Genomic DNA, 64,024 nt, shown 5'->3' with positions numbered 1-64,024 from the left:
CAAACAGATTGGACAGACAGTCCAGTTTAATTTGATGCGTTTTAAATAAAAAAAAATAAAATATACTGTTTGATGGGCAGCACAGTGGTTAAACACTGTTGCATCATGGGAGGAAAAAGGTCCGGCTTCCTCCTACAGTCCAAAGACATGCACTCAGTGGGGTTCGGTTAACTGAAGATTCTAAATTGTCCATATGGTGTCTGTCTGTGTTAGCCCTGAGATAGACTGGTGGCTGGTCCAGGGCGTACCCTGCCTCTCGCCCTATGACAGCTGGGATAGGCTCCAGCCTGCACGACCCTGATAGAGTATGGATAAATATATTGATAGCTAAAGGTAACTAGCTTGTTGTATAGAATTGCATTTTTAATAATAATGGATTGCATTTATATAGCACTTTTAGGACCCTCAAGTGCTTTACAATTCCACCATTCATTCACTCTCACATTCACTCACTGATGGAGGCAAGCTACAGTTGTAGCCACAGCTGCGAGGGGCAGACTGATAGAAGCGAGGCTGCCATATCACGCCATCGGCTCCTCTGGGGACAAAACGACCGAGACTGTCCGAGCCAGGGCTCGAACCGGCAACCTTCCAATTACAAGACCAACTGCCAACTCTGGGCCGTGATCGCCCTAGTCATTTTGAGTCTTACGTTATATTACTAGACCAGTGATTCAATCATGTGTATACCATGACGATTTTAGTTAAATGATATGGAGTACAAATAATATTTGCATAAAAAATATATATAATTACAATTAGTACAATCAGAAAATGACACGAGAGAAATAGTACATGTACATAAACATGTACTTAAATACTAATGTATACTCGGTCGTTGTTTCTTTGGGCAAGACACTTCACCCATTGCCTACTGGTGGTGGTCAGAGCACCCTGTGGCGCCAGCCTCGCCTATGTCAGTGCGCCCCAGGGCAGCTGTGGCTACAATGTAGCTTGCCGTCACCAGTGTGTGAATGTCTGTGTGAATGATTGAATGTAGTGTAAACCAGCGTCCCCAACCTTTTGTGTGCCATGGACCGGTTTATGCCCGACAATATTTTCACGGACTGCCCTTTAAGGTGTCGCGGATAAATACAACAAAATAAAACTAGTACCGGTACGGAAAAAAAGAAGATTTATTCATAACACACATGAAAAGACCCAGGAAAACCAAGTTAACGATAAAAACAATAACAAAATAACGCTGAAAACCAATAAAAACCCTGAAAACCATACATTTCAAACCCGAGCCTCAACTCTCGCGCCCAGTACGAAACGACTCACGGACCGGTACTGAGGCCCGGGGGTTGGGGACCGCTGGTGTAAAGCACTTTGGGGCCCATAGGGACTAGTAAAGCGCTATACAAAATACAGGCCATTTACCATTTAATGTATAATAAGTATACAGTATGTACTTTCTTACATGTCAAGATGATGTTTTATCTTGTCTGACAGGAATCTGATTCCATATAAAGGATTTCACCTTAAAGCAGTGCTGCTAACTGATTAGCATTATCACACCGGCCAACAAACTGAATCAATTTGAAAATTATTCTTTAATATTAAGTTAAACAGAGTCAAACTCAGTTTAGTTTCTAACAGTTAAATCTCACCTGCAGAGACGAACAGGACAAACATCAGCGTGGAGCAGAGCGACGCAGTTACAGCAGACATGTCCGTGTTCTCTGTTTCTGCTGATCTGACTCTTAGTTTGTTCTGAGTCTGTTGGTATTTTCACTGAACAACTGAACCTGAGTCTAAACCTGAATACTAGTTTAAATTTAAGGTTTAACTAAAGATCAAAATTTGCCTTATGGCCGTTCGATCGATCTCAAAATGTCTGACTGTGAACTTAAGGAAGTTAAGCCACGTAACGTTGTGACGTGTTATGTTGTGACGTGTTACGTTGTGACGTGTTACTTTGTGATGTGTTACATTGGACCGTATGCAGATCATAAAGTCCATTGTTAAAAAAGAGTTCACAAAATATAAAATATATAAAATCTAAAGCAGGTCTGAGAGTTTAACAGGTTCAGTTGTTAAATGATCTCCACATCATCTATCATCAGGTACTATGACTAAAGGCCATCTGTTAATCCAGAACATTAACATTAACAATCTTTTAATCTACTCAATCTCACAGACTTCAGTCAACCTGTCAGATTACCTAAAAGACTGAAAGACGTCATTTTAAACACTTACTGTTGTTCTGAAGGATCTGAAACCCTCAAACTGTCTTCTGATCATCAGGATGGAAGAAAAATCCATATAAAGATAAAAAAAAAAAGTGTGAGGCTGGTATAATCCATCTGCTTTCTCTGTAGGTCAAAAGAAACTACTTAAGGTTTATTCAACAAAAGCATTTTTTACAGTAAACAATTCAAAGATAAAAGACAAAATGTAACAAGTTAATCTGTGTGTAAACTCCACTCTGTACGACAAAAACTGAACAAACGTGCTAATATTTCCCTTTTACATCCCATTTTTACAGATACATCTTCTGACATTCACATTGTCTGACATGACAGTCGTGTTTAAGTACAAGGAACTGAACATGTAGATGTTTAGAGACAACCGTCAACTCTGTCTGTCAGTGAATTGAAATGAACTTGTTCTAATGAATAAAGTCAAAAGTCATGACCTCCTGTGTGGCTGTTCTGGAGAACTTTGTCCACCTTTGATTGTCTTTAAGTTGTGTTGGAGCCACAGAGAGCAAATCTTTGTTCTTCATGGAGAAGTAGTGAAGCTGTTTGGACTTTTCTATGAAACATCAGTGCAGGAGTCTCTCAGTACATCTGTTTACAGTGAGGGACAAAGAAGCAGCAGAAAACATGGAAAAGACGAGCAGCAGCAAATACTCTGCAGGGAGAGAGCATGCCGCTGCTGCAGCACTTCCCGGAAATCACATGACTTCATACTCTTCAGTTGTTGATCTGATTATTTGTTCTTTTGTGATATTGAGGATTTTTTGTTTCCTGTTGTTTTATTTTGGTCTGTTCTTCCTTGTATCTCATGTCTAGTTCTACTTCCTCTGTCTCTGTGATTGGCTCAGCTGTGCTCCCACATGTTGTCTCAGTCTTTCTTGCTCTTTGTTGTTCTCTCTCACAGCTGTGTCCCATGAAGGTTACAATTTAAGATGGTGATGAGAAGATGACGCCTCATGGAGTGTGTGGCACATTCACTTTACTCTGTCAACACTGTGTTGGTGTGACACTGAAGTACACCATCTGTTGGATTAAATAATCATTGCAGACAACCTGGATAAAGAGTGAACTAGTCATTCATTCTGACAGCTCTGTACCGTGTGTGGGTTTGAAATCAGCCCTGATGGCTCGTGTAACGTCTGCTTGTAGATCAGCTGATCACAGCCTGGAAGCAGCTGGAGCTCACATAACAAATCATTCTGACTTATTTCATTATTCCATGCTGTACCTCCTTTTTTACTTTTTCTTCCTCTCAAAGTGTCTGGTTATCAGTAATTATCTATAATTTACTGAATAATATGTGGAATATAAAGCAGAAGCTGTGGATGACTTACTGTAGTCAGTTCAGGAGAATCCTCAGAGTTTCTGCTCCTCATCATGATGGAAACATGAAAACATGTTGATGCTCTTTGAGCTGGAATCAGTCCAAAGCAGCCGTGAGTGTGAACCAACAGACATCATTATAATAACTCTGACACGAATCCTGATAGAAATCCTGCTCACTGACCTCTCTAACTGTAACTCTGTCACTGACACATCTGCCAACATCTGTTCCTGTAACAGCTCAGAGGAGGAGTTCAGCTCTTTCTCTCAGATTATTATCAGGACAGTCAGAACAGGAGCAGAGTTTTGGTAAATGTGGCTGAAAGCACTGTGAAGTCGTGCAAATACCAAACCTGAAGCTCACCGATGGTAAAGTGGACACATGTGTGACCTTGAGGATTGTTTGCAGATGTCTATGAGGTCTGTGTGTCACATTTTCAGCCGTTATTGAAGGTTTTGCTTCAAGTCAGTTCTGTGAATTCAAACATGGTGAAGGTGGTGATTTGAAAAAAAAAAAAAGCTGTGAACATCCAAAGATGAGAGGAGCTCATGTCTGCTAACTGAAGTGTGGAGAACACAGATGCTTTAGGGAGAAGTGTAAAGGATCCATGCAGAGAACAACATGAACACCATGAAGAACATTTAACAAGAAGGTGAAGCAGAGCTGATGATGTGAGGATAAAAGTGAATGTTTGAGAGACGTTAGAGAGGCTGAGCTGTTTTGGTCAGTTGGTGATTTAATAAATATCACTATGTGAATTCTGTTCGCATGGTGAACAGTGACATACAATTTTATCACTGCTCAGTGACAAAATTGTATGTTCTATTCTAACATCCTCATTCATGTCAAAGTTTCTTGAACAGAAATTAGATCTAAAGGTGACGTCTTGTGAATTCCATCTTTGCTCCAGCTCTGTACTGTGTTCGTGTTTGAAATCAGCCGTTATGTAACGTGTGCTTGATCAGGTCACAGACTTTGAGGATTGTTGACAGATGTCTATGCGGTTTGTGTGGAACAAATTAAACAATCAAAGATGAGAGGACCACACAAAGTAAAAGGTCAGAGGAAAGCAGAGCATGTTTTCATGTTTGTTCAGGTTTGCTTAATGAAGTTTAGACAATAATGATCACACTGATGATCTGACAGTTTCCTTCTGGTCCCTCCTCTGAGGTCAGAGCCTGAAGATGTTTAAATCAGAAACTCTGAAGGTCTTTGAGTGTGGAGAGAGTAAAACATGTGACATCAATGTCTCAAAGTCACAATAATAATAATAAGTTTTCATCTTTATCAAAGTCACATCACCAGTGGCGTGTCTAGAAAATTTTGTTGGGGGGGCCAGGTAGGGGCACAGATTTGGAGAAGGGTGGCAGATGTAATTGGCAGATAATGTTAAAAACAATTCTACCAACCGTTAACCATAATTCAATAACCCTATAAACCTAATAACCGAATGCACTTTTAACTCTTATTAGAATGAGATTTTAACCACTACGGTGCAAAGTTTTTAGATACTGCATTGATAAAGTACAAGAGATACAATCAGTCAGTGTTTATTCAGCAGTCAAGGACATCAATATTTGCATAGTACTTTTACTGACATGTAGAGCACACATGTTTTGGGCAAAAACATTTTTGAATATTAAAATACGAACATTTTTAACATACAATTGGCAAATTAGCCAATGCCTGTTAAAAAAAAAAAGATAATCTTCTCACAAACTGGTGTTTGATTTTGAAACAGGAAAAAAGTGGGGAAACAACTGAAAAGACTAACATTTGAATAAAACCTGAGAGCAAGTAAATACTTTCTATGCTGCCTTATGGTAAACTTTGGTAATATTGATGTATAAAGAACAACACTGGCTGATGATGAAATACAGTCAGCTGGCATGGTGACACTGCCAGTATTAACCTGCAGGGCTGGACTGGGACAGAAAATCGGGCATTTTGACTACAGACCGGCCCACCAGGTATTAAAGCCATAAAGCCTTTGAATGAAAACAAATGCTGTTGTGACAGTGATGTACAGTCTTGTTGGTATATGTATGATTTCTATACATTTTACGTCAGATAAAAACTTTGTTCACAAGATTCAGATAATTATTTAATAAAAGCTAGATATTTTAACTGAGAATAAAAAAGAAAAGTATTTCTTTGTGCCCCCCTCTCCCTATTAATGCCCTACTTGGCCCCCTGGCAACACTTTGCTAGACCCGCCCCTGCACAGTTACCAGCTGTCAGCTACATAAAAAAAGGATCCTGGTGTTATTTATCTCTCAGAAACAGTTCATAACTTCCCTTCAACTCATTCATGTCACCTAAAAGGTAAACCTGTTTCTCCATCACCTGTTCAGCTCTGATGGTTCAGTAAGGACATCTCCTGGTTTCATCTTCATGTTTCCCTCTCATCACATATCCAAACCGACATCATGACCAGCAGGTTTACAGCTGTGGCTCCAGCAAACATCAGCTGATACTAGAAATTAATATTAAATAAATTCTAACAACAGCTGATCAAGCTTAAACGTGCTGCTTTTGTTTAGCGCGACATCTGCTGGTTTCCTGTTTCTGGTGCAAAGTGGGCGATAAATAAATGAGAGAGAAAAGCTGATCATTGATCAGTTTCATGATTGAAGTAGCAATAGAAGAGGGAGGGGAGATAAGAGAAGAGGTAGCTGTAAATACAGAATAACTCCAGCTTTGTGTCTTTTTCCATTCTAGCTAAAGTCCGGGACAAACTGCGTCTCTTCTCAGCTCAATACGAAATGCGTAATATTTTCTCTGAATGAGGGACCATTCCATTTTTTTAAGGAGCCGTTGGCAACTCTACTAAATAACCTTATGAATAAAATAAAGTTCACTATCAGTAACATCATAGCAACCGAACAGCTGTATAGAAACTCGTCATGCTAGCTCACGCAGTATGAGGCATTGTAACTGACTGTAAAAAGTCAGCACAACAAAAATGAACTCCACCTAAACTTGGTTTATATCTGACCCAGATAGACTGCAGGTCATAACTTCTTACTTGAAGTTCAGTTCACCTGACACTTGGACCAGCGGCCACCTCGGGTCTCTCCTCCTGCCTCACCTTCCCTCATCCACCTGTTGCCTCTGTGGAAGCTCCGCCATAGCCACCACCAAACAACTGAGTTATTTTTACACATCGGCCAAGATCTGGCCAATCCACCACCTCCCATTGTTCATGCCGTTACAAAAATAAATAAATAAATAAGTCATCAGCCCACCATGCAAACGTCCAATGGCTAGTCCAGCTATGTTAACTTGTTAATCTTTCGCCGAAAAAATGTTTTCTGCGGTGCCGTCTTTCGTGCTTGGCTCTCCTACCTTTGCTAACATGATGTGCATAGTGCAGAAGCCGGTGCTGCATTCACTTACCCTCGGATATCTGAGCTTCACTGTGAAACCATAATCGTACATTTCATATTTCATTAAATTTTATTGTTTTAGTGGCCACTCTGGTTGGGGGGTCAGGCCACCCCACTGCACATCACATGTTACAAAGTGCTGTCCCACTGCTGTGTGCACCATACGAACATGTGACACCATCGCAGTGTTTAAGTGTTAGAGTGAACTCCTCATCCTCTCCTTCAGTCTGAACCAGGAAGTGATGTCAGCACAGATCAGAGTTTTTCCTCTTTAACTGAATGCTGTAGGTGAAACATTTAGAGGACACCAGTCAGCTGCTCTGTGATTCCAGTTTTTACAGATTCAAGAAGATCTGAGGCCGACTCAATGATCTGCTGTGAGAACACACTCACATGTGACAGAAACCCTCAGAGACACAAAGTAACATTTTAGTGTTTTGTAATAAAGTAACACACTGACACTGATCACAGCTTCACTTTCTCTGAAAGCAGCTTTGAGCAGCAATCAGCAGGATTCTGGTGAACAGCTGTTCAGGTTTAGGACGGAGCTCAGACTGTCCTGGTCACACTGAGCAGCGACTGTTTGCTCATCTGGACTCTTTGTGTTGTTGTTTGTGTGTTGTTGTTTGATAGCATTACTGTGTCATATATCATGTACTTTATCTGCTTTATACTTTTCTACATAGATCATAACTAGTTCATGTAGTTGTGCTCTTGCACTGATTGTTGTGTGTGTGTACTTGTGAAGCAGCACTGGATCAATGCATACAGTGGGGCAAAAAAGTATTTAGTCAGCCACCGATTGTGCAAGTTCCCCCACTTAAAATGATGACAGAGGTCAGTAATTTGCACCAGAGGTACACTTCAACTGTGAGAGACAGAATGTGAAAAAAAAAATCCATGAATCCACATGGTAGGATTTGTAAAGAATTTATTCGTAAATCAGGGTGGAAAATAAGTATTTGGTCAATAACAAAAATACAACTCAATACTTTGTAACATAACCTTTGTTGGCAATAACAGAGGTCAAACGTTTACTATAGGTCTTTACCAGGTTTGCACACACAGTAGCTGGTATTTTGGCACGTTCCTCCATGCAGATCTTCTTGAGAGCAGTGATGTTTAGGGGATGTCGCCGAGCAACACGGACTTTCAACTCCCGCCACAGATTTTCTATGGGGTTGAGGTCTGGAGACTGGCTAGGCCACTCCAGGACTTTCAAATGCTTCTTACGGAGCCACTCCTTTGTTGCCCGGGCGGTGTGTTTTGGATCATTGTCATGTTGGAAGACCCAGCCTCGTTTCATCTTCAAAGTTCTCACTGATGGAAGGAGGTTTTGGCTCAAAATCTCACGATACATGGCCCCATTCATTCTGTCCTTAACACGGATCAGTCGTCCTGTCCCCTTGGCAGAAAAACAGCCCCATAGCATGATGTTTCCACCCCCATGCTTCACAGTAGGTATGGTGTTCTTGGGATGCAACTCAGTATTCTTCTTCCTCCAAACACGACGAGTTGAGTTTATACCAAAAAGTTCTACTTTGGTTTCATCTGACCACATGACATTCTCCCAATCCTCTGCTGTATCATCCATGTGCTCTCTGGCAAACTTCAGACGGGCCTGGACATGCACTGGCTTCAGCAGCGGAACACATCTGGCACTGCAGGATTTGATTCCCTGCCGTTGTAGTGTGTTACTGATGGTGACCTTTGTTACTTTGGTCCCAGCTCTCTGAAGGTCATTCACCAGGACCCCCGTGTGGTTCTGGGATCTTTGCTCACCGTTCTCATGATCATTTTGACCCCACGGGATGAGATCTTGCGTGGAGCCCCAGATCGAGGGAGATTATCAGTGGTCTTGTATGTCTTCCATTTTCTGATGATTGCTCCCACAGTTGATTTTTTCACACCAAGCTGCTTGCCTATTGTAGATTCACTCTTCCCAGTCTGGTGCAGGTCTACAATACTTTTCCTGGTGTCCTTCGAAAGCTCTTTGGTCTTGGCCATGGCGGCGTTTGGAGTCTGACTGTTTGAGGCTGTGGACAGGTGTCTTTTATACAGATGATGAGTTCAAACAGGTGCCATTCATACAGGTAACGAGTGGGGGACAGAAAAGCTTCTTACAGAAGACGTTACAGGTCTGTGGGAGCCAGAGATTTTCCTTGTTTGAGGTGACCAAATACTTATTTTCCACCCTGATTTACGAATAAATTCTTTACAAATCCTACCATGTGAATTCATGGATTTTTTTTCACATTCTGTCTCTCACAGTTGAAGTGTACCTCTGGTGCAAATTACTGACCTCTGTCATCATTTTAAGTGGGGGAACTTGCACAATCGGTGGCTGACTAAATACTTTTTTGCCCCACTGTATAACTGATGTGCACATGTCCAACAGAAGAAGGTCGTCATCGTCTGTCCTGTTTCCTTATTCTGTCATTATTGCTCCCAGAATTGTGTTATTATTTCAAACATGTGAAGTTGAACTCTGACACATAAAATCAAACAGCTCAGCAACCAGTCACACATTTAACTGTAACGCAGCTCTTTGAGTGTTTGAACCTGCTGTTGTGTTGCTTTTGTGTGCTGGTGTCACAGATGGCTGCTGCTGCCGTGACAACAAACACACAACCACTGTCATGTTGTCTGATTTAAAGGACATGAAGAGAGCGGAACAACACAGTTTATTTTTTCAATACGATGTCACAATGATGCCATAAAGAGTCACAAAATCACACACTGCATGAAAACATCTTAAAATCTGAAATTTTACAGGTTATAAAAGCCAAAGATTTCCAGTTCTGCTCCAATCATGTGGGTAAAGATAATAAATACAAAGGTCAAAGGTCAGGGTCACGTGAGGACAAAGCTTTAGTTTCCATCTCAAAACATTAAAGTAATATATTAGTCATTGGAGGACATGAACACTCTTTGTTTGAGCTTTTTAAAATATTATTTTTTCAGTACAACATTATGTGACTTCACACTGACACAAAGATGAATATACTGCACTAGATTTACATATTAACACTGCTGACATCAGCACGTGATCTATAAAACCTGATGATGTCATGAGGCTGACGTCAGCATGATGTCATAAAGACATCATGAAACATCAGTAGTAGAGCCCTCTTGTTCTCTCCTGTAGTCTGTGTAGCCATTACAACATTGAGACAGCACTGCCACCATGAGGTCAAACTGGAGCATTGCAGGTAATAATTCTCTGCCTGAACACTGTTGGAACATCAGATTTGGTTTTATCAGAGTTAAAGGCAGTAATTAGGCTCCAACCTTGTGCAGAGGCTACACCTGATGTTAATAAAAGTCTTTCTATGCAGCCTTGAATAAATATCTGTGTAATATCAGCGCTTTATGCTCGAGTAGAAAAGCTATTAAAGTGGTCCATTTACCATATTTAATGATTTGGGGATGAGACAAACTCCAGGCTTCATACCTGAACCAGCTAAATGACACTATTTGACTTTTTTATTATCACAATAGATACCAAACATACGTTTGTACCAAAACTGAATTCAGTTAGCTGTTAGCTTGCTTTTCGTGTAATACGTACTATTGGTCATTTTTACGAGTCCCATGATTTCTAATCAGTCGGGAAAAGGACAAAGATGGCAGTCACTGGACATAGTGGATTAATGAGCTAAAGACACGATTTATAGGTTTCATGGTCTGACTGTGTGGATGCTGAGGGTATAGCTGTCTGATATTCTGATTTTTCTGATTGTCTGTCACAGTCGACATTTTGTTGGAGATGATGTATTTGAATGTGAAATTACTTTAAAATTTTGACAAATTTGACAAAATATAGTTTAACATGAATTTTTGAATCCATGTTCACAGACTGTGTCTCGTCAGATTACAAATTTAAATTAATAGTTGAGAGCAGTGAGTTCAGTTAAGTCCACGTATAGAGTATTTAAGTCGGATGGACTGAGAAATCTCAGTGTGGACCATGATATTGATTTTTTTTAATGCAGTAAAATAATTCCTTTATTCCCACTGTTAGCAGTGTTTGATTTAGTGTTTTCATAAAAGCCTATTTCTTGTGTGTATATTAGTGCTCAGAAGAACAGACATGTGGTTTAAGGCCTAGACAAAAAAAATCCTCCTCATCAACACTTTTTTGTTTGTCAGGGGACATTTGTTTTGTAATAATTGTTGTTCTTTTGATATGATTTGCAGCAGGCCATAGTTTATTTAACACAGTGGATGGTGCAGCAGAGATACCTGACTCAAAACAGGACACTCTTTCAGGGCCAGTGAATGTCACCTCTCCTCCAGCTACAGGTAGATATGAGCAGCACTTAGATGAATTTTTTGATTTTGCTCTGACAAATATGTAGCTTGCTATCGCCAGTGTGTGAATGTGTGTGTGAATGGGTGGATGACTGAATGTAGTGTAAAGCGCTTTGGGGTCCTATGGACTAGAAAAGCGCTATACAAATGCAGGCCATTTACCATAAAAAAAAAAATATTAACATTTTAGAAATTCAATTTCCTGATCCATTTTTGATCTTTTCTATCACTTTTCCCAATGTACCTGCAATTAATTCCAGATCCTTGTCTCTGTGTCGCTCCGTGTACCTGGCCTGTACCACCACAGTCGCTGTCTTCACAGTTTCCGCCCTCCGTCTTTCTTTCACACAATGTTGTGATCATAGTCCTAGACCCTATCTTTGCATGTGATTAGCTACATTAAAATGAAGGCCTACAGAATATGACATAAAGTCATTGTGAGCTGAGATTCTAGGTTTATCCAATTGTCACAAGAAGTCACCTCAGGGACAGTACTTGTTGAGAGTCCGAATCAGAAGAAGATGTTTCGGACTCTGGAGGTGTGGAAAGTGACTGACCTTAGGTACCGACCAGAGGGCACGGGTCACACGGGTGGTGGGTGGGGTGCAAGGGGTCACCCATGATGACAGTGGTTTTCCTGAGAATGGAGGACATGGCAATGGCCTCCATGGGTGGCAGAGGGCAGCCAATGTTTTTCTTTTGTGGGGTTAATTACCCTCTGTGCAGCCTTTCTGTTCTCAGTTGTGGCCCCTGCGTACCTAATAGCCAGGCAGTAGGAGAGTACGCTCTCCACTGAAGCACAGTAAAAGACTCGCAGCAGCTTCCGGTCTGGGTTATTCTTTCTCAGGACAAGGAGGAAATGCAGTTGCTCCTGGGCCTTCTTTACCAACATGTTGGTGTTGTGAGCCCAGGTGAGATTGACAGAGATGTGGCTGCTGGACTCGTGGACTGTTTGGGGCCAGTTGATGAGGAAATATTTAAATCAGGATCAGGTTTAAGGTGGTCCAGTTTGGTGGTAAAAATGTCTGGGATTATGGTGTTGAATGCTGAGATGTAGTCCACGAAGACCATCCTCACGTATCTTTTCCTGTGACGGCTATAGGTCTGTAGCCATGACCAGGGTGCTTGGAGGGGCTTTTTTTTCCTGAGGGGATGTAGGCAGGGATGAGGAGCAGAGAGATTCTGTCAGATTGTCCTAGGTCATGGAGGGGTGTCAGTCTGTAGGCCTGCTTGATATCTTCACATGATTCAGTGTCCTTACCCCTCTGGTAGGACATGCAACATATTGGTGGAATTTGGGGAGTACAATTTTCACACATGCCTGATTAAAGTCCCCAACAATGATATGGACACCCTGGTTGCTTTCTGCTCTGGTCGCACCTTTCCTTACAGGAGTATTTGGTGTGATCTTGATGGTGTAATGTCCAGCTTGGTAACTCCACCTAGGCATTGGAGATGTTTGGATGGAGCCAAGATTCAGTTACAATTCAGTTTCAGTAGATAACACTCCCAGACAAAACAGTTACAGTAAATTTCTGATCAACTATAAAAATATTTTTGATGATGTTCTTGTGTATTATGTTGTTTCTATGTGCTGTATTTTTAATAATAAGTTAAGCACTTTGTAATAGATTCTTGTCTAAAAAAAGTGCTATATTAATAAGTTTTAGTTACTTATTTACTTCACTCATCACCTACTTGACAGCTGACACCCTACATATGTTTCTTACCTTCAGGTCAGCCAGGAGGAACCAAATGGATGGATCTGTTGGAGGGATATGTCTGACTGATTGTCGTAGTAGTTTGTTTTGTTATTATTGTTGTTAATACAAGTATTACAGTTGTTGGTTGTGCTATTTCACTTCCTGTTTGTAGAAAGCAGCAACTTCCCAAGTCTGATGATACCTTTAACCCCTATTCCAGCTGCGAATTCACACATATAAGTGAATATAACAACTTCTCTTGGCTCTCTGTGAAGGCGGTCGCACTTTTTCTCCTCTCCTCCTTCCCCTTATCTTCCCTGCTTAGCCTCTTGTGTCCTTGTCTTGTCTCGTGTGCATTACTTTTCCCTCGAACAGTCTCTCACTGTCGTTCTCTAAAACCTAAAAGAGAATTATGGATTTGATCAACTGGTCTCTGAATGCTATTGACACCCTTTTCTCAACGAGAAGTCTTGGCTCGGGAGAGCCCGAGTGCCCTGGAGGGACTTTCCCTGTCGAATACACGATGGATGGGTGGCAGACCTGGAGGATCTTGTGCCTGGCGGGACTGTCGATCGAGGACGCTGAAGATATCTACCTATTCGGAACCATGATAACAGGGTTCTTGCTGATCGGAGCTGGCTTGGCCCTGACTTGGCCCTGACTTATCGGAGAAATAAGAGAGCGGAACCAGCTGTTCAAACCCCCCCAAGGCTGACCGCTGGAATTGAAGCGATGGGACGAGGCGCGACCTCTCACACCGAACGCAGCATGGTTAACACCTTGGAGATGCTTACAGCTGCTGTGAAGACTCAAACTAACACCATTGAGCGTATGATGGGATACATCAGAGAGGGGCCTGCTCACAATGACACCCTTGAGCGAAAGTTGGATCACATCGCAGAATGGATCGCTGCAGTCGTGGGGTCTCAGAATCAAAAGAATGACAACACCACGGAACAGAAGTTTGATACCATCATGGGGAGGCTCGTGGCTCTCCAATGCGAGATCGAGAGACCAGTGTCAGAGTGCTAAATTCGGAGCTGCTCGCATAAAGGAGAAATCAACAATATTCAACATATGGACACCACGGCGCCAGCTGCTCAGGCCCAAGGCTGGAGCCCACCAAAACAGCTCCCTGATAACGACTGTGTGATGACTATTCTTCCCATCCCACGCAAGGCCACCTGGGTTGGCTGGCAGACTGTTTACTTAGCCTGATAGAGCGAAGGACACTGTCTCAGCTGAAATCTGGACACGCACACACATACACTTACACTGATAAGCACGCACTCATCCCCCTCCCTTTCCAAACGCCTTCGATGCTAAACCAAGGCACAATGTATATTTCAATTCCTTTAATTTTAAATATGTTTATATTGTCTATCCTGTAAAATAGTCAGATGTCTATTCATATTAATGTACAGAATTCACCTGCTTGCTGCTACTACTGCACATTCACCCAATGTATATACTACATATATATATATATATATATATATATAATGTTTTTCCTCTACACCCCCCCCCCCCCCCCCCCCCAATTTTTTTGCACATGTCGAGGAGCGTGTCAGGCTACATTTCACTGTGTGTTATACTTGTATAACTATGCATGTGACAAATAAAGAACCTTGAACCTTGCTTGTTTCCTGTGGGGGAAGACGGCGGGTCTGTGTGCCACGCTGAAATGGTAGCGCTGTGTAGGACGACTGCTGTGTTCCTTCCAATTACCCCCCACCCCTCTATCCAACCCCTGTGGCTTGTCACGTGCTCTAATGTTGTGATGTGGACATTAATGTGCTCTCTGTGCAGAGGAGTTTTTTTTTTATTCCTGTTCTCATGCTGTCCTCCCATAGGTGCCCAGCGTGAGAAGAGGTCTCTTTTTTTCCTCTTGTACTTTTCCCATTGTTGTGTAATTTTTTCAGTGTTTTCTCTGTAACGCTGCCGATCTCCGACTGTATTCCCATGTGATGTCTTTGTTGTGTGTGTAAGTCGGGGGGGGGGGGGGGGGGGTCCTATTCCTCTGCGGGGCAACCTGCATGTGGCCAATAAAGCATTCATTCAATTCAATTCAATAAGTGCACAGGGTACCAGGTTTGCTCGAGCCCAGGTCCCTGACAGTACCCTGCATGCTGGACGCTGTGCCGTACATCGACATGCAGGACCCTCCGTTGTGCTGACTTCCTGCTCGGGCAGAGCGGGTCCCTCCGGCGTCATTGCAGCTGCAGATGATTGAACAGATGGTAATGGTGGTGTAGACGACGGGACCGGTGTACCAGGCTGTGAATTTACCGGCTGTCCGGGCCGGTGAGCAGCCTTGATTGGAGGGAGGAGGTGGAGTTAATTAAGAAATGTGTAATACCCAAGGGGAAACCACAAAGCCACTTTCCCACAACGTGATGAACCTCTTCCCCGGGCATCTCCAGATAAATAAAATAGCTGCGGCTAAATAAATATTTACATGTAAACCAAATGAATGGCCTTTTTTATGTCTGTTTTTGTGATGTACCAAGATCTGAAAGTTTTATTTATTTATTTTAATGAGAAACTGAAGTATAGCAGAAAGCTTTGTGAGCTTCTCCTGGTAATATCCTAGTAAAAGTAATAGTAAAAACTAAATTTTAAAGTGTCTTAATACATGCTCAATCAAGCAGTTAAGTAAATCTCCAAAAGCTGATTCTGTTCATCTGGATGTAACGTTTTCAGTGGGAGAAACGTTTTGTCACTCATCCATGTGACTTCTTCAGTCTCAGTCGACTGCAGGATTCCCCAGTCTTATAAACAGTATATTTGCATAATGACTGAAAACAGCCCACTGAAGTAACAATGATCTGGGAGGTCAGTTCTTGATTATTAACCCTTTAGAACCGATAGGAGCGGACACGCTCCATTTTGCGTAACTATTTTTAAATCCCGCTAGCACTGCAACCACGTGAGCTAGCGCAATAATTTTTTTTACATATGAAACCGGAGGAATTGTACTTACATCTTATGCCATCAGTTTGTCCTCGGTCACAGTTTCCTTCCACATATAGCTTTGCAAAAACTGCATAAAAAGTGCTTGTAGCAACAAAAACATAATATTCCAGAAACGCGCTTTGCCGATCCGATCAGCTGTTTGTAACACTTCCTACGTCCATCAGCGCGAACTATCACATGACCGCATGACCTGCCCGAAACCGGAAGTGACGTCATTTTGCGGAAATGTAGTTTTTTGCCATCGTGGCCTCATGAGCTTATACTTGTGTTTTTAAAAGTTATGTTTGACTTCATGACTTTCTGTGTCGTTTCTGGGATGCTTAGGAATCATATTGCACTGCTGGAAATAGTTTATTTTGATGCATATGCTGTTATTTTGCAAATTTACACTATAATATATTTTTTCGTTTTTCCTGTAGTATATGAAAATTGGTGTATCTCAAAAATAAAACTATGAAAACACTCAAAATAAATTTCCTGTGGTGGGAAACTAGTTTGTGCAACTTTTTTGTATTTACAGTTTTGAGGGATGAGCCTCTTAAATTTCTCTAACTAGAAATATATGTTAAAAAAACAAAAAAGATTTTAAATTTTTTTGTAGTTTATTGCACTTTTTTGCAATTTATGTAATTACTATGCACTTAATGCAGACATATTAAAATTTGGGCTATAATGGTTGTATTGATGTATAGCAACTTGAAATGCTCCCAGAAATGGCTCCACAGCATGTAAAAATATAATATAAGCTCTGGCGGACTGGGTTCTATGGTAGGTCTTAAAGGGTTAATATACAAATTCTCAAGACCATTGAGAACAACCACTGACCAAAGCCCACTGACCAAAGCACACTGATCAATGGCCATGAGTACCATTCACAGAGAGTTGAAAGCCATTCCCCAACTCTCTGTGAATCGATGACACAAGGATCCAGGCCCACACAGACGGTGCGTAAATCATGGGAGGCCACATCACGGACAGGAACAGAGACACAGATGGGCCGTTTAGACAGGAATAGGATAGGAATCCATGGGAGGACGTTGTATCCCCGTCTACAAGACTGTGCAAAGGAGGTATATGCTCTCTGCACTGGTATGTCATCCTTTAGGTTTATCACCATTTTCAGATCAGGATTACAACCAATATTGTTCCCATCCCACTCAAAGACCCTGCACTCATCAAACAACATTCTCTGGACAATCTCTTTTTGTTCCTCTTCCAAATGATCAAGATTCACTGGCGGATACCACGACATTGGGAGAGGTCCAGCTGACTCTACCATTATCTTGCGAACCGTTATTGCAGGTGGGCACTCGTTTGAGGCCTCAACCTCCACAATACGTTCAACTGGCTGTAAGGTGCCCAGGGCCATCTTCCTTGTCAAGATCATATCATGTTTGGTGTCATTACTTAGAGCAATGGTGATGTATGGGTTAGCTGGATTCTGTATTTCAACTAACCCCGTCAAGACATAGAACCGCTTTAGGGCCTGGTTGCCCTCATCATCCTCAAACAGCACTAAACAATCAAGTGGATTCATGGTTGATGGAACGGGGCACTTTAACCAGGTGACCTGTTCAGGAGGGATAATCACATCCCTTTCAACTGTTCTCAAGTACCCTTGTGTAATGTTTGGCTCTACTGTCTGAATGAAGCTTCTGACCACCTCACCATTCTCAGGAGGAAGACAGATGGCATTACACAGCAAGGTAACAAGAGTAGGTATCAACTGCTCTAGTTGCTCCTCAATGATCTGTTCCAAGACATTGAAACCGATCAATGGTTTGTCCACAGGCAAGGTACTGACGAGGACCGGAATACTGATGGAGAGGCTGGGGTCTTCATCCCCCGGTAAGTTGATCATGATGGGTACCCAGCCATCAAATTATATGGTTTCCCCGTTGACTGCGCAAACTTTCAACTCATCAATTTCCTTGATGATTTCAGACAGAGGTTGCATGACTAAGTCAGGCAAGTATCAGTCTTTCCAATGTTTACTTATGATGCAAACTTGAGCACATGTGTCAAGTACTGCTTTCACTGCTAAGCCATTCAAATTGCAATGTATGAGAGCTTTCTTACTGATTAGCTTAGCAACTGCCCCACGTTTAGTGTGGGGTGCCATAACACCAGACGTAGCGAGTGCCTCACCCTGCTGCTGGTTAACTACTTCTGATGTGACTGGCGAGGGGAGACTTGGTTTGCTACTGTTAAGGTTAGGTTGGGTCCCATATGAAGAGGACCCACTGCTTCAACCCTGTCACCCGGTAGAGAAACTGCTGTGGTGTCTCACTTTCATCTTTTCTGGCACACATTAATTCTTGAAAGAGTTCTGTACTATTTTTCTCTCTCAGGTGGGCATGGAGAAACCCCTTCAGTTCAAGTACAGTCAAATCGTCTTTATTGATTAACATATCTTTAAAAGTTCCAGGCCTTAATATCCTGAGCACTCCACGAACTATCTCTGCATCAGGGAAGCCTTCTCTGCGTCGACCTCTTGCTGACCCAGGCCCGCAGGACCCACCGTCTTAGCAACCATGGATCAGTCTCGGCTCCAACTTTCAGCTCGCATCAGCTCCCGTCCTGGTCCCAGATGTCATTTTTGGATCAGTCTCAACTGCAAGGTGTCGACAATCCTGGACGAGCCCCCAAGATTTGTTACGGGTCCCAATGATGAAGACCATGATGACAAATATGTTACCTGTAAAAGCAGGTGAAGAGCGGAGTAAGGAAGACAGCATGTGTCTCTGTATTCCTCCAGATTGTGTCTGAGTCTGATTTATTTCACACAAACAAATGCTATATAAACACTACCATGAGCTTTCAATATATAATTCAGCAGGTTCCTCATTCACATCAATTACATTTACTTATTTCACATCCTCAGTGAAATATACTCTCTTTACTGGTTCATTTTCTCTAATTAACATCTTCTTTCATAACAGTTACTTTCCTTACTCATATCAATAAACACATCACATTGTCTTCTACAGTGTCTTACTGGCTAAACAGTTCAATAACAGTGTCAGTTTTGGCCGGCGATCATAGGTTCTGTCCAATAATATCCCTGGTCTCCATTGAAAACAGCAAAACAGTAAATATATGACTAGGGATGGATACCGGTATCCGGTGCCATGATGGCACCGGTTCTGACATAAACGGTAGTAACCAGACCGAAAAGCAGCACACATTTCGGTGCTTTATTTCAGTGCTTTTTTTTCCTGAGCTGTGATACACTTTAGATTCTAGCCAATCATTTTACGTTTCCGAGGATAGTAGGCGGGCCCAGGTACGTACGTTCTTTTAGATCAGAGCTACAGATTAAAAATGCCCAAGGCGAAGCGGTCAAAAGTCTGGCTGTACTTCACAGCAAAAGATGCAAACTCAGCAGCCTGCTACAAGTGCTTTAATCAGATACTGCAATACCGTCAAAGGAGGTAACACCTCAAATCTGATGAAACGCCTGGTGACGCATAGCGTTTTTTTAAAAGCCGAGAAATGCGCCGTATTTGATAGCTTGCTGAGACCTCACACCGTGTACATCTACTGCAGGTGTGGTGCCTGTTATCGGACCCGGAATTAGCAACATCCCCCAAAAACACGAAGAGTAGAGTCCTGGCCCCTAGCCCTGCCAGTGTAGCAGAAATGATGACGGACGAAGATGGCAGCAGCAGCCGTTCTTCTCTGCGTGAGTAGCTTAATGTTGTTCGTGTGTAATTCATGTTGAGTACGCTAACCATGTTATTACATTAATGCATGTAAGGTGAACTAGCAAACATCATCATAGCTACATGAGTATAATTCCCTCGAAGAACAGGCAGTGGTTTTCTGTCACTGGTTTATTTGAAGACTTCTCTCCAAAGCTACCGTGAAAACTATACAGCATTAACAAAATAAAACTCGGCGTAAGACACAGCACTAAAAATTACACTGTACAACAAACACGATTGTGAGGAGAAAGTTGTTAGAAGGCAAAGAAACTTACAACTCAGATATCTATTTTTTACATGCGCATGGGCGGTCACTGCTCAACCGATGTGACACAGAAAAACCGCCCAGGGCATTCAGAACATCCTTTACCTTTATTTACATGTATACTTAAAGCAAGTTTCCACAGCAGTAGGAGTGGCATGTATGGAACTGATAATTTTTCCTTAGAAGGACAAAACCTTTCGCTTATCTGCTGAAAAAGGAGGTAACTTTGTATGTATAGAAATTCAGACATTCCCATAAAAGGAGAGAGAGAGAGAGAGAGAGAGAGAGAGAGAGAGAGAGCGCCAGCTTGTCTGTTAAAACAGGAGGTATGGTATCGTATGTCACCGCATTCCTCTACACATATGGCTTCAATCTCTTTTCCTGTGTTGGTTCCAATTCACAAGCTCTCACAGGGGTACCACAACAACATCATCCAGGTAGAAAACAGCATATGCAATTTGAGGAAGCAGCTACCGCTCCGTGAGGTGCTGAAAAATGGCCGAGGCTTCAAATAAGCCGAACGGAAGTGTGACGAATTGGTACGAACCATACAGAGTGGAGAAGGCCGTTTTTGTCTTTGGGCTCTGCAGACAAGGGAATCTGCCAGTAAGCGTTGGTTAAATCCAGCATCATAAAATAAGACAAGCAGTGCTTAACCAGTCCAGGTCAACTCAGGCATTGGACAAGCATCAAACCATGAGACCTTGTTCACTTTCTGATAATCATCACCAATGTTCCCTCTAAACTGCACGTGTGCTCAATTGCGCACTGCTGGCACGGTCTCTGTGCAGAAAAAATCCGTGTTGCACATAAAATAAAATTCTAACCGGAATTGAAATGAAAGTAAATACGTTAACAATTCTGTTTTGCAGTGTTAGTCAGTAAGTGACTGGCTGCTCCAGTATGGGATTAGAACAATGGCACCTCATCCCATAGTCCAGCCAATCACGTGATTCAAATTTGTATATGCGCAGCTAATCAACGTCGTTGACAGGCTATGACAGCGTCCTTATGTGCCGACACCGGTGTTTTAGCTAGCAAAGTGGCGTGGCTAATGTGGAGTGAAGCCACATTAATGACAACGTGTACAACCATTGGAGATGTGAGCAGGACAGATGGAACAAGTGACGTAAAAAGAGTGGATTTTATACCAGTTTTCAAATTGTGTTGATAGGCCACATAAAAAACAGAGTTGTGATTGTTACGAGTTCAAAATTGGGGATGGAGACAAGAGAAAAAACCACAATAACAACACTGTACCGGCCAGGTTAAGTCAAACGATGATTTTAATGATCACACGCGTGGGAGATGGACACTGTATGCAGACAGCCTCAGATCTCAAAATGGTGGAGCATTGCTCAAACACTGTCCATTGAATTGAATTGGATTCAAGATGGCGCCTGTGTGTTCGGCACGCCGTCTATCGCTCTCCTTTATTTGTTTTGTTTTATTGTTTTTAGTTAATTTTGTGTTACATGTGTGTTGTACTTTTTCCTATGATCGCCAGACATTATTGGAAATAGGTTTATCCATCCGGATGTCTGACCGGCCTGAATATGACAGCCAAGGCTTTTTTCCTCCCTATCTGGAACCAATACCACCGTACTGGCGTTCCCTACCACCGTCACCGGATCTGCGGAAGCGACGCAGGAGACGGGGTAACCGTGGAGGTCGTCTTGTGAAGCTGAAATCCTGGATTTCTCATTTTCCCCATGAGCTCCGCTGCATCCGCCGCTTTTGTCCGCAACTATTGGTGCCATTGCGTGCCTTGGATCCGGTGGACTCCTGGCTGGTTCCTGTTGTTGGGTCTTTCGAAAATGGTCCAGCAAAACTCTCTCCTCTACGGCATATGCGCTGGCGCGGAGTTGACAAGAAAAATCTTCGACCGGTGGATCTGGTTGCTAATACCTCGGAAGTTTTGGACCCAGTCCCTCTCAGGCTGGGTCTAATAAATACCAGGTCGGTGGTCAACAAGACCTTCATATTGAAGGATTTTTTTCTCTCTCGTGTTCTGGATTTACTCTTCTTGACTGAAACCTGGATTTCTCCCGGTGAGTTAAGCGCTTTCATTGAACTAGTACCCGCTGACTGTACCTTTTTTAATGTTCCGAGAGCTTCTGGTCGCGGAGGAGGGCTTGCTGTTGTTTTTAAGGCTCACTTGGACTTGAAGCAGCTTTTCCCTTCGTCTCGCTACACCAGCTTTGAACTCTGTTTATGTAAACTGGGCCACTCGCCTTCGTTGTTATGTGCGATTGTTTATCGCCCGCCGAAATATAACAAGGTGTTCTTATCAGAGTTCTCAGAGTTTCTTGCTGATTGTGCATCACGATATGACCAGATCCTCCTGCTTGGTGATTTTAATATTCATGTTTGCTGTCCGGGGAAGCCCCTGGCCAAGGACTTTCTGGACTTAGTGAACTCTTTTAATTTTGTCCAATTTGTTAGTGGTGCCACTCAAGAACGTGGTCACACACTGGACTTAGTCTTATCTCATGGTTTATCTGTTTGCAATGTACGGGTTGAAGATGCAGTATTTTCTGATCATATGCCTATCTTATTTGATATTGCTCCTTCTAACGCTTTTGCAAATCAGGCTGCACCTGCTCGATGTTATCGTGCCTTTGGCTCTGATTCTGCCGAATGGTTTTCTATACTGTTTGACAAATTTATGTCTTATGCCCCTGAGTTGCCCACTGCAGATGACCTACTTTTGTATTTTGACTTTGCTTGTAAATCTGTGCTTGATGTTGTTGCCCCTTTGAGAGTAAGAAAATGTAAATCTAAGACTAGTCCTTGGTTAACAGATCATGCCCGAGCTATTAGAAGACAATGTAGGAAATGTGAAAGACAGTGGAAAACAGACAGATTGCATGTCTCCCTGGAAGCCCTAAAGATTAGTTGGAAAACTTATCAGAGGGCAGTTAAGGCCGATAAACACCTACTTTTCTCAACTTATTTCGGCCAACTCTCATAACCCTCGTGTTTTATACAATACGATTAATTCTGTACTTAACTTGGAGGGTTACAACCTTTTGCTGTCCTCTGAGGCTATGTGCAACAAGTTTATCACCTTTTTTGTGGACAAGATTGCTAGCCTGAGGCCTCTGATTCCACCTATTGTTGATCCGGCCATGCATGCTCCTTGCTCAAGCTTATTCCCTGCTTTTGCACCGATTTCTCTGCGTGACTTAGAGGAGTTGGTGCTACATGCTAAGCCCTGTGGCTCCCCAAATGATGTTGTTACTCCCCGCTTTCTCCAAAAAGTATTTCCCATCATTGGACCTTATATCCTGAAAATTATCAATACTAGTCTGTTAACCGGTCAAGTTCCTAGTGGGTTTAAACATGCAGTCATACACCCCTTACTTAAGAAACCTGGCCTTGATAGTTCTACTATGTCAAATTTTAGACCTATCTCCAAACTTCCCTTTTTAAGCAAGATCTTGGAGAGGATTGTACATACCCAACTGTTGGATTATTTGAGCGACTCGCAATTGTCTGAAATTTTCCAATCTGGTTTTAAGCCCTTTCACAGTACGGAAACAGCTCTTGTTAAAGTTATGAATGACATTCTTGTTGCTACTGATTGTGGTAAATATGCTGTGCTTGTCTTATTGGATATGACAGCTGCATTTGACACAGTGGACCACGACCTGCTGATCTCCCGCTTACATCACTGTGTGGGAATTTCTGATCTGGCATTGTCATGGATAAAATCATATCTTTCCGAAAGGAGTTTTTGTATCAAGCTGGGGCTGGCCGCTTCCTCTGTGGCCCCTCTGCTTTGGGGTGTGCCCCAGGGATCTATCCTTGGGCCATTACTTTTCTTGCTGTATTTACTCCCCCTTGGTGCGATTTTTCGTAAACACGGAGTGTCATTTCATTTGTATGCCGATGACTGTCAGCTTTACTTACCTTTTAGTCATTTGGATACCTCCCCGTGTCAATCACTGCTTGACTGTCTTAGCGATATTAAATTATGGATGGCAAATAATTTTTTGAATTTTAATGGTCGCAAAACGGAAGCAATTTTATATGGCCCGCATTGTTCTACTGATTCTCCAGATGTTGATTTTGGTGATTTGACCTCTCATCTGAAAAGTTCAGTCACTAATCTTGGTGTTAAACTTGATTCTGCGCTTACTTTTGAAGGTCATGTAAGTGGGGTGGTAAAATCAGCTTTTTATCACCTCAGACGCCTGTCGAAGGTTAAGCCTTTCCTTTCCAAACCCAATTTGGAAACTCTTATTCATGCTTTTATCACCTCACGTCTGGACTATTGTAATTCCTTTTTAATAGGGGTCGGGTCGGGCACCTTGTCACGCCTGCAGTTAGTGCAAAACGCGGTGGCGCGATTTTTAACCGGTAGTAGGAAATTCGATCACATCACTCCGGTTCTGGCTTCCTTGCATTGGCTTCCCATTGATTTTAGGGTTCGTTTTAACGTCCTTTTATTGGTTTTTAAATCTTTAAATGGTCTGGCTCCTGTGTACTTATCTGACTTGCTGAAGCCACATGTTCCTCCTCGCTCGCTCCGTTCAGCTGAGCAGCTGCTGCTGTAGGTCCCTAAGTCGCGGCTGAAATGCAGAGGAGACCGTGCCTTTTCAATTGCGGCACCGATGCTCTGGAATAACCTTCCCCTCCAAATTAGACAAGCGTCATCAGTGCAGGTCTTTAAGTCCAGATTGAAAACCTATTTTTATTCCCTGGCTTTTAACTCTGTAGGAAACTGACACCTTCTTATTTATTTTATTGTTTGTAATGATTTTATGGTATTTTTAATTTGGTTGTTGTTTTGATCTGTGTTGTTCAGCACTTTGGTCTGCCTGGTGTGTTCTTAAAGTGCTATACAAATACAGTGGGGCAAAAAAGTATTTAGTCAGCCACCGATTGTGCAAGTTCCCCCACTTAAAATGATGACAGAGGTCAGTAATTTGCACCAGAGGTACACTTCAACTGTGAGAGACAGAATGTGAAAAAAAAATCCATGAATTCACATGGTAGGATTTGTAAAGAATTTATTCGTAAATTAGGGTGGAAAATAAGTATTTGGTCACCTCAAACAAGGAAAATCTCTGGCTCTCACAGACCTGTAACGTCTTCTGTAAGAAGCTTTTCTGTCCCCCACTCGTTACCTGTATGAATGGCACCTGTTTGAACTCATCATCTGTATAAAAGACACCTGTCCACAGCCTCAAACAGTCAGACTCCAAACGCCGCCATGGCCAAGACCAAAGAGCTTTCGAAGGACACCAGGAAAAGTATTGTAGACCTGCACCAGACTGGGAAGAGTGAATCTACAATAGGCAAGCAGCTTGGTGTGAAAAAATCAACTGTGGGAGCAATCATCAGAAAATGGAAGACATACAAGACCACTGATAATCTCCCTCGATCTGGGGCTCCACGCAAGATCTCATCCCGTGGGGTCAAAATGATCATGAGAACGGTGAGCAAAGATCCCAGAACCACACGGGGGTCCTGGTGAATGACCTTCAGAGAGCTGGGACCAAAGTAACAAAGGTCACCATCAGTAACACACTACAACGGCAGGGAATCAAATCCTGCAGTGCCAGATGTGTTCCGCTGCTGAAGCCAGTGCATGTCCAGGCCCGTCTGAAGTTTGCCAGAGAGCACATGGATGATACAGCAGAGGATTGGGAGAATGTCATGTGGTCAGATGAAACCAAAGTAGAACTTTTTGGTATAAACTCAACTCGTCGTGTTTGGAGGAAGAAGAATACTGAGTTGCATCCCAAGAACACCATACCTACTGTGAAGCATGGGGGTGGAAACATCATGCTATGGGGCTGTTTTTCTGCCAAGGGGACAAGACGACTGATCCGTGTTAAGGACAGAATGAATGGGGCCATGTATCGTGAGATTTTGAGCCAAAACCTCCTTCCATCAGTGAGAACTTTGAAGATGAAACGAGGCTGGGTCTTCCAACATGACAATGATCCAAAACACACCGCCCGGGCAACAAAGGAGTGGCTCCGTAAGAAGCATTTGAAAGTCCTGGAGTGGCCTAGCCAGTCTCCAGACCTCAACCCCATAGAAAATCTGTGGCGGGAGTTGAAAGTCCGTGTTGCTCGGCGACAGCCCCAAAACATCACTGCTCTCGAGAAGATCTGCATGGAGGAATGGGCCAAAATACCAGCTACTGTGTGTGCAAACCTGGTAAAGACCTATAGTAAACGTTTGAACTCTGTTATTGCCAACAAAGGTTATGTTACAAAGTATTGAGTTGTATTTTTGTTATTGACCAAATACTTATTTTCCACCCTGATTTACGAATAAATTCTTTACAAATCCTACCATGTGGATTCATGGATTTTTTTTTCACATTCTGTCTCTCACAGTTGAAGTGTACCTCTGGTGCAAATTACTGACCTCTGTCATCATTTTAGGTGGGGGAACTTGCACAATCGGTGGCTGACTAAATACTTTTTTGCCCCACTGTAAACGATGATGATGATGATGAAACTCTTATAGCCTCTGGTGCCCCCACCTTATCATAAAAAGCCTAAACATTCACATGCTTTCTCTCACACAGCGCCTAAGCTACGACCTTGGCTCCCTGTTTATCTGCTCCTGCTCCAAAAAAAAATCCAGTGTTTGGTTTTCTTCCAGAATATTGTTGTTTATATTTACTGGGGGAAGAAATGGTAAAAACAGCATTTTATAAAGAAAACGTTATAAAGCACTCTCCGCCTGTGAGCAAAGACAAAACCAAAACACCCCACCCTTTCCCATTGGTCAAAAAATGTACCATGCCGACCAATCAAAACATGGCATTTGGTTGTTAAGAAACGGAAGTTGTTAAGAAGAGGAAAATTTAGGAGTGACGGCAGTGTTTTGAGATGTGAGAGAATTGCAACGTTTAGCGCAAATCTTGTATAGTTAGTGTGTAGTGTAGTCAATAGTTTTGTTGTGTGTGTCAGAACAATGAGGCGGCTGCTAAATGTTACGGGAGTGATACATCTCCTGTTGTCAGGCCTACAGGTATCAGGCTTTTGATGTTCTCCTTTATCTCATAGTGGACAGAAATTATTTTTTGGAGAGGCACAAATAATTTGTGTGGCATCAGATTTGATGCAGAACGCCTGATTGTTCTGTAAATAGTTTGAAATGTTTGTTTTAAAAAAATCCCTTAGCAACATTTTTAGGTAAACAGCTGCAAAAATCTTTGTTGTTTGCAATACTCAGTAACTTTTTTGAAGAAGTAACTATATAATTAATTGCCCAGCATTAGTCTTTATATATTGTATTTTGCAGAGAGAGTTACAAAGTTTCAAAGTGGTGCTCCATGAGAGTCCTGTAGACGAGCAGCAGCACGATCCTGCATTGCAACTGCAAACCGCCAACAGCATGTTTTTAAGAAAAATCAAACAAATTTTCCTTCAATATCATTTTAGTTTTTAATTAGCTGCAGGATCCTTCTTCAGTGTGAGTGGAGAACAGCCAAGTCGCCTCCTGTGATAAACCTCCACATGTACCACTGAAAACAGTTAAATTAGTTTGAATCGGAAATAATGGGTCAAACTACTTGTTCTGAGACCATTTCTTTATTTTTCACACCAAACTGTTTAATAAGATAAACTCTACACAGACTTCATCAAATATAACTAACACTTTAACATTATCAGGATTTCATAATACAAACTTCAAATCAACAAGAAAACAGCTGCAGAACATGTGGATCAAAATTCATTAAAAAAAACAACATGTGGACTTCAAGGACTAAATACACTAAAGTGAAAGGAGGAGCAAAAAATAGAGGTTTAACAGAATTTGAATTAAGTAAAAGTAGTCACCTGTGATCTTTAAAATGGTTCTGATGTGTGCTGCTGTTTTTAACTTTCAACATTTCTTTGCTGCCACTGTGAATAAGATTGTGTTCTTTGCCTAATTGAATGAAGGTTACACAGCCTCACTGGTTCATCTTCTGGTACAAACTGGTATTACATGGAAGTACAGCCCAAAACCAGTTTAGCTTGAGTTTCTTTTTTTCTGGACATAACGTCACGGCAGGTGTTTTTTCAAAGCTGGTGGACAGATTTAGTTCATTTTTGAGGTTTTAAGAGCAACTGCTGTGAAAATATTTGTAGTTTTGGGAGAAAATGATTTAAGAGAAGATTTTACCTCAGCAAAAGATTAAATATGAATGAAGCATTGAAATTGCATATACATATCTATACATGCAGCTTCCTAAATGTAACATTCAGGATTATTCACTGCAGCCCAAGTGTGACATCAGCTGACACTCTTTACAGGAGATTCCATCTGAACTCTGTGGAGCCTGATCTCAATGTTTTTAAGTCTGAGCCTGAAACCAGAAGAGGATCTTTCTCTCTCTTCAGATTCATTGTGATCCAGTGATTTCAGTCCTGCATGATCAGGCTGATGTTTGCACAGAGCAGATAATGAAGTGAAGGTTTTTGCACATTGGTAACAGTGAAACAGTTTATTTACAGTGTGAAATCGTTTGTGTTCGGAGTATGAACTGAGATTCCTGAAGCTCTTGTCACACTGGTCACAGCTGAAGTTCACTTCCATGTGTGTTCGTTCATGTTTGTTACGATGACCTGATCGTGAGAAGCTTTTGTCACAGTGTCTGCACTTGTATGGTGTCCCTCCTGCAGTGGTGAAGGATGACCCACACTGGTCACAGATGTGCTTCTTGACCACACTGTGGAAGAGGTCATGTATTTTTATAGTATTTGGTGTGTGGAAGCCTCTCCCACATTCTTTGCAGTAGTTCATTTTGTCTCCAGTGTGTCTACGTTGATGTGCTTTTAGGTCCCGTTCGTGATTGGAGGTTTTTCTACAAAGGTCAAAGAGAAACGCTTTCCCACCACCACAGTGACGACTGGGTTGAGAAATGGATCCATGTTCTTTGCTCCACTCCTAAACAAAGACATTGTAAATCAGGGAATTCCTTCAACGTTTTTATCCTGAACGTTGCCTGAAATAAAAAGCATCTCTGCCAACGTCCAATTACATTTTACTGTTTATATTACAACACTCAGCTTACTGAGTGAAAATGAGTCTTCATTCATTCAGTTCATTCAGTATAACTCCATAAGTTTACTGATCAGACTTTTTCCAAACAATCAGGTTAAAATTACAAGATAAAAAATCAATACATCCTCACAGTAACTGCACTTCTAGAGTTACTTTCTGGTGTGGATCTGTTGGTGCTTTTTCAGCTGATTTGGAGCTTTAAAAGTCTTCTCACACAGGTCATTTATAAGGTCTCTCCTCAGTGTGTTGTTGTAACTGTGCATCTGTTGTAAACAGTTTCCCACACTGGTCACAGCAGGAAACATCAATTCCAGTGTGAATCCGTAGGTGAATATTTCGGTACTGTTTGTCACTGAAACTTTTTCCACAAAAGTCGCAGCTGTACACGTTAATTCCAGAGTGGGTAACTAGATGCCTCTGTAAGTCGCTATTTAGAGCAAAAACCTTACCACACAACTCACAGTTGTGTGCTTTAAATCAACTGTGGATGAGTTGGTGTTTTTTTAAGGTTCCAGACTGGGTAAAAGACTTTCCACACAACTCACAGCTGTAAGGTTTAAATCCACTGTGGATGAGTTGGTGCATTTTTAAGTTTCCACCCTCGGTAAAAGACTTTCCACACAAGTCACAGCTGTACGCTTTAACTCCACTGTGGAGGAGTTGGTGTTTTTTTAAGGTTCCAGCCTGGGTAAAAGACTTTCCACACAACTCACAGCTGTAAGGTTTAAATCCACTGTGGAGGAGTTGGTGTGTTTTTAAGCTTCCACCCCCGGTAAAAGACTTTCCACACAAGTCACAGCTGTATGCTTTAACTCCACTGTGGATGAGTTGGTGTGTTTTTAAGCTTCCAGCCTCTGTAAAAGACTTTCCACACAAGTCACAGCTGTACGCTTTAACTCCACTGTGGATGAGTTGGTGTGTTTTTAAGTTTCCAGCCTGGGTAAAAGACTTTCCACACTCATCACAGCTGTAAGGTTTAACTCCACTGTGGATGACTTGGTGTCTTTTTAAGTCTCCAGCCCGGGTAAAAGACTTTCCACACAAGTCACAGCTGTAAGGTTTAACTCCATTGTGGATGAGTTGGTGTGTTTTTAAGCTTCCAGCCTCTGTAAAAGACTTTCCACACAACTCACAGCTGTAAGGTTTAAATCCACTGTGGATGAGTTGGTGTGTTTTTAAGCTTCCACCCCCGGTAAAAGACTTTCCACACAAGTCACAGCTGTATGCTTTAACTCCACTGTGGATGAGTTGGTGTGTTTTTAAGCTTCCAGCCTCTGTAAAAGACTTTCCACACAAGTCACAGCTGTACGCTTTAACTCCACTGTGGATGAGTTGGTGTGTTTTTAAGTTTCCAGCCTGGGTAAAAGACTTTCCACACTCATCACAGCTGTAAGGTTTAACTCCACTGTGGATGACTTGGTGTCTTTTTAAGTCTGCAGCCCGGGTAAAAGACTTTCCACACAAGTCACAGCTGTACGCTTTAACTCCACTGTGGATGAGTTGGTGTATTTTTAAGTGTCCAGAGTGGGTAAAAGACTTTCCACACTCATCACAGCTGTAGGTTTTCTCTCCTTTTCTTCTGTGAGGTTTGTCGGCCTCCTGGGAGCGCTGACTTCTTGCTCCATGTTGGTCCTGCAGTGACAGAGATACAAACAGAGGCAGTGAGTGAAATGCAGTCGTGGAACAAACTGAAACTCCCTCCATTGGTGGAATCAAACATGTCAACAAACACATTGTAGGTGTGTTTCCACCACCTTCTGGTGGCAGTGTCACATTACAATGATATGCTACAATGAGAGTTGTAATGAAAATGACATTATTGAAGAAATATTGATCAGCAGAGAAAATCTTTTACGCATAAGAAATTTCAAGTTCAACTGATGATATTGTTGTTTCAATGTGTGCTTATAAAAAAAGATCTTTGTATTTTCTTGTAACTTCTGTGGTTTCTGATTCAAATGTAGATTCTGTATATATGGATGAGCCCAGGATGCAAAAGATAAAGCTGCTGTTATCATGTTTTTAAAAACACACCAGCTTTCAGTAATATTCTAACTAGGGATGCAACGACACCCATTTTTCCAAACCGATACGATACCGATACTTGGATCTGAGTACTTGCAGATATTGAGTACAAAAAACGATACTTCTACCACACACAAGTTAAACTTAACCAGTAGTAAAGAAACGACCCCAGACAACTCTTTAACACAAACGAAACGTTTACTGAACACATCACAACACATCCCTTTTTTAAACTCAAATAATATTCCAATTCCTTAACCAAATGAAATACACTGTACTGTATAAATGAAATAATTCCCTTTCAAATTATATTACACAACCCAACTCATGTTATCACCTTTTGGTAAGTGACTCACTAATATACACTCCAAAACATGTTATATAAATCCACTAAACACACAATATTCACACATTGGCCCCACACACACTCACATTCACACTTGTTGCAGGCCTGTTTGCTGCTCACGCCAGATGAAGGAGAAAAATCCTCTTCTCCCCAGTAAGAGCACAAAAGTCTGACTTACAGTTCCGTTGCTCGGTAGGTCACCGTTCACCAGTCCCACACTAAATCCACTCCACGGTGGTGCGACCGTTGAAACAAAAAGTCACTTCACCCACACTCTGTTGCGAAGCTCTCACACGGTTAGCTTTCTAGTCACACACTCTTTTGTGCTAGTTAACCTCAGTAAAACTAGCCGAGTCTCTCACTTTGGTTCAGCTAACCTCGTGCATCTCTCTATGCCGTTCTCTTCTCCTCCTCCATTGCAACAGATACACAGGTCCCGTTTTATGATACCTTCACGGGCCTCCAGAAAATTAGAACTCTGAACAATATTTAAACTCCATTCAGAGTTACATACCATAAAATAATATTTTATGATTAACATAACAGTTTGATTGCTCTAATTACCTGTATTTACCTTGAGACATATTACAGGGCAAATTACATTCTGGGTACAGTTACATCACATAACATCAACTGTGAACACCTTATGTTACAGTGGCGTTTAAGTTCATGGGAATTATGAGTATCTACTCCCAAATTCCCATCCGGGCTACATTATTATCGGTTCATGGTATCGCTTAACTTTTACGAGTATGAGTACACACACATTTTACAGTATCGGCCCCGATACCAGTATCGGTGCATCCCTAATTGTAACTGTGATATTTTTCTCACCTTTTGTGTTGAAGTCATTGATTGTTTCCTCTGTAGTGGCTCAGCTGAGTCCAAATGGATGAAATTGTTCCTCCGTTGCACCACCAGACTCTTCTCCTCCTGTTAATCACCTGGGACACACACACACAGCAGGACTTGTAAAAAGAGTTTTGATAAACACAATGCTGGACAGCAATGCTGTCATGTACACAAATATATATATATATATATATATATATATATATATATACACACTCAACAAAAATATAAACGCAACACTTTTGTTTTTGCTCCCATTCCCCATGGGATGGACGTAGAGACCTAAAATTCATTCCAGATACACAATATAACCATCCCTCCCAAACAGTGGTCACAAATCAGTCCAAATGTGTGGTAGTGGGCACATCTGTTATATTGAGATAATCCATCCCACCTCACAGGTGTGCCACATCAGGATGCTGATCTGACATCATGAGTAGTGCACAGGTGTACCTCAGACTGCCACTCAGATAATTAATTAATTACATGTGTCATAACTATTTATTTAATTAATTAATTCCAATTTTAATTAATTATTGACACATTTAATTAATTATTTAATGGTGTATTTAATTAATTCATTATGGCAGTCCTGGCGTTCCATACATTCCAACACAGTGTGTTTGTTTTGATTCGTAGACCCTGAAAACGACGCTGCGCTCCCACAATGCTTTGCGGCGTGACGTCAACTCCAAAGCCCTATGAAGTCCTATTCTAAAGGCTGATTGCCCTCCCCCACGCTTGTACCCGTGGCTTCCTGTCCTGAGGGATGGCTCTTCTCCTGCCCTGCACCCTTTGTTCATATTCAAAGACTATTTTTCTGTATGTATTCTTACCCCATAGCAACCGCCAGATTATAATGTTGCAGACAATCACAAACTCTACAGACTGTCTAACTCCAGTGTATACCAAGCAATCTATTATTCTTAACAGCAACAACATAAACTGAACCCACATTAAAGTTGGCTCGGTGCTTACCTTTATATGAGCCCACAAACCGAGAGAAACTCCGTGATGAAGCTGAAAGTCTTAAGAAACAGATCAGGGAGCAGAGACCCACGTGGTTCACGCTGATCTCGGCTACGATCCAGGAGACAAGGGTGTGCAGATCGATGCAGAAATTAATCCCAACGTTGGTAGTGGTATATGTTCCTGTAAGTTTACTACTTTACTCCCGTTTCATGAAAAAGCAGCTCTCTCTGCTCGACTCCTCTCCTGCACACACACTTTGCTCCGCCGCCTTTTCCGGCTCTGCTGTGATTTGTTGCTGTGCGGTCACGTGACTAAGCAGACCAACGTAACCACGTGGGGTGTTATTTCAAAAGTAGCGCCTATCTCCTTTTCCTAAGCTCTTTTTCTTGCCCTCGATGGAAACGTCATCGTGGGAAGGAGATTTGCTAAGGACTCAGGGAAAGAGAGGACCGGTGCTGAGAATTGGAACAGCCTTAGGCTGTATCCCAATTCAGGTTCTGTAGCCCTAATGTACGCAGCCTTAACAGTCCACAAGGGCCTCAAACAAAGCTGTATGAAACGTTTACAGCGGTTAGTATCATGGTTGCTAGGCAACCTGGGCAGCGCGACGGAGATCGACCGGCATTTCACAAGCCTCGCACTTCCGGCCTTAGCGGTCTTTGAGTACTCAAACTTCAGTCCTCCTATGGAACTCCAAAGTGTTCAAAATTAAATAAATAAATAGGTCAAGATGAAATAAATAACTATGTGAATAAATAAGACACAGATATGTAATGTGAGAATGATATTGTGAAATAATGGAACACATTTTGAAAACAATGCTCATTATTGTGAAACATATTACATTCTGCTATATATATTTTCTTATTATTGTGAAATATTATTTCATGGTCATTATTTTTCACAATAACAGAGATTATTCCTGAGGCATTTTATTTATTTCCAGCCGTTTATATTCCAAAATGACCTTTTTTCAAAGTCAGTCTTTATTTCAAAATCCCGTTTTTCCCGATGGTCTATTTATTTCATAATGCGACTTTTCAGCAGAATGACTTTGTCTGTCAATCAAGAAAGACAGGGCGGAGCCAGTTGTGTGATTGGTTGCTCCTTTACTCAGACATAAGTAATAGCACATGAATTGTCGATTTAGGTTTAATGGTGCAATGCATCTCCTATGCAGCTGGCGGCAGTATGCAGCTCAAAATAAACTTAAGGCACCGACAAATGCAAAACACTGGGCGCGAATAACGTTACAGGTGTATCAATTCTTGTGAAGGGCATGGCTGCAGGAAACAAGTCCGTTTCTGAGTTACTCAAAGAACTTGCTAACCGCTTAGATTGAACGTCTTCACCTCAGTCTGCGTATTGCAGCAGTGTACTGGAGATGAAGTGGTCCCTGGTCCAAGTTCTCATCACAACCGCACAGTGTTAACGTTAGCAAATGCTAACGCTATCACAGCTAGCTCCACTCCATGAAACGCTGTTCAGGGTAAGTAACGATATGTTATTATTGCTTGGTTAGTCTGTCTGTCTGGCAAAAATGAGCTTTTTAATCAGTTTAGTCACAGATTTTTTTTAATACTGTTTTTTATCATAGCAAAGAATTCTATAAATTAGGTAAGAGAAAATAATTGTCTTCTGGGTTAATGTCTGTATTACTATTTACATTGTTGTAGGTGATAGTTATTCATGACTGTTTTAAAGTGGCTTATCTTCTGTGCTAATATGGAAGACAAGTAATCTATGTGAAAGAAAAGAAAGCAATTTTAGTTCAACGTAGTGATTTTGTAAGTGGGTATAATTTGAAAATGCTTTTACTAGTACAGTGGATGTTCTTTAAATATTTAACATTTAAAGTGTGTGTCACTTTACAGACTCCAACTTCAGTTTTGGTTTGGTCTCACCGTTGTAGGTCATAACACAAACAAGTCGTCAAGTCAAGCAGCTGAGGAAAGGGCTTAAGGAAACCATGGTATGGCCGCTTCTGACAGAAAGATCAGACATCATTCCTCCTTTCTTACCAAGGGAATCAGAGACTGCTCCCTGTTGTGAGGTAAGGTCAGGTCACATCTTTTAACATCTGAATAGTAAAGCTATTTGGTTAATTTATGAAGGATGAACATTAATTGTTGACACAAAACACCAATATACTGTTTTGTATGCGTGGGTTAGTTGAACAGCTGGGTTACATTTAATAAAAATACACCTAATGTTGCTGATGCTCTTAAGACTACAAGATAAGTAAAGCTATAAAATGACTGTGGCCTGCCACAGAAGATGAAGATGAGGAAGAAGAGGAATGCTCTCGAGGATAAATGCAGAGTGGCAGGTTACCTTCGGTCCTTCATTGAAAATGGTAAGTCTGCTGCGATAGGTATTTTGCCATTGGTTTTCTCTGATTATACTTTGGTAAATTACATACAGTCCAGTGATCTTGGGTCATTAACAAAGTACACTATAGTAGAGCTGGGCGATATGAGATTTTTTCATATCACGATATTTATTTTTATTTATTTTTTTATAAAAAGGACAAGAGCGGTGAGGTCTATCGCAATAGTTTAATTTTTCTATTGAGAAAAAGTTATTTCGCAATACATATCGTTATCGTTCTATCGCCCAGCTCTACGCTATAGTATAATTTTGTTTTGTTATTTGCTCCATGCAATACATAAGAGTGGTGGCATTATCAGTTGCACTAGAATTGTATGTAGACTACTTTTAGCTTTGTTAACATAAAAATATCTATAAAAGCTACAACAGCAATTTGAGTGGGGCAAAAATGTCTGGTGCCCTGTATGTAAGTGGTCATCTTTTATGGTATTTCTCCATAAAAGATTCAAAATAATGAATATAGGATGTCATTATAGTTTAAAACAATCTTCTGTTGCAGCATCTTGTGCACAACAAAAAGCCCTCATCAAGTTTTGGACAGGATGGGAAGTCTTGCCGAGAAATGACTGTGGAAGTGGTCAACAGCAATCTTCCAAAGTCTTCCACCGGTTTTGAAGTACTACGTCTTCCTGCACACTACTGTACCTATGAGTCATTTCTAATGGACATTCAGGTGTGTCTCAACTCTACTGACTCAGGTTTTGGTCTGGTTTACGATTGATTCCATAACCACATGGTAAAATTAGACCATTTCTTCTTTCTTGCATCACATTACTGTACTCGGTGTTCAAAGAAACGGACAATCTAGTGAGTTCTAGTTCTTTTTAATACACTTGACAGTGAAAAATACAGAGTACAGGTGTGCATTTATGGCTTTTTTAATATAAACTGATGAAGAGTTCAGATATCAAAATCAGTTGTTCACTATACATTATAAATTACACAATATGTTTTGTTTATACTCGCTACTGATACAAAAAAAATTTCTAGAAAAAATTATTTGAATTAAGATGTTACACTACTCTACTGTGTTCATTGTATTAAATCTGCTCAGAGTTGACATGTACTGTATATCCAACCAAGAAATGAATATCATTAAAGTGACAGCTGTATAAAACAAATCCTGTTTTATAGCCACTCACTGTTTTGTTGAAAATGAAATTGGTTATGCTGTTTTGAGTCAGTATTAGCTACAAAGCTGTAGAAATTAAAAAAAAAAAAAAAATCCTCCTGACATAGAAACTGATTAAATGTAATAATGTCTTACTACAAGTGATTTTGAAGTATTGGTAGCACAGCAGGGTCTTGTTCATTCAGTGCATCTGGGAGCTGAATCTCAGGAATGGTGATCTCATTTGATGGGCAGCGATTATGTTGTCCTGTCCAGTCCACACCATAATCCTCATCAACCTGAAAGAGCATGCACATGTTTTAAATCTAAACTGAAGAGGTGTTTCCTGCAGCTGTTCCTAGATGGACTTATTGAGTCTGCCAGGGCCTATGTGAGTTGCTTAGGCATTGGCTACCAACTAATTATTCATTCACCCATTCTAGGTCAGGATTGGTTCTCTTCAGGTATAACAAATTTAACTTTGTTTAAAGTATTGCCATCTATACCTGACAGGTGGGATAAAAGAGAATGGCTTGGGAGGCGCACAGCAAATCTCAAAGTTTTCCAATTAATGCTGAAAGAACCAAGGATGTAAATGTATTCTTGTTTTAGCTTTACCGAAGACACCAGAGAAAGTATATCTATAATGCTGGTGAAATAGACAAAACCATTTCAATAAACTCGCTATTTAACATCAACCTTGTTATGCGTTATCAGAGAACAATCAACTGCAAACAGCAATGAAACATTCAACTATGTACTATTTAAAGCACTAATGACCCTGTTGTCTAACAAGATGTGATAAGTAAGTAGACTGTGGAAAGCTGGTGGGTCTACTCTCTGTGTAAAAGGTTCCTACAGGCTCCACTGACCCCAGTCTCCGAGTTAACACACTAACAGCTAACACTGCTAAACGTGTCTCAACGCCGAGATGGCGCCGATAGCTTTAGCCGTAGCTGCCCCACTTAGTTTAGACAGTAACAAAAAAAAGTAAGCGATAATAATTCATTGTCAAACGTCATAATTAAGGTCAACACCTAAACAATGCTGTGTACAGAATCACACAGGTGCTCAATTACAGCATAAACTTACCTTAGACCATCCTCCGTCATTTTCCTCCTAATTGTGCTCGGAGACACAGAAAATGTATCGGCAATTACCCCGACGGTTATCCCGGACAGCACTAAAGTCCTGAGTGCTGCACCGGGATTTCTAGACGTGGACGGCCAACATTTGAAGACTGTTCTTCCTCGGCGTATTCCAAACGAACACGGTGCTGAATTGATCTTAAACTAGTGATGTGACGTTCTGTATCGAGGCTTCGGAGCGTGTGTCGAGTAATGGAGGGGGCGTTTCCGCGAAGCGCGTATCGAGGCTTGCTTCATTTATGGGAGGAGCTGAAAATGATGACGTCCGAAGCCTCGCTGCCCGGCTGTACCACGTGACTGGTTCATGAAGTGGTTCGAACTTTGCCGCGAGATATGACAGCGATATGAACCCCTCAGACTTCATTCAAAAATGTGGGTGTTTGATGGAGAGTTGCGGTTAGTGAGAGTTTGGAGACAGTTTGGAGGTTTATGAGAGTGAGGAGAGAAAGTCAGGAGAGAATGGAGCCAGCTAAGAAGAGGAGGATGTCCTCCCCTGTGTGGGAACATTTTGATCTTATTCCTCCCAACAAGGTATGTGAATTTCCACAGAAGATGGATTTTCATAATACTGATGGTGCAATAAAACCTATGTTAGGCTGTCTGTACTTTTGTACAAGGTGAGGTGTTTGCTATGTGCCAGGGAGCTGGGATATAACAACAACACCTCATCCATGCTTAGGCACTACAGAGCTATGCATGAGAATAAGGGGAACACCGATTGTGGAGCAAGACCAGGTGAGCCATCAAATGCCATGATACTATAGCATGCTGTAATGTTACTAAATGATATAACAATATCATACAATGCAATAAGTGACGTGTGTGATATTTAAATTTGTGCTTTGTTTTTATTGTCTTTCCTCAGGAGAACAATCTCAAATAGATCAAGACCTGGTCAGCATGGTGATTGAGGACTCCCAGCCATTTAGCATTGTGGAGGACAAAGGATTCAAAAGATTTGTTAAATCATTAAATCCTAGCTATGTTCTCCCCACTAAAAGGTCATAAAAGCAGTGAAAATTTAGTTTTTACAGAATAAAATGTGAACAGGCAGTGTGTAGCTGTCCATACCTCAACGTTACAAAAGCACAACCACTGTCCACACCCCAACCACACCTCACCTCACAGTAAATGATCATTTCCATTTCAAGCATTTCCAAATAATCATTTCCCATACTGCCACTATAAATATACACAGTATACTGCCATCACTACAATATAGATGTTTTACACACTCCTTTTGTTGTTGACATTTACAGGCTGTGTGCAAAAGGCCACACTCTTCAAATTCATGCCAGCTATTATTTTTACGTCCAGTAGGTGTCCTGCTAGAGCAAATGAAGCTTCATGAAGCTTCGCGTTGGGGTGAAGCAATTGGATGAAAAGCTTCAGTGCTTCATGGGGCTTCATCTGCCCATCACTATCTTAAACCTTTGACAATGCTGTCATCGATGCGAACATCTTGAAGAGCAATTATCATCCCAAGCATTTCAGAAACATCTAAACGACTCAAAACAGTATCTACAGGTAAATGATCCCTCTCTATCTGATTTGCTTAAATGAGCAGAACTGGCTGAAGTTCACACCAGTCCGCCATCCTCCGTGACTTTTGACCTAGCACGCTGTTGCTAGCTGCAGTAGCCGTCCGCGGAGCCGGTATCCAGGAAAACTAGTCGATGGTAAACGATAAGCCAATAGGTGCAAAGGTCCAGCCCACTTACATTGATTGACAGACAAAGTCATTCTGCTGAAAAGTCGCATTATGAAATAAATAGACCATCGGGAAAAACGGGATTTTGAAATAAAGACTGACTTTGAAAAAAGGTCATTTTGGACTAAAAACGGCTGGAAATAAATAAAATGCCTCAGGAATAATCTCTGTTATTGTGAAAAATAATGACCATGAAATAATATTTCACAATAATAAGTAAATTTATATAGCAGAATGCAATATATTTCACAATAATGAGCATTTTTTTCAAAATGTGTTCCATTATTTCACAATATCATTCTCACATTACATATCTGTGTCTTATTTATTCACATAGTTATTTATTTCATCTTGACCTATTTATTTATTTAATTTTGAACACTTTGGAGTTCCATAGTCCTCAAGGGTCAAAGTGTCATGCAACTTTTCCATGCCCTCGAGGACTGGAGTTTGAGACCCCTGCCGTATGGTGTTCATGTTGTTTTCTACCCCACAGTTACAGCATGTCTGACTGCCTGTTCAGCATATGCAAAAATATATGATGAGTGATGACTAAGGCCTTCCATTATGGTGTTTGTCATCACATGTCACAGACATCTGGATGATCATTTGGAATAAATAAAATACAAAAAACGTATTAAAGGATAAAATGCAGTTTCAAAGCAAATCAATTCATTTTCAAAATATAAAATTCAATTTCAATTTAGTGATGATCATTTTCAAACCATAAATTCAATTTCAAATTAGACTAATTCAAATTCAGTTTTCAAAAGCATTTATTCAAGTTACAATTCAGATTCAATCTGAGCAATTCAAATTCAAATTGAACTTATTCAAATTCAGTTTCTGATGGCACAGATTTCTGCCCATATACGCGTACTCAAAGACCGCTAAGGCCGGAAGTGCGAGGCTTGTGAAATGCCGGTCGATCTCCGTCGCGCTGCCCAGGTTGCCTAGCAACCATGATACTAACCGCTGTAAACGTTTCATACAGCTTTGTTTGAGAGAAATGAAGGAGAACATATTTTGTTCATTTGTTCGTTTGTTTCTACACGAGCTTTGTGTGATTTAATAAGTATCTGAGGCTGAGACCACATGACCAGAGATGGGCAGTAACGCGTTACTTGTAACGCGTTACTGTAATTGGATTACTTTTTTCAAGTAACGAGTAATGTAAGGGATTACTATTGCAAAAACGGTAATTAGATTACCTTTACTTTCCCGTAGGAACGCTGCGTTACTGCGTTACTAAAACCGTGAACTTTTTGCGAGAATGTCTCATGACAATGACGCAAGCGAGTGCGACGGCTATGGTAGCTCGTGTGTCAACAATAGAAAACATGGAGCGAGGGATAGAGTACGATCGTGCAGCATTTACTACTTGGAAATACCGACATTATTTTGAATTTGACTCTTTAAAAAGCGACAAAAACATAAGCGTACGTTGTACACTCTGCATCGGAAGAAAACTTCTTTCTACGTCGAAAAATTCCACTTCCAACCTGAGCAAGCACCTAGCACGCTGCCACAAGAATGTTAAATTGACAGAAAACCCCCAGGATCCCCTCACTGACGTGACCGCTGTGGCTACCACATCTACTTCCACCGGGCAAACCTCAGATGGACCCACTCCTGCTAAACAGGTTAAACTAGACGTAAGAGCGACAGGACTTAGTGCCGCTGAACTGAAGAAGCTTGTCGCTGCCTATATCGTCGAGGACATGTTGCCGATTTCCACTGTTGACTCTGAATCATTCCGACGCATCGTAGAAAAAATACCAACTAAAAGTGGTGTCAAGCTGCCCCAAAGAAAGTCATTTGTAGGATACCTTGAGAGAGAATATGACAAAATGAACTCTAACTTGAAGGCTACACTCGAAGAGGCAGAGTTTGTTTCCACCACTGCTGACATCTGGACGGTAAATAATAAAAGTTTTATGGGTGTAACAGTTCACTGGATTAATTCCACATTACAACACAACAAGGCCGCTCTAGCATGCAAGAGAATTAGAGGCAGCCATACCTATGATGTAATTGGAGCAGAGATTGAAGAAATCCATTCATCATATGGACTACAAGGCAAAGTTGTTGCCACTGTAACGGATAATGCATCCAATTTTGCCAAAGCATTCAGAGTATGTCAGCCCTGTCATTTGGAGTCTGAATCTGAAAATGAAGAAGGTGATGACGAGGAACCGACCTTTACTGATGTCATAGAAGCTCTTTCAGCTGCATCTGGTGATGCACAGTTCAGCCTCCCTCCACACTACAGATGTGCATCGCACACAATTAACTTGATTTCAACAAGCGATGTTGACAAACATCTAAATTCCTGTGCAGACACCAAGGCTGTATATAGGAGTAGCATTGCAAAATGTTCTGCTCTTTGGACTAAAGCAAGTCGATCAACATTAGCCTCTGAACAGGTGGAGGAAGTCAGTCGGAGGAAACTAATGGTACCGACATCCACAAGGTGGAATTCCCTGTATGAGGCCATTTCTAGAATCATCACAATTCCCTTGAATGAACTTAATCCCCTGTGTGTAAAACTGGGAATCAAGTGCCTTAATGAAAGGGAGTACCAGTTCTTGAAAGAGTACTGTACTGTGATGAAGCCCCTGACAGTGGCTCTGGACATCTTACAAGGGGATGAGTGCACCTACGGGGCTTTACTGCCAACACTCACAAGCCTGATGTCAAAGACCCTTGCCCTGAAAGATGACCTCTCTAGAATGACAGCCAGCCTTCCAGATGTCATTGTAAAGGTAAGATTATTATTAATTGCTTTGGGTGGATTTGTTAAATTTATTATACCATTCACAGTGGGTGGATGTTATACTTTGTTTTAAGCAGTGGGTACAATTATTAAAATGATAGAATAAAAGACCAAGTATTCACCCCTTGTTAAATATCAGGGACATTGATCATCATTAATCATGAATATTAATCATAATATCAACAAAAGCCTCAGCCAAAATTAAATCTCATACAGTATTGATAATAGAAAATATAGATGGTTTAGAGCTGTAAAGCCCACAAAATATTGACAATAGGTAATTATACAGTAAAATAATTTTATTCTTAGTTGCATCATATTGTATGTTACAGGCCATCAAGACTCGTTTTGATGCTGTTCTGGACAGCCAAGAAGGACTTCTCGCAGCGGCCACTTGTCCCAAGTTTAAACTTCGTTGGCTGAGAGATGAGCGTAGGAGAGAGTATGTGAAGGAGCTCCTGATAACAGAGTGTCGTAAAGCTGCTCCTGCAACTGAGAACACTAATGTGTCCCAAATCCCAGCCAGCCCAGCCGAAATGGACTTTTTTGAATTTCAGAATCAGCCCACAGAAAGCTTCTCAGCAGAAAAAGAAATAACTGACTTTTTAAGGTCAGGCTATGAGCTTGAGATTCTGAATCAGTTCCCAAATCTCAAAAAGATGTACATGAAATACAACAGTCCAACTCCATCCAGTGCACCAGTGGAACAGCTGTTCAGTTTAGGTGGATTGGTGCTTTCCCCAAAAAGGAACAGAATGTCTGATAGAAGGTTTGAGAAGCTTCTGCTGATGCGATATAACCACTGTTTCAGTCCAAAAGAAAACAATAAAACATAGGTCTTTTTCAGGGTTGCCACAAACTGAGACTGGATTAACAGCCTGAATGTAGCATGCAATAGCATTTTCTGTTTTTGTAATCTCAATATTATGCCTCTCTGCACTTTACCAACTGTTAAAAGATGTTTTTGTTAATTTTATTAATTTTATTTATTTATTTTTTGCTTTATTTATATGAAAAGATGTGTGTATACACAAAAATAATTTATGTTATATGCTGGAGTATGCAGAAATACAGTTTAAGCCTTTATTTTCTTAAAATATGGTGTAATGTGCAGAAATATGTTCAAATGTTAAACAAATTTATTAAAGTCAAAGACTGTTGAATTTAATTTAATTTTTGTTTGATGCACTGTTTATAAAGTTAAGATTAAAAGTAATAAACAATTTTTAAAAAAGACACTTTTCCATTTGATTCACTTTTATATGATGGATTATGCAGAAAAAATAGCATTGGCCCAAAAGGTCTATTGCTTTATCAAGCATTCAGGTAGTGTATCATGTTTTTGAAAAGTAACTAAGTAACTAAGTAATTAATTACTTTTGAAAACAAGTAATCAGTAAAGTAACGGGATTACTTTTTTTGAGAAGTAATCAGTAATCAGTAACTAATTACTTTTTTCAAGTAACTTGACCAACACTGCACATGACTGTAAAACATGATTGTTGGGCTTCATTTCAATTATGTTGTTCATGAGACTAAAGTCAGTGTAAATATAATATGGCCAATATTATAGTTATTATATTAATCATTATTAGTTATTACAGCAGTGAACTTGAACAATTCACGTGAACAATTCACTTTTATGGTCACATGTGCAGGTACACTGGTACAGCACATGTGAGTGAACTCTGTGTCAAACACTGAGCTTCAGTAAAGATTCAAGTTTCAGTTATTTATATTTCCCATCACCATAAATCTTCACTCAAAGACAAGAATCTTTTACAGTGTATAAATACGTATAGATGTATCATATGTAAGAGACAAATAATGTTCATTTAATTTGTTGGCATTACTAAATTTGGCTCAATGCTTACATATATGTGCAAAATGAAAATGTACGAGCTGTGATAACTGTTTCTGATAAAATGAAGAGTAGACTGATATATGAAATATTCCTTTATTGGGTGAGAAAATCAGACCATGTCATAACTGCTTTAAGTCATACAGAATAAATATCAGAGCCTTAAACATGCTGACTTCTGCTAAATGGGTCAAACTGGGCAGAAAGTCTACAAACATATAACATCCTTATAGAATATGATGTAACATTATAGAAAACCCACAAAACGCTACGTCCAGATGAACAGATTCAACTTTTGGAGATTTACTTTGCTGGATGATTGAGAATGCATCAAGACGAAATATTGTTTGGTCTGGGTCTAAACAGAGTGCATTGTGTGCATAGCTGGATTGGCCATCGGGCATACCGGGCATTCGCCCGGTGGGCCGCTGGCGATTTTTTGTTTTTATGGGCCGATGGATTTTTTTTAATTTTAGGAAGGGTATAGATAATGAAAGGTGTTGGATTGGCCAATTGGTCATGATCGACTCTGGGCTGGACCAATTACAGCCGAGGAGGCCGGATGCACCCTCCCCCTTGTTTAGCAATCACGTGATTTTCGCGCATTGCATGCCGGGAACTCGTGGCAAAACAATCCAAGTACCGCATCAAATGCAAGCGTTTGCAGCGCCGCAAAATGTTCATTCTCCGGTTCCAATACCTTCTTGTTTTTTCTTTGCCGCACAAAAAAGGAATGTACAAAACAAAAGGAGAACAATGCCGGTCCGTACAAAGACAGACTCGACGAAAAGACAAAGAAAAGATACGAGGAAAAAAATCAAAGGAGTGAAAGTGTCAGACCCTTACGAGCACACAGAGGGACAAAAGACATTAGCGTGCTGCCCAACTTTCACCACGCTCAGATTTATAATTACACGGTTCTTGGAGTGAGTGCATACACTCATGAAGTTTAGTAACTTCAGGTCACTGTAACAAGCCCAGGTACAGTTTACCGACGGATGGGTGCAGGACCTTGAAATGCACCGTGTAGAACGAAAGACCATCGTACGAACAAAGGTAAGTTTACCAGTCTCACAAATCGTCGTCATAAATACACATTCGTTAACCGTTTATTAATATAACCTTTGAGCTCAACGGTAATTAATTAGTGGAAATAATCTCTGGTAGCATTACAGAAATGTAGCAGTGACAATAATATTGTATGTTGTAATCGCATTGGACAATTAGTGATACAAAACAACTGTTTTCTCCTGTGAATAAAAGTATGTTTTTGTCAATGTACCATGGTAATAACAGAAGCGAAACGTAATATTGTGTCAGGAAAATTCACTATTTATGCACAATAAACAAAGGAGCATAGCGCCACAATTTCTGTTCAGCTCCAGACTTGCTTGTAACCTATATCACCAATTATGTTAAGAAAAATGACGCATTAACTACAACAAAACTCTGACCTTTGTGGGAATGCTTGGAGCAGACTAACATGTGAGCTGGAGTGTTCGGGGACGTTATATTTGGTATATCCAGACCATCCGTCGGCTCTTACTTCGGAAACATGGCTTAAAAATGTCTCTTCAACGATGTAATCCGATAAAAAAAACGATCTCTCTACCCGTCGGCTTCCCGTGGCTGTCATGCGACCGACTATTGAAGTTAATAATACAACAGCTTCTTGCCATTTTTTGGGTTTCTTTTTATTGCTGTGTAACTGAGTTCAATTGAAAGCCTGCGTGCGCTAGTACCTCTTGCCACAAGTTCCCAGAATCCTTTGCGGTTTAACCCTGAATGACGTCAAATTTTCAATCTTTATCCTGGTAGGCCGGTCTATAGTCAAAATGCCCGGGCCAATTTTTTGTCCCAGTCCAGCCTTGATTGTGTGTGACGTCTTCTTTTGCGCATGCGGGCCGCTTTGAGGGTTCACACTAGAGCGCGTTTGCTGTCGCATTTTATTTATAGTGTGAACAAGCAGACAAAAAAATCAGATTTGATCAAAAAATCGGAATTAAGCATTAAGACCTGCAGTGTGAACGTAGCCTAATTATTTTCTCCCCTCTCTCTGTGGGCGCTGAGTCCAGTGTCAGCTTCAGAAATATTCCCCTCTGAAACCCCTTGGTGTGAGGAACTTGTTTAAAATAAAACTGCTCTTCTCTCTGGGCTGAACCTTGACAGTTTTAGACAGCTTAATTTAACCGCAGCTATTTTATCTCTCACATGAAACTTTGAAATCACTTCTCAACCAAACAGATCATGCAAAAACAAGAACAGAGAGAGGGGAAAAAATGGTTTCAGACAAACACACACACACATGCGCACGCAGCAAAAATCATTACAGGACCAGTTGGAGTAGAAAGCTGAGAGACACATACTTACTAATCACACAGAACTGCTGAGGACCCAGTTCGCTCACAGATTTCAAAAGCCTTAGTGATTATTATCCAGCATTAGTATCTGAACCTGGAATCATTTCTATGGAAACTGAATTTTATGTAAACGTTAAATTTAATCTGATGCAATCAGGTTTAAACTCACGTTCTGTTATTCACTGAAAATACAGACATTTAGAACAAACTAAGACCATCTGTGGTAGAGGAAATGTCTGCTGTGACTGCATCACTCTGCTTAGCTTTGTTGTTATTCAGCCTCTGCATGTTTACCTCTGCAGGTGAGTTTTACCTGTCAGGAGATAAATGCCATTTCAATGATAGATAAAGACAAAGAAATTGAGTAGGATTATTTCATATTCATTCTGTTGGTCTGTGTGTGTGCAGGCAACATGAGCCTGCACACATTAATTTTGTGATAAGTTTATTGAAAATTCTCTGTGTGTAAGTACAGTTTAGTGCTGTCTGATCATCACTCTGATTGACTGCTGTAGAAGTGAACAGTGTTACTTTGACCTTTAACCCCGCTGCGCTGTGTTGTTTCCTCTTTTTCAGATCACAAAATCATCACAGCTGAGTCTGGACAGGACGTCACTCTGACATGTCAAGCTCAAGCTCACATCGTCATAGTTGTAGAGTGGAGCAGAACTGACCTGGAAGATGAAAAACTTGTCCTTTTATATCAGCATGGATGACTTGTTCCAGATTACCAGCATCCATCTTTTGAGAACCAGGTGGATCTGAAGGACAGACAGATAGCTGATGGAGACGTGTCTTTGATTCTGAAGAATGTGAGACAAGATGATGCTGGAACATACGAGTGTCATGTCATCAAGAGAGCTGGAAAACCTTTGAAGCTCATCAGCGTCATCAGTCTGAAAGTTGGTTCTCCAAGTGAGTGAGGAGTGTTCAGTGTGTTTGAGATCTTCGGCTCTTTTAGCTGCGCTGCCTTATTGCTCCTAAATAGCTCTGTTTTCACAATCACTGAGATCCTTCTATTTTAGCCCAGCTGTGAATGATCTGTATTGGTAGTGTCCCGATTCGAAATATTGAGGCAAGGAACAAACCAACACTGGCCCAGAAGAGTTCACTCAAATGAAGATTTATTGAGTACACGTGTGGGAAGATGTACACTGCAACTCATCAGCATAGATCTTCTCCAAACAACTCAATTCAGAATAGTTTTATTCATCTCAGGGTTCAGCCCCTCCTGCGTCACAAATGTACATAATTATGCTTAAGTTACAGTAAATCATCATGTGGCGGAGGTGTGGTCCGGCGCGCGGCTGCAGGGGAGGAGTGGTGCAGTGGGCTCAACGGGGCGGTGCTGGTAAGAACAGCTGATGGCGGTTTGGACTGATGGTGGTTTTCCTTCCCTTTATATAGTGAGGCGGAGAGGAGCGGAGGGAAAGGAAGCTGGGGAAACCGACCGCTGTCAAACGGTGTTCTGCTGTAATTCTGTGGACACTCACAATAAACGTGCATCTGATGATAACGACCTGTGTGTGGGTGTATCTGTGCCTAGCGTGTGTCACACATCACTTAAAAATAGCTAAAATAGACAGAGATGTTACTCTTTCCAGTACTTTCTTCCATACATCGTAATTAAATTCATTCTCCGAATAACCCCTGGGGACTTTACACTTTCTTCACTCTTCTTCTGTCACTTTTTACTAGGCAAGCTCAACTGCAGGTAGAAGCTAAATGAATTCAAGGCCTTTGCTTACAAAGGTCTACATTTAAATCATATTTGTCTGTAAGCGTGAATGCTGTTTTAACCTTCCATTGCTCCAAATCACCTTACACAATAGATTGTGAAGACATCGCGCTTCACAAAGCTTGAAACCTTCAATAGACTGAGAATCAACTCTTATGAGCACAACTACTGATGTGACGTTCTTTATCGAGGCTTCGAAGCTTGTGTCGAGTAATGGAGGGGGCGTTTCTGCGATGCGCGTATCGAGGCTTGCTTCATTTATGGGAGGGGCTGAAAATGATGACGTCCAAAGCCTCGCTGCCCGGCTGTACCACGTGACTGGTTCATGAAGTGGTTCGAACTTTGCCGCGAGATATGGCAGCGATATAAACCCCTCAGACTTCATTCAAAATGTAGGTGTTTGATGGAGAGTTGCGGTTAGTGAGAGTTTGGAGACAGTTTGGAGGTTTATGAGAGTGAGGAGAGAAAGTCAGGAGAGAATGGAGCCAGCTAAGAAGAGGAGGATGTCCTCCCCTGTGTGGGAACATTTTGATCTTATTCCTCCCAACAAGGTATGTAAATTTCTACAGAAGATGTATTTTCATAGTACTGATGGTGCAATACAATTTATGTTAAGCGGCTTTACTTTTGTACAAGGTGAAGTGTTTGCTATGTGCCAGGGAGCTGGGATATAACAACAACACCTCATCCATGCTTAGGCACTACAGAGCTTTGCATGAGAATAAGGAGAACACCGATTGTGGAGCAAGACCAGGTGAGCCATCAAATGCCATGATAATATAGCATGCAGTAATGTTACTAAATGATATAACAATATTATACAGCTATTATAAGTTACGTGTGTGATATTTATATTTGTGCTTTATCTTTATTGTCTTTCCTCAGGAAAACAATCTCAAATAGATGAAGACCTGGTTAGCATGGTGATTGAGGACTCCCAGCCATTTAGCATTGTGGAGGACAAAGGATTCAAAAGATTTGTTAAATCATTAAATCCTAACCCCAATAAAGGTTATAAAAGCAGTGAAAATTTAGTTTTTACAGAATAAAATGTGAACAGGCAGGACTGAGGCTCAAAGCCTCAGTGTGTAGCTGTCCATACCTCAACGTTACAAAAGCACAACTACTGTCCACACCCCAACCACACCTCACCTCACAGTAAATGATCATTTCCATTTTAAGCATTTCCAAATAATCATTTTCCATACTGCCACTATAAATATACACAGTATACTGCCATCACTACAATATAGATGTTTTACACACTCCTTTTGTTGTTGACATTTACAGGCTGTGTGCAAAAGGCCACACTCTTCAAATTCATGCCAACTAATATTTTTATGTCCAGTAGGTGTCCTACTAGAGCAAATGAAGCTTTAAGAAGCTTTGCGCTGGGATGAACCAATTGGATGAAACGCTTCAGTGCTTCATGAAGCTTCATCTGCCCATCACTAAGCACAATATGCAAATGTGTGTATACAATGATTATGGCTGCACATGCAATAAAAATGTTAATCTGATGCCAGTAGCTGTGATAAACAGTTTAATGCAATTTAATGATAAAGTTATATTATAAATGCAGTAAAATAATTCCTTTATTCCCACTGTTAGCAGTGTTTGATTTAGTGTTTTCATAAAAGCCTATTTCTTGTGTGTATATTAGTGCTCAGAAGAACAGACATGTGGTTTAAAGCCTAGACAAAAAAAATCCTCCTCATCAACACTTTTTTGTTTGTCAGGGGACATTTGTTTTGTAATAATTGTTGTTCTTTTCATATGACTTGCAGCAGGCCATAGTTTATTTAACACAGTGGATGGTGCAGCAGAGATACCTGACTCAAAACAGGACACTGTTTCAGGGCCAGTGAATGTCACCTCTCCTCCAGCTACAGGTAGATATGAGCAGCACTTAGATGAATTTTTTGATTTTGCTCTGATAAATATTAACATTTTAGAAATTCAATTTCCTGATCCATTTTTGATCTTTTCTATCACTTTTCCCAATGTACCTGCAATTAATTCCAGATCCTTGTCTCTGTTGAAATCTCCCAATTCTTTGAATCTTTGGGCTGAAGGAAGGACAATACTCGGTGTATAAATGCTCAATCAACAATCATTTATTTCCATACAATTCAATACTTATGAGCATTAGAACCATCATGATGGGGAGACCTGCCTGCAGAGGGTCACAGCAAGTCTCAAAATGGTGACGGGTTACTCAGCTTTTTATACCCTCTAGTGGCCCCCACCTAGTCGTAAGAGCCTAAACATTACATTCTTTCTCTCTTACGGCGCCTAAGTTATGACCTCGGCTCCCTGTCTTTCTCTTCTGAAAGGTGGGGGTATGGAATGTGGTCTGTTTCTTCTATTATCTGCACAAGGTCCTCTGCACACAACATTCTCTTCATGATTCAGCAGTATGAAATGTCAAGAAACAGTGTAACACATTCAACAGTGTCGAGTAATACAGGTCAATCCAATAGATCTAATGATTTTCACACTCTTTTAAGTCAGAAGTATACCGGTAATGCAAACTAAACTACATACTGATCGCACACTCTATAATAAAGGGTATAATATGATCTACAGCAGTATCATACTTCAACTACTTTGATTACATATATAAGGTAACATATGATAACAGAATAATATCACAATTCCCCCTTTGATCTCTTTTCTTCAAAGAGATCACTTACAACATACACTCTAGTGTTGCAAGGTCCAGTTCTTCTTGGTCCTGAGGCCCTCTGTCCCCCTTTAACGGGTGAACCATATGTGGGATGACCTCTGTGTTCACGCAGTTCAGATGCGAGAAAAGTTAGATTTACAACCATAACAGTTACAGATGACACTCCCATCACTCCCCAATTCTCCCACAGCTTTATTTTGGTGCTCCAGTTTTCCACTCCCATTTTGATGCCACCTTATACCTTTCAAATGTACTTAGACTAGAACCTCTGTCTAAAGAGCTTTTAACCTTTATTTTTATTGCTGCAGCTACCAGTGTCTTCCAGTTGGGTGATTCTCAGCTTCTTTCTTCGACCGGGGTTAGACCACCCTTTAGTCGTTGCACAGTTCTGGGGATTATTCTGCCCCGATTTCAAACAAAGATCTGTGTGTTTTGGGGTCACCGCCGTGTCCCCCTTTTTCGCCAAGAGCCTCTCGAACCTTGTAGGTCTGGTGTTCCTGGTTTTCGCCAACCCCTTCATGGTTATTGCTGTGTTTATGGGATCCATCTTCTCAAGGAGCCCAACCGTCATGACACTTGACCCCAGTTGCTGTCTTGGCAGTCCCTACATCTGTCCCTGCTGTGAAGGGTCCTCACATCTCCGGGTCCCCGTCTGGTGTCTGTTCCTTCCTCTGCAAGAGACAGAAAACCAAAACACCTCTCTCCCTAGCCTTGATAATCTAATATTGTTATCCATTGTTCTTCTAATGATTCAAATTTGGTTTAAAATATTATGTTCAGGACTTATTCTAATCATAATCTATGTGTGTGTAAAAGAAATCAAAAATTAATGAACCATCTCTAAGTCTAACACATTATAAGCTTAAGTTTTACCATAGCTAAATTATTAAACACAAAAATAAACTCATAGAAATTTTCATATCACCATTGTTAGATGTTCAAACTCAACTTCCACTTCCCCCTTTTTTGACACACTCCCATGTGTCAATTCACAGGAGCTAGAAACTTAAAAGAAAAGGTTAGTGACATCATATCTCAAAAAAGCATCAGAAATTCTCCTCTTCAGTCTCTCTTATCGTCCTGCTCCTGCAAAAACAAAACAAAACAAAACAAAGCATCCACCCTTCTCTAGGTGAATTGTTTGCTGGCATTTACTAATCCTAAAGTTGGTGCAGTCTTTGTCTCAGTATCAAGTCAGTCAAAACTTTTAGTCCGTCCATCACAGTCCAATCACATGCATTCATTCACACACATTCATACCAGATGTTGCTGATAATGGAGTCTCCCGCGTGACCTATTCGAGAATCCATCCCCAGCAAGATGACGTCATCATTTTAAAAGGAAAACAATTCCTTGTTGTTGTTTTTTTTTGGACCGGATTGACTCGCTGCAATCCTTTTAGACTCAGGACTTCTCATGTGATCAGTGTCCCCTATAAGTGAATTTCTCCCAAGGCAATTACAATCATGGAGAAGCACACTTTGCAACTGTATACAGTAATAATATTTTATAGCGCTTTAAATCTCAATCTTTCAGGACTGGTTTAAAGAGCTGATTGTTAAATCATGAAATATCACCACCGGTGGATCACACCTCTCAGATGTTTTTTCCTCAGTGCACTGTAACAAAAACGAAAACAGACGTAACCAACAAAACACTAATAACAATAACACAAACTAGGGCCCGTTGCAGACATGTCCAAGCATAAAACTATCGCTCTCTCGCTTACGAGAAAGAACACAAGCCAAAGCTCACTGATAAAATCAAGCTAGCGCTAAGCCAAACCAAAAAAAATCAACCAGAAATTCACAGGAACGTTTTGCTTCCTGCCGGGACAATATTGTGTGGGAATGAGAACCTCAGGTGCCGTAACACCTTTTGTTCCTCCTTGAATTAAATCTCAATCACAGAAAATGCCGTACTCCGACCTAAAACTTACCCTTTTAATTCATCAATTTCACTCTGTGCCACTGTTCCTCATCAGGGCTGTGTGAAGCACAGCAAAGAATTCAGTCAAGGCCTTGAGCCATAAACAGACATCACGCACAGACATTGTTTTCATAACCAAACCGTTTTAGACCTTATTCCTTAACTCTACATAAATGCCCTCTAGGTGACCTATAACACATTCTAAGTAATCAATGGTAATCAATGGCTCCTCATAAAAATTAAGTATTGGGATGTTTGTGTGCAGCATTTTGCATACAGTGGGGCAAAAAAGTATTTAGTCAGCCACCGATTGTGCAAGTTCCCCCACCTAAAATGATGACAGAGGTCAGTAATTTGCACCAGAGGTACACTTCAACTGTGAGAGACAGAATGTGAAAAAAAAATCCATGAATTCACATGGTAGGATTTGTAAAGAATTTATTCGTAAATCAGGGTGGAAAATAAGTATTTGGTCAATAACAAAAATACAACTCAATACTTTGTAACATAACCTTTGTTGGCAATAACAGAGGTCAAACGTTTACTATAGGTCTTTACCAGGTTTGCACACACAGTAGCTGGTATTTTGGCCCATTCCTCCATGCAGATCTTCTCGAGAGCAGTGATGTTTTGGGGCTGTCGCCGAGCAACACGGACTTTCAACTCCCGCCACAGATTTTCTATGGGGTTGAGGTCTGGAGACTGGCTAGGCCACTCCAGGACTTTCAAATGCTTCTTACGGAGCCACTCCTTTGTTGCCCGGGCGGTGTGTTTTGGATGTTTTGGATGTGGTGTCTCACTTTCATCTTTTCTGGCACACATTAATTCTTGAAAGAGTTCTGTACTATTTTTCTCTCTCAGGTGGGCATGGAGAAACCCCTTCAGTTCAAGTGCAGTCAAATCGTCTTTATTGATTAACATATCTTTAAAAGTTCCAGGCCTTAATATCCTGAGCGCTCCACGAACTATCTCTGCATCAGGGAAGCCTTCTCTGCGTCGACCTCTTGCTGACCCAGGCCCGCTGGACCCACCGTCTTAGCAACCATGGATCAGTCTCGGCTCCAACTTTCAGCTCGCATCAGCTCCCGTCCTGGTCCCAGATGTCATTTTTAGTAAGTAAGGAAGACACCATGTGTCTCTGTATTCCTCCAGATTGTGTCTGAGTCTGATTTATTTCACACAACCAAATGCTATATAAACACTACCATGAGCTTTCAATATATAATTCAGCAGGTTCCTCATTCACATCAATTACATTTACTTATATCCTCAGTGAAATATACTCTCTTTACTGGTTCATTTTCTCTAATTAACATCTTCTTTCATAACAGTTACTTTCCTTACTCATATCAATAAACACATCACATTGTCTTCTACAGTGTCTTACTGTCAGTTTTGGCCGGCGGTCATAGGTTCTGTCCAATAATATGACGCAAGACTGGAGTAAAAGACATCCATGGATTGGCACTTTATTAATGAAGGAACATGATAGGAGCACAAGAACACTAACTATAACTAAACAAAATGGCTTCCTTTTGGGGTGGCTGTAGCTCAGGTGGCAGAGCAGGTCAGCCACTTCAGAATCAGAAGGTCGGTGGTTCGATCCCAGGCTGCCTCCTGGCTGCATGCCAAATATCCTTGGGCAAGATACTAACCCCATGTTTGCCTACTGGTGGTGGTCAGAGGGCCCGGTGGCGCCAGTGTCCGGCAGCCTCGCCTCTGTCAGTGCGCCCCAGGGCAGCTGTGGCTACAATGTAGCTTGCCATTGCCTGTGTGTGTGAATGGGTGAATGACTGACTGTAGTGTAAAGCACTTTGGGGTCCTATGGACTAGAAAAGCGCTATACAAATGCAGGCCATTTACCACTTTTATACTCTTCCGGAATAGCCCAAGTATGGGGGTTAACTAATCAAAATGAAAACATAACCCTCCACACACACAAACATGCAATAACATTAAAGCACATCACAAACATATACATATTTCCAACACGTACTATAAACAAACCAATAACATAAGCTTCACCCATTACTATATAAATTAAAACCCTCTTTATCCATACTCCCTAACCTGACACACTGGTCTGCTCCAACAGCCCTTAAACAGGTGATTAAGCTGCTTTCACTCTTATGCTCCACATCCTGCAAGAAGCAACCAGGACAGGTGAGTACCTTATTTAGGTTACTCACAAATGATTAACTGTAAACAGCTTTAACCTTGGCTCTTCTGTGACACAGGTAGGATGGCCAGTCCCACTGTCTCTTCACCTTTACAAGCTGTCATTTTAGTTGTATGTCACATAAACCCAATAAAAGACTCCATAAGAACTAAAGTGTTTTTTCTTTATTACACTATTTTAAATTCCCAATCCAACAATTAATCATTAACAATACCAACCAGATAATGGAACCCCTGGTCTCCATTAAAAACAGCAAAACAGTAAATATGTGACTAGGGATGGATACCGGCATGGCACCGGTTCTGACATAAACGGTAGTAACCAGACCGAAAAGCAGCGCACATTTCGGTGCTTTTTTTCCTGAGCTGTGATACACTTTAGATTCTAGCCAATCATTTTACGTTTCCGAGGATAGTAGGCGGGCCCAGGTACGTACATTCTTTTAGATCAGAGCTACAGATTAAAAATGCCCAAGGCGAAGCGGTCAAAAGTCTGGCTGTACTTCACAGCAAAAGATGCAAACTCAGCGGAAGTGTGACGAATTGGTACGAACCATACAGAGTGGAGAAGGCCGTTTTTGTCTTTGGACTCTGCAGACAAGGGAATCTGCCAGTAAGCGTTGGTTAAATCCAGCATCATAAAATAAGACAAGCAGTGCTTAACCAGTCCAGGTCAACTCAGGCATTGGACAAGCATCAAACCATGAGACCTTGTTCACTTTCTGATAATCATCACCAATGTTCCCTCTAAACTGCACGTGTGCTCAATTGCGCACTGCTGGCACGGTCTCTGTGCAGAAAAAATCCGTGTTGCACATAAAATAAAATTCTAACCGGAATTGAAATGAAAGTAAATACGTTAACAATTCTGTTTTGCAGTGTTAGTCAGTAAGTGACTGGCTGCTCCAGTATGGGATTAGAACAATGGCACCTCATCCCATAGTCCAGCCAATCACGTGATTCAAATTCGTATATGCGCAGCTAATCAACGTCGTTGACAGGCTATGACAGCGTCCTTATGTGCCGACACCGGTGTTTTAGCTAGCAAAGTGGCGTGGCTAATGTAGAGTGAAGCCACGTTAATGACAACGTGTACAACCATTGGAGATGTGAGCAGGACAGATGGAACAAGTGACGTAAAAAGAGTGGACTTTATACCAGTTTTCAAATTGTGTTGATAGGCCACATAAAAAACAGAGTTGTGATTAAAAAAAAATCCAGTGTTTGGTTTTCTTCCAGAATATTGTTGTTTATATTTACTGGGGGAAGAAATGGTAAAAACGGCATTTTATAAAGAAAACGTTATAAAGCACTCTCCGCCTGTGAGCAAAGACAAAACCAAAACACCCCACCCTTTCCCATTGGTCAAAAAATGTACCATGCCGACCAATCAAAACATGGCATTTGGTTGTTAAGAAACGGAAGTTGTTAAGAAGAGGAAAATTTAGGAGTGACGGCAGTGTTTTGAGATGTGAGAGATTTGCAACGTTTAGCGCAAATCTTGTATAGTTAGTGTGTAGTGTAGTCAATAGTTTTGTTGTGTGTGTCAGAACAATGAGGCGGCTGCTAAATGTTACAGGAGTGATACATCTCCTGTTGTCAGGCCTGCAGGTATCAGGCTTTTGATGTTCTCCTTTATCTCATAGTGGACAGAAATTATTTTTTGGAGAGGCACAAATAATTTGTGTGGCATCAGATTTGATGCAGAACACCTGATTGTTCTGTAAATATTTTATAATGTTTGTTTAAAAAAAAATCCCTTAGCAGCATTTTTAGATAAACAGCTGCAAAATCTTTGTTGTTTGCAATACTCAGTAACTTTTTTGAAGAAGTAACTATATAATTAATTGCCCAGCATTGGTCTTTATATATTGTATTTTGCAGAGAGAGTTACAAAGTTTCAAAGTGGTGCTCCATGAGAGTCCTGTAGACGAGCAGCAGCACGATCCTGCATTGCAACTGCAAACCGCCAACAGCATGTTTTTAAGAAAAATCAAACAAATTTTCCTTCAAGATCATTTTAGAGTTTTTAATTAGCTGCAGGATCCTTCTTCAGTGTGAGTGGAGAACAGCCAAGTCGCCTCCTGTGATAAACCTCCACATGTACCACTGAAAACAGTTAAATTAGTTTGAATCGGAAATAATGGGTCAAACTACTTGTTCTGAGACCATTTCTTTATTTTTCACACCAAACTGTTTAATAAGATAAACTCTACACAGACTTCATCAAATATAACTAACACTTTAACATTATCAGGATTTCATAATACAAACTTCAAATCAACAAGAAAACAGCTGCAGAACATGTGGATCAAAATTCATTAAAAAAACAACATGTGGACTTCAAGGACTAAATACACTAAAGTGAAAGGAGGAGCAAAAAAGAGGTTTAACAGAATTTGAATTAAGTAAAAGTAGTCACCTGTGATCTTTAAAATGGTTCTGATGTGTGCTGCTGTTTTTAACTTTCAACATTTCTTTGCTGCCACTGTGAATAAGATTGTGTTCTTTGCCTAATTGAATAAAGGTTACACTGACTCACTGCTCCATCTTCTGGTACAAACTGGCATTACATGGAAGTACAGCCCAAAACCAGTTCAGCTTGAGTTTCTTTTTTTCTGGACATAAAGTCACAGCAGGTGTTGTTTCAAAGCTGGTGGAGAGATTTAGTTCATTTTTGGAGGTTTTAAGAGCAACTGCTGTGAAAATATTTGTAGTTTTGGGAGAAAAGGATTTAAGAGAAGATTTTACAACAGCAAAAGGTGAAATATGAATGAAGAATTGAAATTTAACAGAGGTAACACATTAAATGAATACATTAAAAAAAAGTTAATTTTGGAAACACTAAGAAAGTTCAAATGAAAGAAATTGAAATATATATCAATATCTGCAATTCTGATACATTATTAGTTTGGTAAAAAAGACATTCCTATAACTTTAATAATACAGTAACAAGTACAACTACTAAACACTACTGTGTCCTAAGGGAACAAAGATCAAAATATAACAAGGAAAACATTTTAGAGAATTAAAATCCCTCAAAGGAAAAATAATAAACTTGATATACATATCTATACATGCAGCTTCCTAAATGTAACATTCAGGATTATTCACTGCAGCTCCAGAAATCAGAGCTACCTCATCAGATCCAAGTGTGGCATCAGCTGACACTCTTTACAGGAGATTCCATCTGAACTCTGTGGAGCCTGATCTCAAGGTTTTTAAGTCTGAGCCTGAAACCAGAAGAGGATCTTTCTCTCTCTTCAGATTCATTGTGATCCAGTGATTTCAGTCCTGCATGATCAGGCTGATGTTTGCACAGAGCAGATAATGAAGTGAATGTTTTTGCACATAGGTAACAGTGAAACAGTTTATTTACAGCGTGGGATCGTTTGTGTTCGGAGTATGAACTGAGATTCCTGAAGCTCTTGTCACACTGGTCACAGCTGAAGTTCACTTCCATGTGTGTACGTTCATGTTTGTTACGATGACCTGATTGTGAGAAGCTTTTGTCACAGTGTCTGCACTTGTATGGTGTCCCTCCTGCAGTGGTGAAGGATGACCCACACTGGTCACAGATGTGCTTTTTGACCACACTGTGGAAGAGGTCATGTATTTTTAATGTAGTCAAAGGAGCTTGCAAAGAAAAGCGTCTGGACTTCTTTAAGTTGCTTGAAGACGTTTCACCTCTCATCTGAGAAGCTTCTTCAGTTCTAAGGTCAAATGGTGGAGAGTCCCAGATAAAAACCTAGTGGGAGTGACCCCCACAGAGGGACAAAAGGATCCCCTGATGATCCTCTAATCACCTGAGCCAAGGTGTGAAATTGGGTGTGGGACCCAATCAGCCAGAGTTTCGGGTGTGTTCATTGTTACACAGGACAAGACTCAGCAGTCCATCTGCATCTTAAGGATAAAGGACACTCTTTCAAGGATGCCAATGTTCACATTTTGGACAGAGAGGACAGATGGTTTGAAAGAGGAGTGAAAGAAGCCATCTACGTCCACTGTGAGCGACCATCTTTGAACAGAGGCGGGGGTTTACGACACCAACTCTCTGCCATCTATAATCCAGTTTTGAGATCCCTTCCCAGACGCCTTAACGCCCACTCACATCCTGGGCCATCTGACCTCAGGAATTCGCATGACAAGGTGGGGCCAGGTTTCACAATGAACACACCCGAAACTCTGGCTGATTGGGTCCCACACCCAATTTCACACCTTGGCTCAGGTGATTAGAGGATCATCAGGGGATCCTTTTGTCCCTCTGTGGGGGTCACTCCCACTAGGTTTTTATCTGGGACTCTCCACCATTTGACCTTAGAACTGAAGAAGCTTCTCGGATGAGAGGTGAAACGTCTTCAAGCAACTTAAAGAAGTCCAGACGCTTTTCTTTGCAAGCTCCTTTGACTACGATGACCTGGATGACTGAGAACCTTCACAGACATATTTTTAATGTACTTGGTGTGTGGAAGCCCCTCCCACATTCTTTGCAGTAGTTCATTTTGTCTCCAGTGTGGCTACGTTGATGTGGTTTTAGGTCCCGTTCGTGATTGGAGGTTTTTCCACAAAAGTTAAAGAGAAACGCTTTCCCACCACCACAGTGACGACAGGGTTGAGAAATGGATCAGTGTGCTTCTCTCCACTTCTAAACAAAGACATTGTATGTCAGGGAATTCCTTCAACGTTTTTATCCTGAACGTCGCCTGAAATAAAAAGCATCTCTGCCAACGTCCAATTAAATTTTACTGTTTACACTATAAAACTCAGGTTACTTCTTCATTTTTCCAAACAGTTCATTCAGTATAACTCCATAAGTTTACTGATCAGACTTTTTCCAAACAATCAGGTTAAAATTACAAGATAAAAAATCAATACATCCTCACAGTAACTGCACTTCTAGAGTTACTTTCTGGTGTGGATCTGTTGGTGCTTTTTCAGCTGATTTGGAGCTTTAAAAGTCTTCTCACACAGGTCATTTATAAGGTCTCTCCTCAGTGTGTTGTTGTAACTGTGCATCTGTTGTAAACAGTTTCCCACACTGGTCACAGCAGGAAACATCAATTCCAGTGTGAATCCGTAGGTGAATATTTCGGTACTGTTTGTCACTGAAACTTTTTCCACAAAAGTCGCACCTCTACGCCTTAATTCCAGAGTGGGTAACTAGATGCCTCTGTAAGTCGCTATTTAGAGCAAAAGCCTTACCACACAACTCACAGTTGTGTGCTTTAAATCCACTGTGGATGAGTTGGTGTTTTTTTAAGCTTCCAGCCTGGGTAAAATACTTTCCACACAACTCACAGTTGTAAGGTTTAAATCCACTGTGGATGAGTTGGTGTCTTTTTAAGTTTCCACCGTCGGTAAAAGACTTTCCACACAAGTCACAGCTGTACGCTTTAACTCCACTGTGGATGAGTTGGTGTGTTTTTAAGTTTACAGCCTGGGTAAAAGACTTTCCACACAACTCACAGCTGTAAGGTTTAAATCCACTGTGGATGAGTTGGTGTCTTTTTAAGTTTCCACCCCCGGTAAAAGACTTTCCACACAACTCACAGCTGTACGGTTTAACTCCACTGTGGATGAGTTGGTGTCTTTTTAAGCTTACAGCCTGGGTAAAAGACTTTCCACAGAAGTCACAGCTGTAAGGTTTAACTCCACTGTGGATGAGTTGGTGTTTTTTCAAGTGTCCAGCCAGGGTAAAAGACTTTCCACACAACTCACAGCTGTAAGGTTTAACTCCACTGTGGATGACTTGGTGTCTTTTTAAGTCTCCAGCCTGGGTAAAAGACTTTCCACAGAAGTCACAGCTGTAAGGTTTAACTCCACTGTGGATGACTTGGTGTCTTTTTAAGTTTCCACCCCCGGTAAAAGACTTTCCACACAAGTCACAGCTGTATGGTTTAAATCCACTGTGGATGAGTTGGTGAGTTTTTAAGTGTCCAGCCCGGGTAAAAGACTTTCCACACAAGTCACAGCTGTACGCTTTAACTTCACTGTGGATGAGTTGGTGTCTTTTTAAATCTCCAGCCCGGGTAAAAGACTTTCCACACTCATCACAGCTGTAGGTTTTCTCTCCTTTTCTTCTGTGTGGTTTGTCAGCCTCCTGAGAGCGCTGACTTTTCGCTCCATGTTGGTCCTGCAGTGACAGAGATACAAACAGAGGCAATGAGTGAAATGCAGTCGTGGAACAAACTGAAACTCCCTCCATTGGTTGAATCAAACATGTCAACAAACACATTGTTGGTGTGTTTCCACCACCTTCTGGTGGCAGTATCACATTACAATGATATGCTACAATGAGAGTTGTAATGAAAATGACATTGATCATCAGAGAAAATCTTTCACGCATAAGAAATTTCAAGTTCAACTGATGATATTGTTGTTTCAATGTATGCTTATAAAATATGATCTTTGTATTTTCTTGTAACTTCTGTTACAAGAAATTAGAGCTCTGAACAATATTTAAACTCCATTCAGAGTTACATACCATAAAATAATACTTTATGATTAACATAACAGTTTGATTGCTCTAATTACCTGTATTTACCTTGTGACATATTACAGGGCAAATTACATTCTGGGTACAGTTACATCACATAACATCAACTGTGAACACCTTATGTTACCGTGGCGTTTAAGTCCATGGGAATTATGAGTATCTACTCCCAAATTCCCATCCGGGCTACATTATTATCGGTTCATGGTATCGCTTAACTTTTACGAGTATGAGTACACACACATTTTACAGTATCGGCCCCGATACCAGTACCGGTGCATCCCTAATTGTAACTGTGATATTTTTCTCACCTTTTGTGTTGAAGTCATTGATTGTTTCCTCTGTAGTGGCTGAGCTGAGTCCAAATGGATGAAATTGTTCCTCCGTTGCACCACCAGACTCTTCTCCTCCTGTTAATCACCTGGGGGACACACACGCAGCAGGATTTGTAAAAAGAGTTTTGATAAACACAATGCTGGACAGCAATGCTGTCATGTACACAAATACAGTGGGGCAAAAAAGTATTTAGTCAGCCACCGATTGTGCAAGTTCCCCCACCTAAAATGATGACAGAGGTCAGTAATTTGCACCAGAGGTACACTTCAACTGTGAGAGACAGAATGTGAAAGAAAAAAAAAATCCATGAATTCACATGGTAGGATTTGTAAAGAATTTATTCGTAAATTAGGGTGGAAAATAAGTATTTGGTCACCTCAAACAAGGAAAATCTCTGGCTCTCACAGACCTGTAACGTCTTCTGTAAGAAGCTTTTCTGTCCCCCACTCGTTACCTGTATGAATGGCACCTGTTTGAACTCATCATCTGTATAAAAGACACCTGTCCACAGCCTCAAACAGTCAGACTCCAAACTCCGCCATGGCCAAGACCAAAGAGCTTTTGAAGGACACCAGGAAAAGTATTGTAGACCTGCACCAGACTGGGAAGAGTGAATCTACAATAGGCAAGCAGCTTGGTGTGAAGAAATCAACTGTGGGAGCAATCATCAGAAAATGGAAGACATACAAGACCACTGATAATCTCCCACGATCTGGGGCTCCACGCAAGATCTCATCCCGTGGGGTCAAAATGATCATGAGAACGGTGAGCAAAGATCCCAGAACCACACGGGGGGACCTGGTGAATGACCTGCAGAGAGCTGGGACCAAAGTAACAAAGGTCACCATCAGTAACACACTACAACGGCAGGGAATCAAATCCCGCAGTGCCAGACGTGTTCCGCTGCTGAAGCCAGTGCATGTCCAGGCCCGTCTGAAGTTTGCCAGAGAGCGCATGGATGATAAAGCAGAGGATTGGGAGAATGTCATGTGGTCAGATGAAACCAAAGTAGAACTTTTTGGTATAAACTCAACTCGTCGTGTTTGGAGGACGAAGAATGCTGAGTTGCATCCCAAGAACACCATACCTACTGTGAAGCATGGGGGTGGAAACATCATGCTATGGGGCTGTTTTTCTGCCAAGGGGACAGGACGACTGATCCGTGTTAAGGACAGAATGAATGGGGCCATGTATCGTGAGATTTTGAGCCAAAACCTCCTTCCATCAGTGAGAACTTTGAAGATGAAACGAGGCTGGGTCTTCCAACATGACAATGATCCAAAACACACCGCCCGGGCAACAAAGGAGTGGCTCCGTAAGAAGCATTTGAAAGTCCTGGAGTGGCCTAGCCAGTCTCCAGACCTCAACCCCATAGAAAATCTGTGGCGGGAGTTGAAAGTCCGTGTTGCTCGGCGACAGCCCCAAAACATCACTGCTCTCGAGAAGATCTGCATGGAGGAATGGGCCAAAATACCAGCTACTGTGTGTGCAAACCTGGTAAAGACCTATAGTAAACGTTTGACCTCTGTTATTGCCAACAAAGGTTATGTTACAAAGAATTGAGTTGTATTTTTGTTATTGACCAAATACTTATTTTCCACCCTGATTTACGAATAAATTCTTTACAAATCCTACCATGTGAATTCATGGATTTTTTTTTCACATTTTGTCTCTCACAGTTGAAGTGTACCTCTGGTGCAAATTACTGACCTCTGTCATCATTTTAGGTGGGGGAACTTGCACAATCGGTGGCTGACTAAATACTTTTTTGCCCCACTGTATATATATATATATATATTAGGGGTGCAACGATATTCGTATCGATATTGAACCGTTCGATACAGTGCTTTCGGTTCAGTACGCATATGTATCGAACAATATTATTGTTGATAAAATTGTATTATTACAATTTTATCAACTTTCCTTCTGACGATGCTGTCTGTGTTGAGCGCTCAGTGAATCTGCGTTCGAATACTCCGCCTAGGCTGCACTGTCCAGCGCAGATCCACTGAGCGCTCAACACAGACAGCATCATCAGAAGGAAGAGCGCAGGGCAAGTTAGCGAGACAGAAAGTTAAGCTCTCCTCGCAACATGGACCTCCCCCACCCTCATTCAGATCTGGCATTTGGAATTATTTTGGTTTTCATGTGACGTATGACCCTGAAGGTAAGCGAGTCATGGACTAAAGTAAAACAGTATGT

General features: G+C 41.1%; 2 long non-coding RNA genes across 4 annotated transcripts; one reads left to right on the top strand and one right to left on the bottom strand.

Annotated features, from left to right (window-relative positions):
* Positions 1 to 27,428: 27,428 nt before the first annotated feature.
* Positions 27,429 to 33,537, bottom strand: LOC308410830. The gene is made up of 3 exons (XR_013974270.1): positions 33,108 to 33,537; positions 32,112 to 32,221; positions 27,429 to 30,538 (listed from the first exon to the last, which is right to left on the bottom strand). It is a non-coding gene; the product is annotated as an uncharacterized lncRNA (long non-coding RNA).
* A 1,038-nt stretch (positions 33,538 to 34,575) lies between these two features.
* Positions 34,576 to 36,129, top strand: LOC308410811. 3 transcript variants are annotated; one of them, XR_013974256.1, is made up of 4 exons: positions 34,576 to 34,590; positions 35,014 to 35,154; positions 35,376 to 35,457; positions 35,992 to 36,129. It is a non-coding gene; the product is annotated as an uncharacterized lncRNA (long non-coding RNA). The 3 variants fall into 3 exon arrangements; XR_013974257.1 differs by having other exon boundaries at positions 34,976 to 35,154; XR_013974258.1 differs by lacking the exon at positions 34,576 to 34,590 and having other exon boundaries at positions 34,903 to 35,154.
* The last annotated feature ends 27,895 nt before the right edge of the window (positions 36,130 to 64,024 follow it).

The sequence above is a fragment of the Rhamphochromis sp. 'chilingali' genome, assembly GCF_963969265.1.
Source record: "Rhamphochromis sp. 'chilingali' genome assembly, chromosome: 1".
Taxonomy (NCBI): domain Eukaryota; kingdom Metazoa; phylum Chordata; class Actinopteri; order Cichliformes; family Cichlidae; genus Rhamphochromis; species Rhamphochromis sp. 'chilingali'.
Note: the sequence above shows the minus strand (reverse complement) of the source record. Positions and strands in the feature narration are given on the sequence as shown.